This window comes from Adiantum capillus-veneris, chromosome 11 (genome assembly GCF_014529385.1).
Source record: "Adiantum capillus-veneris isolate H3 chromosome 11, ASM1452938v2, whole genome shotgun sequence".
NCBI lineage: Eukaryota > Viridiplantae > Streptophyta > Polypodiopsida > Polypodiales > Pteridaceae > Adiantum > Adiantum capillus-veneris.
Window position 1 is genome coordinate 136,851,586 of NC_140941.1, and position 72,089 is coordinate 136,923,674.

The window sequence follows — 72,089 nt, forward strand, 5'->3', positions numbered from 1 at the left end:
TTTTGTAAAAAAAGACTTTTTATCATAATCAAAACTTAGCGCTGCGGTCTACTGTGTGTGAGAGAGAAAGAGAGTGAGCGTGAGCTTCATCCTCTCGCTATGCCCGGCTCGCTCAACGCATTGGAGATCCGACTGCACCATTGTTGTAGGCTCGAGGAGACCTACGCGACAACGCCAAGCATTCCACACGAGACGAAGCGCACACGCCAACGCATCTATGAGCTATTTTTGGACGTAAGTGTATCAAACGATGTCTGTTTTCTGCGTGCTAGTAGTCTATAGAATCGTGGCAACATAAGCTACGCATAGGTACTCATAAATTTCAGTTTCGGGCACTTTCAAAATTCAGCTCTGTCATCCTACGTGTTTTCCGCAGACGGGTTTAGAGTGAGGGTTTTCAGTGTAGAAGCGTAGGGACGAGTGTATCCTAGTGAGGGGATGGTGTTCCTTAAGTTTCGTATGAATCTGGCATGATTAGGTGAGTTACCTTCTGTATGTGTGTATGTGGCTAGGTGGTGTAGTTGAGAGCATTGAGGTTCTTGATTGTGGTTTAGTTGGCCTTCCGGAGCGTTGTATGTGTAGGATGGTCTCAGCCTGACAAGCTTAAGAGATTTCCTCCGTGTGCCTATCGTGTCATCTGTGTCCTCGATTGACATTATGCTGATCTAGGTAGTGTTTGCATGCACTTCATGGGTGTGTAAGTCGCTTCCCGTCCAACATTGGCGCCGTTGCCAGGGACACAAGGACCTAAGTAGGTTTCCTACTAACACAAGTTTTTTTCTTGAGTGGATCCAGAAGAGGATATTCCGTGATCAAGTGGATAGCTAGGAAGCGTGTGTCTTGCCGAGGGTCTGCGACTAGATAGGTTTAGTTAGGATCTGTGGATTAGAGTAGTTGTTGGTGGTCGAGTGATTTGTGAGGTGATAAAAGTGTTTACTAGTCCGTGTGTGGCAGTGAAGCGTTTTTCTACTCATAGATGCAAAACCCCATATGATTTGTAGGAGTAGCTTTAGGTAAGTGATCCGATCCCGATCTAGAGCTATTCATCACTAAATTATTTGCTAAAGTGCTTGATTGCATTTGAAATCACGGAAAAGTGTGCTTTTGAGGGTAAAAATGCATTAAACAAGCTTTTGGGTCGGACATTGTTGTATGACTGACTGATGCTGTGCATATAAAAGAGCATTTGCAAGGGTTCTGTGAAGAAAACCTGCAATTCTGTAAACATAGATATCCTATAAGTAGTATGTCTCAAGGGGGTTCCAGAGACCAAATTTGAAAATTCTGACTGCACCAGTGTGTTCAGAAGGGGGGGTTTACCCTAAGTATACCTTGAAACTAGAGTTTTGACCAACTCTTGACACCCAAAAGACCAAAGACGGAGCGTCCAAAACGCGAAAACAAGAAACTTAAGATTCTGAGCACAATTTTGCATAAAAACTGCTAGGAATTCTTGAAAAGTAGTGCTCAAGACTTGGGGATGCCTGTGGATGAATTCTGCCAAAAATTTCATCAGTAGACATCCTACACGTAGGATGTCTCCAGGGCACTTTTGGCAGGGAATTTGGGAAAACTGAGGTTACAAGTGGGTTCAAAGGATAGGTTTTACCCTAGTAACATATTGAATTGAGTGTTTTTCCCTATTGTTGTTGACCAAAAGCCAAAAGGCAGAGTCAAAAAACGTAAAAATTCAGAAAAGGCTTAAATTGAGTGATTGTTGCATGTTTTTGCAATTGTGAAGCATACTTGCACTTGCTGAGAGCATAAGGAAGCATCAGGGACACTTCAATCTCAAAAAATCAGCAGTAGACATCCTACGCGTAGGATGTCTACAGGGTGATCTTGGCATTTTTTTGAAAATATGAGGTTACCAATGTGTTTAGAAGGTAGGTTTTACCCTATTTTCACCCGGAAAGTGGAAATTTGACCAAATTTTGACAGATCAAAGCCAAAAGACAAGAATTGCCAGACATCCTACCCAAATTGTGCTAAGGCATGATTTTTGAGACCAAACCATAGGATGACTCCATAGGCATGTTCTAAATGTTGTATTGAGTGCATGTGATAAATTTCATCTCATTTGGGTCAGTGAAAGGGAAGATTGAGAAGACTTTAGCATTTTTGACTGAAAAAGGCAAGAACAGCTAAACTTGGGTCTTTTGAAATCCAAACCAAAATCTGAGCATACCACTGGGTTGCTGACATCAAGGGGAAGCTTTGGGTCAAGTCTCGGGTCAAACAGGCCAAAAAGACATCCTACGCGTAGGATGTCATATGTGTGTTTTTGCACTCCAAACTTAATTTTGAGCATACCACTGTTATCAACACCCTAAGGAGAGTCTGTGGTTCAAATTTGGGACAATTCTGAGCAAAAAGACATCCTACGCGTAGGATGTCTAATGCATAATTCTGAAACCAAAATTCTACTGTGATCATACCATGCTATCATACAGCCTTAGATAAGCCTCCTAGGCAAATTTGGTCCAATTTGGAGTTGATTTGACTTGGGAATTCATCAGAACAGACATCGGGCTTTCGGAACAGATTCTTGATCATTTGACCAACCTATAGGTGTCAGAATCAAAAAGTAAAAATAGCTGTGAGTTAAGCACATCAAGGGGAAGCTAAAATGCAAGTTTGGACAAAATCTGAGCAGTTAGACATCCTACGCGTAGGATGTATTCAGCTTGATTTAGGACTCCGAACCAACTTATGAGCACACCACTGTGATCAGCACATCAAGGAGAAGCTGGGGTGAAAATTTCAAGTCATTCTAAGCAAAAAGACATCCTACACGTAGGATGTCTCAAGGACACTTTTGACATCCAAACTCAAATCAGAGCATACCATTGTGTTGCTGGACTTAAGGGGAGTCTCTGGACCAAATTTTGTTAAATTTTGAGCATATACACATCCTACGCGTAGGATGTCTCTAGGCCAGCTTTAGGGTCCAACTGTACTTTTGACCATACAGAAGTGTTCACAGTCTCACAGAGATCCCAAATCTTCTTTTAAAATTGAATTTGGACTCATTTTGACCATTCTAAAGTGCATTTCACTATTTTCGCCATACCTTTTGCAAACGGTATCGGATCGGAAAACTTTTTATATCAAAATGTAGCCTGAGAGCGGCTCTACAGATCTTAGAGAAAAACTTGAACTAAATGCATGCCAACGGCAATCACTTAGTTCAACTTCGAAAAAAACATCGTTTAAGGCCTCAAAATTCATCCGCAAGTTAGGGGTGTCTGAAAGCGAGAATTTGCGAGAATTGTGACAAAACGGTTGCGGTTTTGGACATAGTTTTGACTTTTCCCTAACCAAAGCACTTGAACACAGTGGACTAAGTCTACTTGAACCAAGCAAAATCTCTTAAGCCCAGAAATCATGTCTACCCTAGATTCAAATGCAGCTTACACAAGCTTGGAGATTCCGACGATAGAGGAATATCCTCCCACAATGGATCTTCCAAACTTACAATTGATAAAGACCCATCTTGTTGAGAGAGTTTGGATGATTGTTCATGAGAGTGAAGGACTATACAGACACATTGACGACAATGAGGTCAATCTTTATAGGTGCTTAGATCCATACCTAGAAGAGATAACGGATTACAAGCTCTTATATGTCTACACATACGGAGTCGACTGTCAATGGAGATCTATAGTTGTCGACAAGTATGGACAAGAATACAGAGTTTTGGAAAGCACAAATCCATAGACTGTACTAGAAAGAGGTGGATATTTGGTCAATGAAGGACCACAAATGCCTCCACCAAACACGAGAATTCCTATAGGAATTCCAAGAAGAGAGCCACCAGGATTCCCTTCAAGAGCTATAACAAGAGAAGGATTGGGAGAGTCTCTGGTTAGACTTGTAGACAATCGATGAGTTAGACCATCCCAAGTCCAGAAATGGGTAAACAAAAAATACTCCGGAGATAAAGATCCGAGAGATCACGTAGTGGCTTTTAGAAGAGTGATTAGAGCAGAGGAAGTTTCAGATTTTGCGACACAGTTTGCGGGATTTGGATTGACTCTAGAAGATGATGCAGCTACTTGGTTCGACTCGGTGGAAAAATGGGATTTTGAAACCCTAGATGAGATGTTTGAGGAGTTTATTGAAGAATTCTCGCCAAAAGGCATTGCTCACAACACGGTCTCGCAAATCCATAGATTCAAACAGAAAGAGGATGAATCAGTACGCAAAGCATCATTACGACTCAAGAGATATGTTAAGCTCTGTCCGAGAGCGGAATTACCTACGCAAGCACGGCTGATGCTGATCTTTATCCAGGGAATGAGACATGCGGGCCTTCAGAAGGATCTACATATGATAAGGAGGATGACGCTAAACGAGTTGATCAAAGAAGCTCTTTATCTAGTGCATAATTGTGAGGCATACAAAGAAAAGGACTTAAAGAGTCAAGGAGATGACACATCCTCTGAGCACAGTGTTTCACAGATAAGTGAGTCCATTGCCAAGCCAACGGCACCTATTGATCAAGAAAAGCTTATCGACGACTTGGTCAAGAGGTTGATTCCTCTTGTAAGGTCTGATTCGGGAGAGCCGAAGTGGTGTGAAATTGAGAGAAAATGGACGAACCATACGGGGGAAGAGTGCTATTATAGCAAGGAAAATGCTAGGGAAAGGTATGTACAACCTGTTCCAGAAGCACCTACTCCACCTAGATACATTACGGAGAATGCGCCAAGACCAGTAGGAGTTTTAAGGCCACAGCTTGTCTTTGGACAACAACCTCCGTTGCCAGGTGCTAGAATGCAGGTAGACATGAGATAAATTCCAATGATGGAAGCATCAAATAAACCAACACGAGTACCAGCTACAATGTGGTATAGCAACCAACGTGAGTACTACCCTTCGGAGGAACAAAATGTGCGAGAAACACATGGAGTGGTGAGGCTGGTACAGCCTCCACCTCCTGGGTTTCAGTCGAAAGAAAGAAGGTATGAAATGGACAAAAGGACATTGCGATACATTGCAAATAGCGTCTTATCTAGGTCAAAGCTTGCTTATAGCCAAGAGGAAATGCTAAAAGAATCTGCTCAACCAGAGACAGATTGTCACAAAAGTCGTGACAACCACTTGGTCAAACAATGTCCTCATACGGAGATCACTAAAGTAAATGCCTATTGTCTTGAGTTTGGCATCACTCACTTGATCCCTGATTGCCCGAAAAAACCAAACCAAATCAGGAAAATCACGACAAATGTATCAGGGATTGTTCAGCTCCCTAGTAGCTCAGAAAATGAAAATGTCGTACCAGTTCAAGTGGTTACGAGAGCACAAGCTCAAAAGAAAGCTGATGAGAATCCAGAGATAAAGAACACGGAAAGTGACACGAGTCCAAAGACAGATGATGGACCAAAGACAGACGCACCTAGTCAGAAAACCAAGAGCAAACGAAATAGTTGGAAATCTAGAAAGACTAGGATGAAAGCATGCAGGTAGCAAGAGCAAAAATCCCTAGCTGAGAAGCTTACCAAAGCTGAGGAGAAGATAAAACAACATGAGGAAAAGGAGGCACCTTCTCTTACACAGATGGTTAAACCTCTAGAAGAACCATCCACGGATGAGAAACCAAGAAGTGCTAGTTCAGGAGGATCTCTGTTGGCAGAGAAGGTTAATGAGACATTAGATGCCCTCTTGAAAGCCTATGATGCGAGGCTCAAAAACAACCAAACCCAAGAACATAGGTGGATGACATATACCTATACGGAACTAGAAAAGCAAAGGTTTGAAATGTGCCATAAAATGATTCAAATAGCCCAAGCTTTGCTAGAACCACCAGGTGCAAAACCCGAGGATGTGATCCGTGTCATGGCTACACAAGTAATCCCACCAAACTAAGAACTACAAGAGCCAGATTCTAGTCATGAGCACATACCAAACCTCAAAGACCCAGCATTAGAACCAAGGATAGTACTGAATACCACGGATAACTCTTCCGAGGGATTTCACCAAGCTATACCTGAGGATTGTAAAGAGGTAGATGGTCTTGACAAATTGTGGAAACAAGTCAGAGAGGCCAATGAAGCCGATGACCTAAGAAGACGAGTAGACAAGACTGGTGATGAACGAGGAGTGTTTCTACCACCAATAGAGGAATTTGAGACTGGATCTCAAATGAATATAGACGTGCAATCGTGTTGGGGCGAGAAAGGATCTGTACAATCTATGGATAGTTAACCCCATTCGCTAAGAACACTACCGTCCTACATGGGAGAGTACGAGACCAAGTCAGATGTGGTTACAGTCCCATCAAAGAGACTGTCTCCCAACAAGGCCATCGATTCAAAGGGGCTAGTAGATATTTTATCTACCACAGTCACCTGTACAATAATGTTGGCCGAGTTTCTCAGAATAAGACCAAACATGTGGGCTAATGTGGGTAAATGTCTAGATAAATTTTGTGTAAAAACCCCAATGACTCAAATCAAGGAAGGCATCAAAGAGCTTGAAATGCCTCAACTAAATACTAGGTGAGTGCCATTAAACAAGGTAGGCGAGTATTACAAGGGAGAAGATGGAAACACCACCCTTCCTATGGAATTCAATAATGTAAAAACCATGGCAATCCTTGACAGTGGAGCTGGTGTGGCCATTGCAACCAAAGAGGTTTGGAAAAAATGGGGAAAACCTCCCTTGATATCCACACGAATGACTCTATAGCTTGCAGACAGACACAAGGAAAAGCCCCTAGAACTGCTAGAAAAAGTACTTGTTACTTCTTGTGGCATTGAATATGAACACACTTTTGTTGTTGTTGACTTTGGCAAGAAGAACAACTATGACATCATTCTGGGAAGACCATTCATGCGACAATTGAAAATGGTCCAAGATTGGGGTTATGACCATATATACCTGAGACATATGGAAACCATAACAAAGGTAAACTTGAGGGACCATAGCTGTAGGGATGTGACGAAAACACCGGTAGAGGAGTTTGATTCCGCCACAATTGCAGGATCAGAACTTCTAGCATGGTTAGGTAAGCCTAAAGAATTGTGGATGTGTGGAGCTTCACAATGTGGTAGCTTGAAACGTGAGGAATGTATCCTAGAGCGGGTTATAGAGGATATGGACTACATCCCAGAACCATTTCTTGAAGAAGAGTTAGAGCCTTTTGGATGGGAACACGTCTTGGCTACTCTGGACGTGTGCGTCATGGAGGATGCTCCCACAACAAAGTTTTGTGATGAAAATGGCTATGATGCCTTTCCTTATTTTGCAGTGAGTGTAATCCAAGAAAACGAAGAGATCCAGACATCAACAAGCTCTCGACATAAGGAGCAAACAAAGAAATGTGGAGAATCAAAATATGAAGATGACGATGAGTTATATGACTCTGTAGAACACTACGACCCGGGAATCAATGTCATCGCTATACAAATAAAGTGCATCAAAAGTGGATTCCAAAGTCCTCAGTGAAGACACAACCACCACAATCATACTCATACATGGCTCCTAATAAGGAGGCAAAGACTCAGCTGGGAGGAAGACGACCAGAGCAACGAGCTAACAATGCTCTAATCAATGGGCTAGAAAAGTCCTCCAAGAAACTACCACCCACGAGCAAACAGACAGTAACTTTCCACTACCAGCCAAAAAATCAAGGGAAAGTACAAGAAGTCAACCTTGTTGAGGATAGTAGCGATAGTGATGAATCTTACGACATCCCCTATCATCAACTCAGGCCATCACTATCACCAACGCCTTCAGCAACCACCATGACAGGTCAAAATAATAGGACAACAAGTCAAAGCCAAAAAGCTCGACAAATCTGGATACCAAAAAGCCAAATCGGCCAAAAACAGATATGGATCAAGAAGACAAAGATCTCTAATGACAAATCACAAGATCCAACACCAAAACAAAAACAAGGAAAGTGTGCACAAACGGGTAAGAATATCACAAAATTGCAAGCTTTCACAACTCAGGTTTGGGCTCCAAAGAAGTTGATTCAAGCACAAAAAAGTCAGGAATTTATTTGGATTCCAAAACAGCCACAGTATCAATTTTCAAAGCCTGAATCCCGTCACCAACCAAGCGTACAAGGGCTGAAGCAAAGACCACTGTTGACTCACACAAGAAAAAGGTGGATCCCAAAGAAGTCTCTTCAAACACAAACGAAGCACGGGCAAGTATGGGTTCCCAAACGAGCGTCAGCAACAAAACAGCCAATAATCGCAAAGAAATGGGTCCCAAAGAAGAACAAAAAAACTGTTGTCAGTGCATCGCCGCTTGAATTCTTACAATTCTTCCTACGATTACAGTACAGTTAGAAGAGAGCAAGTCGCTTCAATCAAGCAACGATACAGGAGCTTCAAAGACCATTACATTGCTTAGAATAGGAAGCCTCGCCAACAAATGCCAATAAGCAAATTGCTTATACCCACATCTTGCACAACATAAATTTTTTACATGCGTTGACTGTGTATGCATAATAGGGCTACATTACAAGGCCTGCATAGGCACAACTTTTAATTGCCCAAGCACAACACATACCCTTTTCGATACCCTGTCGTAAAGGATGACTCCAAATAGGAAGGGGGGAGGCATTCTGAATGCGGACCTAACATTATGACTATTAGAGGGAAATGTTTTGTGAGATGCATTGAATTTTTGCGTTTTATTGTGATAAATTTTTGACGAAATTTAGAGTATATGCCCTCATAGTAGTGTTACAGAGGAGTATGGGGACAAAATCCATATATGAGCCCCTAGGGACATGTGTATAGTGTACATAGCATTTAGATTTCTATTTGAATGATTTTTCTTTTGTTGAGTTGTTTTAAGATTTTCTTTGTTTATTATTAAGAAAAAATAAAAAATTCCATAATCCACATGAAGAAAAGACTGATGAGAGGCCTGAGCACTACAAAGAGAAGAAGGTACAAGAAAACGATGAAACTTCACAAAGTATATCTCAGGAGCCACTACAACAGCCGAAGAACTTGTCACAAAGCAGTGTCAACATGCAACCGACAAGTCATACAAGTCACAGTCGAGTAGCTAAGCCACAAAATGAGTGAGTTGTTAGTCCCAAAGCTTCAAGTGATATTCTCTGTGGTCTAAGCGTCTTAGCTATTCTAGGTACTGCTCAAGCTGGAAGAGTTGAGCATATTTACGTTGTGTCGCTCATGCTGGTATAGGTGAGCAAAAGAGTCGAAGTCTAAGTACTTAACTCTGGTGAAGTGAATGAGAAGGTCCAAAAGAAACTCACGTACTGAGCACAGTGAGATACGAGTGGAGAAACTTCTACATCGAAAACCCTTCTTGGAAAGGTGGAAGCTATTGAGACATATTTTGATGACACATGTGCTACATTTATTCCTCGAAACACCCATCATCTCTTTCTTTCACATTGCATGCTTTTGTTGACAAATTTCTCATACGCATATAGAGTGTCCCATACTTGGCACTTGCATCAGGCACTCTTTCCGTGTTTCACCCAAGCACTCACCTTTCATGAACATGTACTTCACGTTCAACTACTTAACTCCAATAAGAGCGTATACCAAAGGCATTTTTTTTCCCACCGGGTTTTTTCCCTTTGGTCATCCAGGTTTTAGACCCTAATCTAAAGACACCTATCACCATCCTCTTGTACATATTCCTTCTACATCAACAATAAGGAAATGCTACTCAAATCAATTGACAAATGAATTGGAGCACAAATTTCAGATCATAGCATACTTCTCCTCAATGGCGAGTCGAAGAATGGCCTACAATGACAAAGCTGCAGACAACACTAACAACAAAATAACTCAGAAACAAAGAAATCCCCAATGAAGAAGAGCAGACATAAAAGTAATCAGAGGATCTCAAAAGATGAATGGTTACGATGCTAGATGTCCTCTCTAATGGATCATAGTTCTTGTTGTGGTTCGACAAAGATACAAGCAGTGCAACAAATGAAGCCAAACCAACAGCAAAGTGTTGACCACTGGGTCAACAACACAACATAACTCAAGAACAAAGAAGTCCTCAATGACAAAGAGCAGACATAAGGGTAATTAGAGGATCTCAAAAGCTTGTCCTTGATAATGCGCATCGAATGCTCGGCAGGGTTTTGAACCTCAAATTAGAATAATTAAGTCCTGGATTCGGCCTGACAGACAGAATTTGCATTGGAGTGCAACTTGGCCTAAAGAAGTTACGGGTTTAGCCACACAATTTCTACAAAATCCTCACAAAGTTGTCATTGGCTCACAAGATCAGAAAGCCAATCAATCAATTCTACAGATTGTAGAAGTTGTTTCTAAGAATCACAAATACTCGGAATTCACAGATTTGCTGGAGCAAATGATGGATGGAGCTTTCTCTATCCATGATGATAAAAGTCAAGTTCAACGACAGTGGGTTCTTTTTGAATTTAGATCTGGCAGTAGACCTATAATGACAGAAACAGATGCTACAGCTCGGAGTGTGGATGTGAAAGACATAAAGTTCGTCATCAATTATGATTTTCCTGAATCATGTGAAGACTATGTACATCGGATTGGACGAACAAGACAAGCTACTGCAAAGGCTATAGTCTATATTTTCTTTACAACAACAAAACGACAGCAAAGACCACATCGCCATCGACAATCAGGTCATGTTGGGGACGACATGAACACGGAAGGGGGTAATGTTGACCGCTGCGTCAACAACACAACATAACTCAAGTTTCGTACCAAAGTCTTATCTTCTGCGAGTTATGAAATGTTGCGGATTATGGCTATAAACGTCATTTATAATGAGTAGTTATTCTAGTTTCAGAAGCCGGGGTGCAATGGCACTTCCAGATTGTAAATACAAAGCCATTTGACCCTTTCAACCCCATTTTTGGTTAAACCTAAGGTAGCCTTAGTATATAAGGTACCTAGGTCATTTTGTAAAAAAAGACTTTTTATCATAATCAAAACTTAGCGCTGCCGTCTACTGTGTGTGTGAGAGAGAGAGTGAGCGTGAGCTTCATCCTCTCGCTACGCCCGGCTCGCTCAACACATTGGAGATCAGACTGCACCATTGTTGTAGGCTCGAGGAGAGCTACGCGACAACGCCAAGCATTCCACGCGAGACGAAGCGCACACGCCAGCACATCTACGAGCTATTTGTGGTCGTAAGTGTATCAAACGATGTCTGTTTTCTACGTGCTAGTAGTATATAGAATCATGGCGACATAAGCTACGCATAGGTACTCATAAATTTCAATTTTGGGCACTTTCAAAATTCAGCTCTGTCATCCTACGCGTTTTCCGCAGACGAGTTTAGAGTGAGGGTTTTGAGTGTAGAAGCGTAGGGACAAGTGTATCCTAGTGAGGGGATGGTGTTCCGTAAGTTTCGTATGAATCTGGCATGATTAGGTGAGTTACCTTCCATATGTGTGTATGTGGCTAGGTGGTGTAGTTGAGAGCAGTGAGGTTCTTGATTATTGTTTAGTTGGCCTTCCGGAGTGTTGTATGTGTAGGATGGTCTCAGCCTGACAAGCTTAAGAGATTTCCTCCGTGTGCGTATCGTGTCATCTGTGTCCTCGATTGACATTATGTTGATCTAGGTAGTGTTTGCATGCACTTCATGGGTGTGTGAGTCGCTTCTCGTCCAACATTGGCGCCACCAACGTCATTTGGAATGAGTAGTTATTCTAGTTTCAGAAGCCGGGGTGCAATGGCACTTCCAGATTGTAAATACAAAGCCATTTGACCCTTTCAACCCCATTTTTGGTTAAACCTAAGGTAGCCTTAGTATATAAGGTACCTAGGTCATTTTGTAAAAAAAGACTTTTTATCATAATCAAAACTTAGCGCTACCGTCTACTGGGTGTGAGAGAGAGAGAGTGAGCGTGAGCTTCATCCTCTCGCTACGCCCGGCTCGCTCAACGCATTGGAGATCAGACTGCACCATTGTTGTAGGCTCGAGGAGAGCTACGCGACAACGCCAAGCATTCCACGCGAGACGAAGCGCACACGCCAGCACATCTACGAGCTATTTGTGGTCGTAAGTGTATCAAACGATGTCTATTTTCTGCGTGCTAGTAGTATATAGAATCATGGCGACATACGCTACGCATAGGTACTCATAAATTTCAATTTCGGGCACTTTCAAAATTCAGCTCTGTCATCCTACGCGTTTTCCGCAGACGAGTTTAGAGTGAGGGTTTTGAGTGTAGAAGCGTAGGGACAAGTGTATCCTAGTGAGGGGATGGTGTTCCGTAAGTTTCGTATGAATCTGGCATGATTAGGTGAGTTACCTTCCGTATGTGTGTATGTGGCTAGGTGGTGTAGTTGAGAGCAGTGAGGTTCTTGATTGTGGTTTAGTTGGCCTTCCGGAGTGTTGTATGTGTAGGATGGTCTCAGCCTGACAAGCTTAAGAGATTTCCTCCATGTGCCTATCATGTCATGTGTGTCCTCGATTGACATTATGTTGATCTAGGTAGTGTTTGCATGCACTTCATGGGTGTGTGAGTCGCTTCCCGTCCAACACAAAGTTTAACAATCAAGTGATTTTGCCTATGATGGGTACAATTGTCATTGATTTACTTTTATCAATTTAATTTTGTCCGTTTTGTATCTTTATTCGTCAAACAATACTATGGATGATGGAGTTAATGGCTATATTGTCTTGTGGGTGACTAGTTTGGGTCTATTTCTAAGCTTGCACTTTCTTTCAAAGGGAATCTGAGCTTATTTTGGATTCATTTAGGTTTACTCAATTATTGAAACATTCAATTTGATTGATGGTTGGCAGGGCATTCAATGCCCTGTCACCAAAAAAAAATTCTCTCGAGCATCGCTATGATCGTCGCTATTTAAGGCTCTACAGCGTCGCTATACGAGGCCTATAAACATCGATATGATCGTCGCTATATAGCGACGGCTATAGCGACTCTTATAGAAACCTCTATAGAGACACCCATAGTGACGTTCCCGTATCGACGTTGTTACTGACGGTCTTAGGGACGCCGGGGAGTATAAAAATCCAATGTTTTTCCGTCGCTAAAATTGTCACAAGTGCACACAACCTCTTGTAGTGGAAGAGGAGGCAACGCAATGATTTTGTGGAGGCTTTCAAGGGACAAGTTAAAGAGTTTAAAGTGTGTGCACAAAGCAAGCGGGTTAAAGAGGTCCTCATACAACATACTTTCCAGCATGCAAACTTAAGGTTGCAAACATCTCCTCCAAGTTTTCCATGGCATTGACCCAACTATAAATTATTTTGAGCATCTCACTTAGTGCATGATTGTATTAAAAGGTTAAGTGGTGGATATCATCTTTGGTATGTTTCAGATATTTATCCATCGAATAGGACGGATTGGCAACCAGTTGAGATCATAGTTGGGATTGTTGATGCTTTCCATGCATTTATTGGTGAGCAAATGTACCGAGGAAGACAACACAAGGAACCTACAGATAATGGAATATTCTTTTATGATATTTTATATTTGGAACCAAGAACTTCCTTTGGTTGGGGTCGTGTAGCTCCTTTGTCATTTCCATCCTTTGACAGCAAGGATTGGTCTTTGCCAGCTTCGCAAACTATTGAAATCTTTAGGAATAGGTTGTTTCAGGATATACAAAAGTCCCTCAAGTATTCAATTGACACAAAAATAGTTCTGCTTGCACTATTTATGCCTCTTGAAGTGTTTGTAGATTTCTTCTTTGATGTGCAAATAAGAACTACCGCAACAATGTTCATTTGCAAGTCTGAGAGCTATTTGGACTTTTTAGATGATAATTGTTAAAAAGTGGCTATCATCAAATAAGGATAGTTGATCAAGACATTGTAAAGACCGCATTTTGCACCACATTTGGTCTTTACGAATACATTGTCATGCCTTTTGGCTTGACCAATGCACCAGCCACATTCAACCACTTGATGGAGAAGCTGTTCAGGCCTCATCGAACCTTCACTGGAGTGTTCTTTGATGATATTATCATCTACTCTAATTCATTAGACGAACACAACCAACACCTCCAGGTAATATTTCAAGTTTTAAGAGAGAATAAACTTTATGTTAATCAAAAGAAAAGTGAATTCTTCTTGCAAGAGATTCAGTATTTAGGTCACATTATCTCTCAAGATGGCATCCAAATGGATCCATCAAAGTTAGAGGTAATAAAAGGATGGCCTAAACCAAGGAATCTTCATGAACTAAGAAGCTTTATAGGTATGTGTGCATACTATAGATGCTTCATAGAAAAGTTCTCACAAATTTCGGGACCATTACATGACCTAACAAAGAAAATCGTTAGGTATACATGGTCTGCTAAGGAGAACAATGCTTTCGAAAAGCTTAAAGAAAAGCTTATCTCTCAACCTGTGCTTACACTACCGGATCTCTCAAAACCATTTGAGGTCCAATGTGATGCTTGTGGTGATTGCCTTGGAGCTATTTTGCTCCAAGAAGGGCACGCCATAAGCTATGAGAGTCGAAGGCTCGACCCTGTTGAGCAAGCTCTAGGCATATATGAAAAGGAACTCCTTGCAGTTCTACATGCCTTAGACTCATGGAAACACTATTTATTGGGGATTCCTTTCATTCTTCGAACGGATCACTAAAGTCTTAAGTACTTCATGACGCAGACCAAGCTCTCCGACAAACAAATGAGGTGGGCAAATTTCCTTTCGCAATTTCATTTTCATATTGCTCACATTGCTAGCAAGCATAATCAAGTAGCTAATGCACTCTCAAGACGGCCGAGAGAGAATACGGTTTTCATAGAAACTCACAATGATCTATCTTCAATGATAGATGAGTATGCTATCGATCCTGATTTTAGAGAGGTGATTTTAGCCCTTGCATTAGGGAAGAAAGAAGAACCATTTACTTTACAAGATGGTTATCTTCTCTATGGCAATAGACTATGCGTTACTAACTCACTACATGAGAAAGTAATGTATGAATCGCATGCTCCACCTTATGCGGGGCATAGAGGGATTCAGTCTACCTTAAAGAGAATTGAAACATATTTCTATTGGCCTACCATGAAAGTGAACATACAAGAGTATGTTTCTAAATGTGTGGTATGCCAAAAGACAAAATTTGATAGAGGGAAGCAACTTGGATTGCTTCAACCCTTGCCAATCCCTAATTCACCATGGGAGAGCATATCCATGGATTTTATCTTTGGATTGCCTAAGTTTATCCATGGGAATACGGGAATATGGATGATAGTAGACAGGTTCAGTAAACAAGCTCATTTTATACCTGTCAAAAAGACTATCAAAGCCCATCAAATGGCAACCCTCTTCATTTCACAAATTTTCAAGTACCATGGCTTGCCAATGTCCATAGTGTCGGATAGAGATCCTAGAATGACCAGTAATTTTTGGAAGGGTCTCTTTGAGAATTTAGGGACAAGGCTAAACTTCTCTTCAGCCTATCATCCACAAACGGATGGCCAAAGTGAAATAGCTAACCTAACAATTCTCGATCTACTAAAAGCCTATGTAGCGGAAGTAGATCAAAGATCCCAATGGGAGAAGTACTTACCCTTAGTGGAGTATGCTTACAATAACACTGTACATACTTCCACGGGAAAAGCACCTTTCGAGGTAATTGAGGGAAGATCAAAAAGTCCCTTGCTACTTAAGGTACATGGGAAGATCTTCGCTGCAGATGAGTATAGCCGGAGACCTACAAGAATCTTTTCAAAAGATTAAGGATGCTATCTCTATCTCAAAGCAAAGGCAAAAGGCTGCTGCTGACAAGCACAGAAGAGCCCAAGCCTTTAAAGAAAATTATTGGGTCTTATTAAAGTTTCCCAAGGCTCGATTAAGGCACGCGACGGGAAAGAATCCTATGGGCCACCAAAAGTACTATGCTAAACTAGCAAAAAGGTACTATGGTCCCTTCCAGATTCTTAGACCAGATTCTTAGGCCAATCAATGAGATGGCCTATCAACTCAGGTTGCCCAATCATTGGCTCATACACAATGCTTTCCTTGTGAGCCTATTAAAACCTTACAAAGGAGAGCCACCTCAAGAACCAACTATTGAAGACCCACCGGAGATCGAGGACCAAGAGGAGGTGCTGCAGCCCGAGTCCATTCTCCGACCTGAAGACAAGGTATTAAGAGGCGGTAAGACTATCCGACGATATCTTATTAAGTTTAAGAATTATCCTTTTGAAGATTCTACATGGATGCAAGGCATACAATTAAAGGATAACCTAAACCTTGTCAATGCTTCCCAAGAGTAAGCAAATGTACAAAATGCTAAAACTGAACAAAGTTTTTTTGTCTCTTAAGACTCTCTTTTTCTTTATTGTACACAAAAATGAAGTAGTCTGCATGCTTAGATCAAGTTTGCGGAGACGACGTCTCCCAAACACCAAGTAGAGCTTGTCACTCTACTATGGAAGACTGATATGACTAATGTGCAGACATGCTTGCGGCAGCCTCAGGCTCTGAAGCGCCAAATGGACTAGTTATCCATTGTGGAATGATATCATAGGGTAACATAGGGATCCTCTACCCACTAAGAAAAGGACTCATGAATATGCTTTATCTTCTCTACACCATAGTCGAGGATGACTATGATTTCAAGAGAGAGGTAATGTCATAATAATCAATATCTAATTCTCTTAAATGATTTTGTCATGTTAAACTGATCACTTAATATGGGGAAGTGCCAAGGGAGAAAAAGATAGAATATTGGTTAAGCTAGCAGACCGGCCACAGTAGGGATCCAAAGGAGGGAAATACCCTAAGGTTAAAAAGACCCTAAGGTTCAGCCCATTAAGACTTCCAAAATTCAAAGGTTGTGTCCAAAGGTCAACCATAGGGGAATTGGATGCTTGGTGTGTGTCCAAAAAATTCTTTGCACATCCCTACATAGGAGAGGGCGATCCTTGCATGTAGGGGATGAGAGAGAAAGCCACACACACACACACAAGCTCCCTTTACACAAAGGGAATGAGGGACACATGTCAGCTCCCTAGGCCAGATGCCCACAAGGTGTACCCAATTCCTATTGGATGGCCTTGGAGGTGGACCAATGAGAATTAGGCTAGAGTAAATCTAGTTTAATTAATTTAAAAAACACTTAATAAAAGAACCAATGAGAATTAAGTCCTCTAGAAGACTATTGGAAAGTCTCCCAAGTGGTCCAATGAGCATTCAGTAGCCCAATGGCTTGCCTGATTCCTATTGGCCACAAGGAAAAGGGGTCCAATGAGAGTTTAGTCGAATTATTAAATTACCTAAAGCTCTCACAAAAGGAGAAAGGGGGACACATGTCAGAAGGCTATCACTTATGCTGCTTAATAGTCATTGGCTTGACCTGGGGAAGTCCAATGAGGGTAGAGCAAGAGCAAATAGCAAGAGGGCTCGCCCAAGAGAGAGAGAGAGAGGGGGGGCTGATTTTTGCAAGGGATTATCACACACACACTCACACAATCTCATGTGTGAAGAAAAGAATACTATCTCTTCCCAAGCTTTAATGGAGAGCTCATCACCTACTCCAAGCTTGTGAGATAGAAGCCTACATCGACATACTCTTGGCATGTGGATGCAAATCCAACGAAGAGCCAAGCTTCAATGCATGCTCATCTCCTCTACCAAGCTAATTACTAAGCTAAGCTATGCTAATATGAGTGATTATGTGAGGAGATGTACATCTTTCTCGTAAGATACTCCTTCCTCTCAATCTATTCTCATACCCTGCTAGCTCTCACCATCTTCGAAGGTGTGTGAGGTTTTGGGTCTGAGAACGGGGATAATTGATGTTGTGTTTGCTAAGTGTTTTGCTTAGTGCATGAAGCTTTCATCTTCATTGCACTAGCTAGTCTTGAAGGAACACAAAGAATTGTATTGTACAATGTCTCTCTTGATGGGAGAAACCATAATACAAAGCCTTTTGGAGGGGGGATCGGCTCCATGCAAATCCGGTCCTCAACTGTTGTCAATAGCTTAATTTCTCTCTCTTTTGGAAGTATTGTTGATGCTATCGAACTAGGTGTTATGCTTTTTGTTGCTCTCTCCACCCAAGCACTCTTGTAATTCTCATTAGGAATCTATTCTAATGAAATGCCCACTATGTTCATGCTAATTTCCGCTACACATAAGTTTTTAGGCCATTAAATGTTACAAGAGACCTTGAGGGATATTCGAAGCTCAATATTCGCTTGGTTATGACACCAAATACAGACCAATTTTGAATAGTATTTTTGGCTTGTTTTTTTTCAGTCATGGGGATCAATATCCTGGAGATAGACGATGTGGGAGAGGATACAGATCATTTACTGATAACATTAAATACTCTATTCCAATTCACTTGTTGCCAATGGACGTTGGTACAACGTTAATTCAACTTGGGTCATAACCACGAAAATATGGCCCTTCGAAGATTCTTGGGGCCTCTATTCGCCTGGTTCTGACTCAAGTGACGTTACCTATTGAGACGTTAAGGGATACTCGAGGCTCAATATTTGCTTGGTTATGACACCAAACATAGACCAATTTTGAATAGTAGTTTTGGCTTGCTTTTTCTTTCAGTCATGGGGATCATAGTCATGGAGATAGATGATGTGGGCGAGGATACATGTGAAGAAAAACTATTCACGTTATTATACAGCACCCATGCTCATCACTGTGCACCAAAATTATCAGGAATGTTTAATGCATAGTTTTCTATATGGAGGATCATAGATTGCTCATTTGAGTACCTACACACCCATTTGCAATAGTATGAGGTAGTCATTTGTGACAATTCCATGACAATTGATGACATGAGATATGTGCACCCAATCGACCTTGACCCTGAGAAGAGTGCTTCAAGGAGATTGAATCGCTGTCTAGAAAAGTAACCCTCCAATGCACTGCTTGTACAAGATAGGTGTATGAAGCACTTAAAAAGGTGCCGCATAGTGGAATTCTATCATAGGTTTGTTTGTTACTTGTACTTGCAGACGGATGGTGAGTCAAAGACTTCCCAGTCAACAACTTTCGGTAGTTGTCCATTGGCGCCGGAGGAAGAACGAGAGGATGTGGAGGAGCAGTTTGACCTAGAAGAAGAGCGGGTGCAGGTATTAAAGGAAACATTTGAAGCGGGCTTAACTCTTCCGGATGCAGCATTACGGTGCAAGCAAGAAATCCCAAATAAGGAAGTGACTTTGCCTCTGAATTGCGCTCCCATCTTTGCTATGGCGGGTGACACCCACTACATTCTGCTCACAGATATGATGCATGAGCTGAATATACGGGAGGACTACTGCCTAGCTGCAATTGCAAATTTTGTGAGGCAGACATGGGATTTGTGGATGATGATAGAGTAGACCAACATCTTATTGTTGACACAGCTGTCCACGACTCACAGTTTACTTTAGGGTGGCAACTGATCAAAGATACATTCAATGAAGCGAAGTCCGGAGAGGCAAATTTTCCAACAGATGGGCAGTTTCAATCGACAACAAAACAACTCGGCTTGGAAAACATGGGTACGCCCGTGGCACCCAGAGCTCAAATAATGAATAGTCAGTCTATTCACTTGTGAGGAAGGTCAATACTGAAAATAGACGAGAATCAAATGGTATTTTTCAAAGGCGTTCAGATGGTATTGGAGATGGCCCAGTGATAAAATATCATGATCAATCTTTTTGTAGACAGGTGCTAGTGTATGACTCACTGCGGTAAGGGCTTGTCATAGGAGTACAAGGCAAGGATGCGGCGTTGTCTCACTACATCGGGAATTTCAACGACAAAAAGGTTTTTATGAACAATTCAAGTACTTGGAAATTGTACTCATCTCACTTACAGCCCATAAATGCTTTACTATTGTTTTGTAGATCATAATATACCACAAGGAATACTCCGAGGACAATGCAAATTTCCCACTGTTTGCAATGAAAGTTATTACAAGATTGTGGGGTGGGCACCCCCTCCCACTAAACGCAGAAAGACTAATTCTTATTGAGAAACACTTTTCTCTACGCGTCTTTGGCATTGGGTATGGGTGCCAAGCACTCAGAGCCCCCTATTTCATGTCCTACACAGCTCAGGCTCTGGCTGCAGGGGTTGAAGACCCGGAGAGCTTAGATCCATACAACAAGCGGTTGTTTTTTAGGGAAAGAAGACGTTTGATGCCTGTGGGGATGTTGCCATCAACAGAGGAATGAGCTCATCTACAGAGCTTGCACATCGAAGAGGTACAAAGTGAGGAAGAAGGAGGTGCATCAAAGAGGATAAAAACGACGGGCTCGGGTTCATCTTCTCCCTCAGGTCCATTTTCTCCCGCTCCTGACTCGTGACTATCGCCACCTCGCATGGCGTTCCCACGCATTTAAATTTCCCCGAGCCCTCTGTTTCTTCTCTTTGTGGATGTGTTGTAAAGACCGTATAATTTCTAAACTCTTAAGAAGCTCCTTCTCCCTTGCTCTATGAATTAGTCGTCTATAAGTCCATTGGTGTAACTCTAATAGGCTATTGGTCTTATCCTTTCCTCCCCCATGTCTAGTGTGCTTAAAATAACCTGTTCTTGCCATGTAATGGGTTTTTTCCATGCCTTGTGTGGACCATATTAATAGTGAGTGGTATGTCTTGGCAAAATATGAACCATGGTTGAATAGTATGTGCTGCATTGAAATAAAACAAAATGGTCAGTAGAGTACAATTTAAAAGTTTCTTTTGTATACGTAGAATGCTAACCCACCATGTAATGTGTGATATGTTGCCCACCCCACCCTGTAAGGTAAGCCTTCTTCCAATCCAGCAAGGCTACTTGTGTTGGGATTTAGGCCAACTGGCCAGACATCCAACTTACTGCTAACTTAACCATTATACACTTATTCTTTAATACAAGAGAATAAGGAGCTACAACAGAATAAGGAGCTACAACCAACAGGATAACGTTGTTGTGCGCTCCACCCAAAGCAGGTCTCTCTCTTTGTGCTCTTGAACTTGCACTTGCACACGCTTCCCACAGCACCTTCAACTGGTATCAGAGCAGGGTTTATGCTTGCCGTTTTTGCGTCCACGCGCATGTGCACTTTCAAAAGTGCAAGCAGGTTTCCGATTTCGGCATCAACAAATTCAGCGTTCCAAGAGCGTTTCCTGTAGGTGTCCTGCATTTTAACCCCCTTTCGAAGCTATTCGTGCAGTCGAAAGCTTCATCCGAGCTACACTTCAGGAGTTGTATTTTTCAACTCCATTTTTGCTACAGCTACAGGTACAGGTACAGGACACAGGTGCAGGTTGTTCAGAGACTATTTTGGGATGGTATATAGCTATTTTATGGCTATTATGTGTTATTGAGATGGTGTTTATGGGCTGATCAGGAGCACTTTTCGGCATCGACATTGTCTCAGGTTTTTTAAGCATCCATCTCCTCACACGTTCTTGCATACATACAGCACATCCAGGTTTCTTACAGGTTGTATTGTTTTATATCAGCACAGATTTCAATGGGAGTACTTGATGCGCATATGAATTTTTTTTCCACTTTTGATAGTGCTTGAGCTCTTTTGATAGCAGGTTTACTCCCCGCAGGGATTTGTTTACAGCTTGCACATTTTGTTTGGCGCATGTTTGAGCGTGTATACTGCACTTTGGAGTATTGTTGACAGTGGATGTACGTTGAGTTGCGAAACTTCCATATGTATCTTTTGTGGAGCTGATTTGGCTTGTTTCTGGCAGTCCCGATCGTTTCTGAGACTCGGTTCGGAGGCCCTTTCTGAGACTAGGCTAGTTTCTTGTCTGCATAACCTTTTGTGACGGTCAATAGCGTGAGGTGTTCAGAGGCCCTTTCCATTAGGAAAAATATGAACCCTCTAGAGGCCCTTTGGGATTAAGGTTAATTAGAGGCCAGCCAATAGGAAGAGGGTGGTGGACACACTCTATACCCTCAAAAAAGTAGGGGGACAAGGTATCCTTACACCTCTTTATGGCATCTTACCTAGTGAGAAGGTAAGGGAGGTGGCTAGGGGAAAGGGGGGGGGGGGGGGGGGGGGGGAAGAGACCACTTTGACCTTTTTTCCCCCACTTTTTGGTCCGGATTTAAAAATCCACTAAAAAATTCAAATTTTCAAAAAAAAATCAAATTTCAAGTTTTCCCTCTTTAAAAGGTCCCCAAACTTATTTCATGGTCAAAAAGGTATTTTTGACCTTCAAAAGTAAAAAACGTGCACAAAAAAAAATAAATTTCAAAAAAGTTCAAAACATCATTTTTCACCCTCCAAAGTCTTTCCAAACCTATTCTATAACTAAAAAGTGATTTTCTCTCTCTACAAACTCTTTTTTAAGCTATCCATTGCTGCAACAACCACATGCACCTCCTATAGTCTAACACTATCTCTCTACTATCTTTCTCCCACCTCCATTGTAGCACCAAGCAAGCTCCTCCCCCATCTCTTCCCCTTCGCCACCACATAGTTTCACACCAAGCTAGCTCATCTTCCTTCTCTCACCTCCATTACACCATGAAACAAGATTCTACTCCTTCTAATTTTATTCACTCACACTACATGGAAACCTTTACTCCCGAAAATGAAAAAAATATGAGCTCACATGACTTGAATACCACAACAATAGGAGGTGTGAATAGTGTGTGGGCTTTGCAAGGGTTCATCTCCAACATAAAGATAAAATGGTAAGAAAACTACTCTTGTAGCTTACATTCAGAGCTTAACATCATCTCCATCTTTAGTTTTATCATGCTGGAGAGAATAAACCTCTTTATGGCTTTCAATGTTTAGGCTTCATACCTCATAACACTGGGTGGTGCTATTTTGTTGGTGGCTTTGGCGCGCCATCTATAGTTGTGTAGCATGTGATTGAGTCTCACCATGCAAGTAAGTTGTGTTATCTATGGAGAGTCATCAAAGATTTTTCTTATAATTTATTCTTTGTATAGTTGTCATTAGATTATCATTTTCTACTTTATAATAACTTTGTGCTCACATAATCTGTTGTTTACTTACAGAGTCAACTTCTTTTCAGAGAACATGAGCAAGCAACCATGTGCACAGATGGAAATCACTCTATTTTTGTTCCATGAGGAACCTTTCACTACGATGTTAAAGGATTTTGATCAGAATAGTAGAATTTTTGTAGAATCTTGAACCAATAGGTACTCTCTAGGAGCTCTTAGAAAATCCATCCATATAGTACTACTATCTTCCCTAGTGTCATAGACACACAAATACTCAAGTGTATATGAATCTCTAGATGAGGAAGACAAATACTTGTAAGAGAAGCCTAATAACAACAACATTGTCTCTGTTTGTAATTATTTTCATGAGGCTGGATTCCTCTATAAATGCAATATAAATGTGTTTTTTTTGTTAAATGGTGTCGCATTGAGTGAGAGTATTTAATTTAGATTACTAAAGTTTCATATAGATTTGAGAATTATTGTTAAACTTTATGGATATTTTTATTTGCCTGTAAGATGTTTCAAGTCTCAAGTTTTAATCAGAAATTCAAGCAATATTTTGATTTCAGTTTAATCATTAGTGGTTATTCTCATTTGGGGATGCTAAATATATATCATTAACAACGTTTCACAAGTTGAGAAAGCTAAATTCTTGCTTTCCAACATGTTATTGTTTCCATACTATGCCTATGCCAAGCTTGACTTAGAGAAATGAAAACTTGAGATGAAGGTGTCGATGTATAAGGGTGACTTATTATTGACTCATGTTTCATCATACATATATTGTAAAGCCTTTGAGTTTCCACCTTTTTGAGTAGTGTTGACAAGTTTTTGGTATCAAATCTTCTTAAATATCCCTATTCATGAGCTATTGGTAGCTATTTCTTTGGTATTGCTAAAGATGATACCAATAGCTATTACCTTGTGAAATTAACTAGCGGATTTGATTTTTACTATGTAGCTCATTTGGATAGAGAAAGTGTAACATAAATTATAGATACATGCATTGTTAACATAGAAGATATGTACCAATCGAGCCTATGTAAACTGCTAATCAAGAAACCTTTGGTTAGATACTATAACAATAGGGGTCACATGTGGTTTCAAATACCAAAGAAATGGCTTAACCAAAACATTCCCAAGAACACGAGGTGGACACAAGGAAGTACAAATTGGCTCCTTGTTTGGTCAATTTCTAGTGTGAATGTTTAGTGCACAAGATTTGTGAGGCCTTTGACCTGAGGAGTTCACTAAAGTATATGTAACATAGCACACGTGTTCAACATAAGGGATTTTGTATTCTTGTAAAGTTACAGGAACATGTGTAGATAAGGTCTATAAGGGGTACTTTTAATCCATTATGGTGAACGCACATGATATAGAAAAATTTTACATAGTGAATGTTCCAGACCTTTGAACACATAGAAAAAGGGACCCGGGGGGGGGGGGGGGGGGGTGCTCTGATTACATCAAACGCTACACCTCTATCTCACGGCCATGCATTCAAAAAGCCCATATTTGTCATTATAAGACCCAAGGGGGGAGCTCTTGCTCTCTGTACATCTAGCTTACATCCTTTTCTCATACTTATACACAATAGTGTTACAAAATTTTTCCACGTAAAGGCTCCCAGCGCCCTAAACAAGAGTGGCCACAAGGGCGCAAAATGGCCATCCAAAAGTCCCGGATGGCCATTTCGCACGCCCTTGCGGCCACTTTTTTTATTTTATTTTATTTTAGTGTTGAACTTTTAGACCGTGATGCAAAAAAAATCATATCTTGCTCGGATTCTCCAAAAATCAAGGTGCAAGTTGGCAATTTCTTTAAAAATGATATAAAACAGACTTTCTTACTTTTTCTTTAATCTACGGGCTCCAACGAGCATTAAAACCATGGAATCTGAAAATACTCAAAGAACTAATGTTTTTTATTGTGTTAAGGACTGTATTTCATACATACAAAACTTTCCCAAAATCTTGCTCTAACACCTTCAAAGGCCCCAGGGGGTGAACTCTTGCTCTCTGTACATCTAACTTACAGCTTTATCTCATACTTATACACAATAATTTTGCAAATTTTTTCCATGTAAAAGCTTCCAGGGCCTTCAACAAGTGTGGCCACAAGGGCGCGCAAAATGGCCATCCAAAAGTACCGAATGGCCATTTCGCGCACCCTTGCAGCCACTTTTTTTTTTCTAAGTGTTGAACTTGTAGACTTTGATGCAAAAAAAAACATATCTTGCTCGGATTCTCCAAAAAACAACGTGCAAGTTGGCAATCTCTTAAAAAATAATGTAAAACAGACATTTCTTACTTTTTCCTTAATGTGCGGGCTCCAACAAGCATTAAAACCATGGAATCTGAAAATACTCAAAGAAACAATGTTTTTTATTGTGTTAAGGACTGCATTTCCTACATACAAAACTTTCCCAAAATCCCGCCCTAACACCTTCAAAAGTGGCTTCCAAGGAGTGCCCTCGGTCAAAATTTGAAACTAAAGGATTATAATCAGAATGAACTCCTAAATTGTGCACAAACTTTAAAATAACCAAAATTTCTTTCAAAAAAAGTTATTACTAAAAATTTGAAAATAGACTTCCCTTGGACTTCATACAACGAAAGAAATCAAAGGGTTTAACGAGAGATGTGGCATCAAAGTTTATTCCGTTAAGATCTCTTCTACTTTGTCATGTCTTCTCATGTACAATCTTACCAAACAAAAACAAATTTACACTTTAAATGACTACAAATCTTATTTAACTTATCAAACAATCTAAAATATGGTAGACCTAGAGTGCTCTCACACATTAACAAACAAAAAAGTCCAAATTTCTTCTCATTAACTTTGATAAATATACATTTGTGAACAACTTCCAAGGAGTAGTGCGGTCATAGTTCTTACATCCATTCCATGATATGGCATGGTATGGGGTGACCTATCACATAAAATATCTTTGGTAGGAGTGCCCTCATGTTAGGAAAGGGTGTGTTGCTGCTGATGAAAAGATGTTGCATTGTCCTACTAGGGATCTCTCCATCTAGCATAATGATTTTTTGGTGTAGTGGGAGCCACATTGCCGTTGAGGAGAGCTTTGTGCCACCGTAAAAACTTCATGTTATGCCAGTTCCTTGAGCCATTCTTGCAAACAACACCACTCAACTAGCATAGTAAGAGGTCACCTTGTAACAAAAACATGTATGAATTCAACATTTGCAAGCTATATAATAAACACACTTGCTAAATATAAGTTGTACAAATTTGCAAGTATTTCCATCCAACCGGGAATAAACAGTCCTAAAATATACATTATGATGAGATTACCCACCTCTAATAATCATGAATTTGAAGCACCTACCTGTAAGATGTAATAAAGAAGACTGTTTTAGAGGAAAAGTGGTGACACTTGGCCTCTCTAACCTAAAGCCTTTCACTATTTGTGCACAAAAGCAACCTTTGTGCCAAGCACTACAAAACAAGTAGAGGCAACACCTTATACTTCAAAGGTAATGATAAGAATAACACAACCAAAAGAAAGAAGTATATTGTTACCTTGCACAAAGGGGTGTTTTATTCAAATATGTGATGGTCTTGGCAAGATATTGAAGAACCATCAACATTCATCTCACCAATGGTACGACGTTCTTGGGATGACCTCTGCTCACCCTTAAGTATGGCCTTTGGTGCAAACGCCACGGACAATAAAACATGTATGCATACAATTTCTGATGTCCGTGAGCACCATGGCAGATGTTGCGTGAGGAAGAAAAAGATGAAAAGAGAGAGGGGGAGGGAGAGGGAGGAACATGGGAGGAGAGAAGGGGGCAGTGGGGGAGAGGGAGAGAGAGGGGAGGAGAAGGAGAGAAGGGGACAGGGAGGGAGAGGGAGGAACATGGGAGGAGAGAAGGGGGCAGTGGGGGAGAGGGGTAGAGAGAGGGGAGGAGGAGGAGAGAAGGGAGCAAGGAGGGAGAGGAGAGGGAGAAAGTAGGGAGGAGGAAGAGAGAACAAAGGTTTTTTTTTTGAAGGGGGGGATTTTTTTTTTTTTAATGGACTTTTAGTGCTTGTAGATTTTAAAAAAGGTCAAAAAATGATTTTTTGATATGTATATATGTTGGGGGGAAGTTCTAAGTAAAAAAGAAGTAAAAATAATATTTTTTTTTAAAAAGTCAAATTTTGGCTCTTAGTGACCCACATTTTTGTTGATGTGGCCACACCTCTTTACTCCCTTCACTTTCAAAAAGCTAGAGAGAGAAGGTGACCTCCTACGTCCACATCCTACATGTGTCTTAAAAAAGGGTAGAAAAGCCTACTCAAAACTAGCTTCTTGAATGCCCTTGTCCCCTTAACCCTACACAACATTAGCCTTAATCCCTAAAAATTAGGATTCCTTACAAAGCCCATGCAAGGTCCATATTTCTCATAATGTTGAGACTGGGCCGGTTTCTTGTCTGCATAACCTTTTGTGATGATCGATAGCGTGAGGTTTTCTTGAGCTGGGGGATTCTCGAATGTTGAGATCCTTTCGGTGACACAGGTTGCTGGAGTACCCCTTTTTTGTGGCCTCGCCATAGGACATGTATAGAGAGGGCTAGGTGCGTTTGATGATGTGTTGGCAGTCTTGGGTTAGCTTTTGACTTTTTATGCACAATTAGTGGTTGATGCGCCTGCCTTATGCTTTGAGAGCATTACTTTTGATGAGTTACTGATCTTTTGTGATAGTATTGGATTGAGATTCTGTCATTTTTCTGGGGAAACTCTGCCAAATTTTTCCAAGAATTACCAGTGTTTATCGTCATATTATCTTTAGTTTATAGACATGTCATCTAGTGGTGAAAAGGATATTTACAATGTTCAGAAATTTGATTGGACGAATTTTGCTATCTGGAAAGAGCATATTCAAGATGTTCTTATACAAAAAGGCCAGATGGATCCTATCATGGAGCGCCCAGAGGATGAGTATACACATGTTGAGTGGGAGAAACTTGATGGTAAGGCCAAATCTACCCTCCATTTGCATTTGGCCGAATTTGTGTACTTTATTATAGTTGGAGGAAGGATTGCTAGAGATGTATGGGATAAGTTGTGTTCCAGTTATGAGAACAAAAGTGCCACTAATAAGGTTTTGTTGATGAAGAAGCTTTTTGACCTTTGTATAAAGGAAGAGGGCACTATTTCTACTCACATTAATGAGTTCAATATCATTTTCACTTAGTTGACCACTCAACACCTGGTACCGGTCTAGTGTACAATGACGTCCTCGGGAGTCTGTTTACCGAGGAGATTTGCAAGAAATCTCTCGAAGGCAAAGAAGGATGGTGATGCATATGTTTCTAGTGATAGAAAGAGGGGTCACACTCAAAGTTGTGCCAAAAGCAAGGAACATGGAGGCTCACGCAATAAGGTTCGGGGTTCTATGTGCAATGTCGAGTGCTATTACTGCCATAAAAAAGGGCACGTGAAGAAGGACTGCAGGAAATGGCAGCAAAGCAAGAAGGATAAACAATCTGGTATCACTTCTAAGTTTGATGATTCAAACAAGGGCAAAGAAAATTTAAAGGAGATCAATGTGCTAGAGTCTTCAAATGCTCCTATTGTAAAGACTCTTCCAATGGTTGTTATGCCACTTACCTCTGACATATTAATCTTCACAATAGATCTACCTGTCGAGGCTCTTGTTACAGAAGATGCGCAGTATGCACAGAATTGGATAGTAGATTCTGGTGCGAGTTTCCATGTGACACCACATAGAGAGTGGTTCTCTACTTATTCTCACTCTTGTGGCAAAGTGAGACTTGGTGATGCTTATGAACTAGACATTGAGGGTGTCCAAAACGTCAAATTTCATCTAAGGAATGGCACGCACTTTACTTTATGTATTGTCAGACATGTGCCCAAGTTGACTAAAAGCTTGATTTCTGTTGTTCAGCTTGATGATTTGGGCTACAACACCACATTTGGCAATGGTTCATGGATAGTACGCAAAGGAAATCTTGTTGTACTCAGAGCTCAGAAGCATGGTACCTTGTATTCCATGCATGTGTCAGATGTTGGTCATGATTACATATCTATAGGAGACCTGCAGTCTACTGAGTTGTGGCATTGCCAGCTAGGTCATATTAGCCAAAAAGAAATGAGAATCCTAACTCGTTTTGGCTACTTACCTGTCTTGTCTTATGTTGACTTTCCTGTTTGTGAGCACTGTAACTGGCAAACAGACATTCCGTGCACTTACAAATGGGTCAAAACCGAGCCCAACCTCTAGATTTAGTACATAGTGCTGTTTTTGGTCCTATGTCAACCAAACCTCTAGGGGGGGGGCATCTATTTTATGACATTTATAGATGACTCTACTCAAAAGGTGTGGGCATATCCTTTGAAACATAAGGATCAAGTTCTTCCTGTGTTCCAGAAATTTTTAGCACTCCTTGAGAATCAATCTGGCAAGAAACTCAAGAGATTGTGGACTGACAACGGTGGAGAGTATGTCTCCAAGGAGTTTGACAATTTTTGTGCTCAAAGGGGGATTAAAAGGCAGTTTACTGCACCATACACACCAGCTCATGGAGTTGCTAAGCGCATGAATCGTACGATTCAAGAAAGAGTCACAACCATGCTTTCTAGAGCAAATCTCACACAAGGCTTTTGGGCAGAAGCCATCTTGGCTGCAATGCACATTATAAATTGTTCGCCTAGTATGCCATTGAATTATGAGATTCCAGAAGAGTTATGGTCTAAATGTAAGCCCCACTATGACCATCTATGTGTTTTAGGCTGTGAAGCTTATGCTCACGTGCCTAAACAACTTTGACAGAAGTTAGAGCCAACACCACACAAATGTATTTTCATTGGATATGGTGCAGATAGAGGCACCCGGAATATTGTCGATTCATCCGTAGTTCTAATGTGATCTTCAATGAGTCGAAGATGCATAAACAACCTATCAAGGAAATAGAGATTTGGAGAGTCACTTTTGAGGATGTTGCCTCGGAGACAGTGAAATCAACTCAGCGGGCTAGTGATGTACCTTCCACTAGCAATGCTCCAAAGGGAGCGGATAGCAACGGTCAAGAAGAGAGACGGTCTACTAGAGTCTCTCGTCCACCTGCGTGTTTTGAGCCAGGTCTTGATTACATCATGTTGACCGATTGCGATGACCAGGAAGCCATGATGACAGATGATGTGGTGAAGTGGGTGTAGGCTATGGAATCTGAGTATAACTCGATTCTGGCTAATGACACTTGGGACATGGTAGAACTGCCAAATGATGCAAAATCTTTACCTTTAAAATTGGTTTACAAGAAGAAATTTACCTCAGGTGATCCAAATCCAAAGTACAAGGCTAGACTTGTAGCCAAAGGGTTCAAACAGCAAAAGGGAGTCGATTTTGATGAAATCTTCTCGCATGTGGTCAAGATGACAATGCTTAGACCGCACTTGGTCTTGTAGCGATTGAGGATATGGAACTTGTCCAAATGGATGTGAAGACAGCATTCCTTCACGGGGATCTCGATGAGGATGTTTACATGCAGCAGTTTGATTGGTTTGTTCAGGAGGACACATCTCGTGAGGAGCTAGTATGTAAGCTCAAAAAGGAACTTTATGGCTTAAAGCAAGGTTCAAGGCAATGGCATCATAAATTTGATGCATGTATGAGGTCTCAAGGATATAAAAGGAGCGAAGAGGATCACTGCTTGTACACAAGAAAGCTAGATGATGGCTTGATGATAATTCTAGTTTTGTATGTTGATGGCATGCTTATAGCTGGGAAATCCATTGTGGAAATCTCCAACTTGAAGAAACACTTAGCAATAAATTTTCAAAGAAAAATTTGGGAGATGCTACACACTTTCTTGGCATGCGAATCAAAAGAGATTGTAAGCGTCATATTTTTGAGTTATCTCAGGAAACATACATTGATAAAGTTTTGCAACTCTTCAATATGCAGGGGGGAAAGCATTGAGTACACCAATGCAGGCATTCTTGAAACTCAGCAAGGAAGATGCACCCAAATCTGATGCTGAGCGAGCTGAAATGGCTAAGGTACCATATTCTTTGGTAGTGGGCAGTCTCATGTATGCTAAGGTGGCCACAAGACCAGACACTGCTTTTGCAGCGGGAGTGGTGATCCAATATATAGCAAATCCTGGCAGCAAGCACATTGGGAAGCAGTGAAGCACATTCTTAAGTACCTCAAAGGTACGGTCGGCAGGTGTTTACGCTTTGGGAACATTGATGCATCCATCGTGGGTATTTTGGATGCAAACTATGCGGGTTGTGTCGAAAATAGGAGATCAACATCTGGCTATGTCTTCATATTTGTTCGAGCAACAGTATCTTGGAGGTCATGATTTCAAGATTGTACATCGTCTTCCACTACGGAATCAGAGTATGTTGCATTGTCGGATGCATACGTTTGCAATGCTTCAAGATTAATGAGGAGGTTGTTGTGCTCGCTAAACTGTACCTCTCTACCGCCCTTGCCTAAGAATGTTTCTTCAATATGGAATGGTGACCCAAGTTTCTCAAACACCTCATCATTTACGTGTCGGCGAGCAGCCTTTACATATGATGGCTTTCGCGGAAATGATCCTCTCTGTAGTTTATTTTGAGACTTTTTAGCTAATGCTTTGAAGAGTGCCCTATATCCCATCTGCAAGATGCTACTCTCATCAAGTATTTCTTGCACTTCCATTGGTTCCAATTGATTCTTGTTCATGAAGGAGGTAAGGAGCCTCCCTTTCAACGTACGAAATTTTTTCTGAGTTATCATCTCTTCAAGTACTTCTTCTGGAACTAGATGGTTGTAATGCACTCCGGCATTCAAGCCTACACTGTTAGAGTTTGGAGACATTAAAGACCTACCAAAAAAGCACCATGCGTTATGATCATGTATAGGAAAGTGTATCCATTTCTTAGTGAAGGACATTGAAGATACAAAAGCAGAAACAAACTTGAGTTACCTTAAAGCTCGTATTCATTTTTTCAGGCCACCACTACCAATCTTCATGTTCTCAATGTTGCACAGATCTCGTTTTCTTTTCTGACTATCAAGCACGGTGTCTTTCTCTCGCAAACTTGTGATCTTCTTCTCAAGGCCTTGGATCGTCTCTTTGTTTGATGAAATCTTCCAAGAGCATGCTTCATTAATTTTCTTCAATCCTCTCATTTCTAAATGTTCGGTGTATCACAATAACCCATCCTTGCCATCGCCTGTGAAATGTAAGAGGTTAGTGATATTAGCAAAGGGAGGTGGCGCATTTGTCATAGTATCCTTTGGATAAATAGATCCATCCGTCCACAAATCCAAATGATGTTCCGTGTTTGTCCTTCGAAGTTTTTTCTCCCGTTGAGATAAGAAAGACTCCCTCCTACGTTTCTGCAATAGTGCGTACTCTTGCAATACATCAACATAAAGATGATGTGTGTTCTTTCTTTGGGTAAGTGTTAAAGATGAAGGGGTTGCGGATTGCAAGTTCAAATTGGTGTTTTCATCAGAAAAAGAAGCGTTCTCCATTCCTAGAGTTGATAGAGAAATAGATAGACACTCGAAACTCATGAAATATCTCAGGTTTTGAGAGGGAAGGCCATATTCTCATGTTTATAGTTGATAGAGTTCGTGTGGCTTATGTTTCTGGAGGGAACTCTTGTAAGTTGGAATTCCAAATCATTAGTCATTTTGGATAAGAGAATGAAGGATAAGAATGATAAAGATGGTGGCTACCTACCAAAGAATGTCATTTTGGCTTTTTGTTGGCGCAAAAAAGTATCACATAAAATGCACAATTTAACATTTTAATTTTCTCTCTCTAAGCCGAGGTGGAACTTCTTACAGGGCCCAAAAGTGAGTCCAACTTTCTCCTAATGCATAGTCATTTTCTACACATTCTTGATACACTATAACATATGCGCGGTATTATCGCCCACATTACCACAAAAAAACAAACAAATTTGTAATATGAAATTTCCCGTATACGGAAAAGACTGCGGCAAATATTGCGGTAATGGTCTAGCGGTAAAATACGCGGTAATGCCTGCGCGGCTATATTTCCGCGAGTATTACCGCGGGCTTTACTGCAAGAATACCCGCAACGTTTACGGCGTAGACGTTATCGCGATCATTATCGCAAACGGGTTTATTATAAAAAAACAGATGACCGTTTGGATTATCCTTTGCAGGATCATCCAAAAGGTCATCTATTTTTTTATTTATTTAAAATATTTTTAAAAATTATTATTTATTACAACAAAATATCACAATTCGACAATACATTGAGCCAAAAAAAGATTATTTTCCATGTTTCTAAATGCTTTCATATGCATGTTCCTCGCTCCTACTAGTTATCTGCACACAGACAACAAGATATCAATATCCCTCATTTACATAAGTGGAATTACAATTGGAGGAGGTATTGAGCCAAAAAATGATAGGTATTGCATTTACATAAAGGGAAAAAAAATCCCGTGTGTACAAAATAGAGGATGTTCATGTGGGATAGGGCAAGCGGGGCCCGCGTATACAAAATAGAGGATGCTCATGGGGGAGATGGCGGCATTTCGCGTGGAACTCCTTGACTCTGCAAAACCAAAAAAAGAAACAATTAACACTGTTATTTAATATTTGATATAAAATCAACAATTTGATAATTTAAATAAGATTAAACTTCTTACATGTTGCAGACTTTTGCATGCATTTTTGAACTCCTCTCGAGAGACCATTTGATTTTCAAACAACCAACACCAAGTTTGATACTCGGTATGGTTCTCTCTATATCTCTGCACATCTCTTGTCGGTCGACTCATGGTAATGTTATACTGACAAAAAATAGCAACCAATTAATTAAATGAAAAACATTAGATTTTTTACAATAAAACTAATAATTTTAGTTATATATTTGTCTTTCCAAGCCATTTTTCCTCCCGAACCATAATGCGTAGGAGTCTGATGGGATCTGGCGTAAACTTGACGCGCATACATCCTCGCACCCGTTGCCCTTTCGTCCTCTTTCTCTTCTATAGCTGTCTCCCACTCCACATCATGGACATTTCCTAGCCAATAGCTGTGCTTTGGAGACTCCATTGTCTTATTTGGAGCTCTCCTCACACTAGATTTTTTGTTCTTGAGAAATGTTTTGACATGCTCTTGCAACCATTGCCTTGAGAATTGTTGCCCCGGGAAACGCATGTGCATGGTTGTCTCTATATATGTGAGGTTGTAGGGATCCTGCTGATCAAATTTGAGAAAACAATTGATATATGTGGAGTGGGTTAATTGGTTGACGTGTGTACGGAATCTCCTGCCCTGCGATGTCCCAAGATCCACCATACCTCCTCTATGAACTTGGTAGTATAACCTGTGAGCATCTGGTGCAGGCATGTCATGGTCCTCATCTTCTGCTGGAGCAGGGAGCGGTGACTGTGGAGGAGAATCTGTAGTACTCCCCCCCCCAAAACAACAACTAGCTCCGCTCCCTCGTCAAGATCGACCGGCGCTAGCGTGCGAGCTGCCTTGGCGCTGACTGCCAGAAGAGCGCCGACGTGAATCTGGGGCAGAAGGTGGGATAGGTGATGGATAGGTGGACGCCCGTGGCGTCAGACCCTGTGGCGTCGCACCCAATGGCGTCGCAGCCTGGGACGTCGCACCCTGTGAAGGAAAAGATGAACCTGGAGCTGTAGGTGGAAAACTCTACAGGTATGGAGTGCCACCAGTCGGAGTAGAGACCTCAGATAATCCAAAAGCTACTAGCTGCGCCGGTGAATAGCGCTACATCAGGGTCAGCTGCGAACCTAACCACTCAGCCTGAAGATGCAATGCCCTCTCCACATCCGGATTGGTCACAGGTTCGACAGCGGACCCACCAAGAGTGTCCCGAAACCAGTCGAACCCTAATGATGACTGCTGAGGTGACGGCTGTGAATGATAGGCAGAGAGAGGGTCCGGATATGACATCCCGTCCGCCATGAAATTTTCAGTGCTACTGAGGGCGAGCTTTTTGAAATGGGGCCTCTAAACCCAAACCAATGGGCCTACCCTCACAAAATGTTCGTAAAGAGGTACGCACACTACTTGGGGCACCACCTTCTTTTGGGAGTGGAGAAGGAAACCAATCAAAATAACACTTGCACTCACCCACTCAAGCAACACACTTTGAAAACCCCCTTACTCTATATACACTTTGGACACTTGAACACCATCAACGATTATGCAACCCAATGCCGTGAATCAAAATGAAATATGCAATTTGTGGAATAGCATTCACCTTCTCCCCATAAGAATACCCATAATACATCCAAACTCTTCCTCTCTCAAGCACTCATCAAAAAATCATGCGCACAAGACTTGCCTCTCAAACACACAAGAGAATCACTTACATCAAACTAACACACTTTGCATAGAGAGCTCATCTCCATCTATGCAATGCCGTGACACAAATAAAATCACCATGAGAGGTAGACACATGCATATGTAATGAAGCAAAAGAGAGTTGGAGTGAGAAATTTCTTTAGACCAATTGAATAATTGTGGAGAAACAAACCAATGGTAAATTGAGAATAGAACACTTACTTGATTTCTCGCACACCTTTTAAGTGGAGGACAGACGCTGGCTAACCATCACGAATTGCGACACTTGAAAGTTTTTGAAGATGATTTCATGATCATTGACATAACCATGAGAGAGATCATGATGTATTTACAAGTTATTGAGGTGGTAAAAATGATTTATTGGGTTGATGGAGTAAGAGATTGTAGAATGGAAAGAGTGGAGAATAGAGTTGCACTTCCTCCAAAGAGGAGGGTTAGGAGGGAGGATGTGAAAGAGGGAGAGTTGGGGTTTTCTCTACTATTGATCAAGAAACAACATGAAGTTGAAAATGTAGGTGTGTGTCCTTGAGTCTCTCCAAGGGGGGCTATTTATAGTTTTGTAGGAGTGGGATTATGCTACACTTAATTAGAGTAAGTGATTAGACCTAATTAAGTGTCCTTTGACCACTCATTGAATATTGGACATAAAAGGGACTATTTATTCACCAAAAATATCATTTTAGACCGTGAAGGCTCCATAGGGGTGCATAATGTAGGTGGGCCCCATCATGAGGCCCTACGGGTGGCTCCTGCGGGGTATCTCAACTTGTCTGTCTTGGCATTTAGAAAGCATCTTTAGGTTGGTCCCATCACATGCAAGTGACCTTGAACACTCATTGCTCTTCTAGAAGATGAGTAGGGGAAAAATAAGATCTCACCCTCTTGATTTACTTGATTTATAGTTCCCTTTTGCTGCGAATCTGACAGATTTACACTATTTTGACCATAACTTTTTACCTGTAGCTCGGAATGACATGCTTCAAAAGGCAAAATTGACCTTCTCAACATGTTTGATATGAATTTGGACTATTCTTCACGCCCATGCACTAAGGAATTCGTTTTGGAAGGTCCACACTAGGCTAGGGAACCTTTTGCCTCCAAGTCTTCTTGTATGGGCCCTTTGCCTGTATGCATCCAAGGGGAATCATGCTTTTTCAAAAGGCTATGATACTTAAACAAATAGAGGAGGGCCCAATATTATTTTCTTGTGAAAATAATATACAATTGGAGTCTTTTTGAAAGGAGAGAAACTATATGTATATTCTTAAGAGATATTGGGCCACCTATGTAGGGGGCATAGAAGACTTGTAGAGAGGGACCATAATCTTTGGTAAAGACAAGTGGAGAGTTGATTTCCATGGGAATTTATCTAAATGGGGTGGAATATGTATATATTATTTTCTACTACTACTTCACAAGAGGTAAGAAAGTTTGGGGGTATATAGTTGGTTATTGTATGCTTATTCTATTTACAAAGCAAAAAAGAAAAGGGTGGTAATATAAATATATGACTAAGGTGACATTTTTGGGAAGAGTATAATGTATGTGTCGCCGCAAAGGTTAAATGAAGAGGGGGAATTTACTTTAGATAACTTAATAGCGTAGAAAAATATATACACATATGAGGAAGAGGATGTTGAGTAGGCTGATAAATGTTGCAAAAAGATGGTTACCATTTTATGCCACTCATATTAGCCCTCCCCCAAGCCTAGAGATATTCATATCTTTAGGAGGACAGTGTTGCTTCTTTAGATACCTTGAAAGATGTCCTATACGCCCAAAGAGCAGCCGTCAAATGGCGATCCCAATCATTAGGCCGGTCCACAACCTGCTTAGAAATGATCTTACATATCATTCCATTCACTTTTTCCACCAATTCATTGCATTGAGGATAGTAGGGTGTGGAATGCAGGTGTTTCACTTTTAACCTCCTCAAGAGATCATTCAGAAGGTCAGTCCTAAAACCCGGGCCTCGATCTGATACGATTTCTAGGGGTGTTCCAAACCTACTACAAGTATGATCAAAAATAAACTTTGATACCTCTTTAGCTGTGATTTGGGTTGTGCTTGTTGCTTCCGCCCATCATGTCATGTAGTCAACACCCATGATGATGAAAACCTTCCCTGTAGAAGTACGAGGTAGGGGACCTATTGCATCTACACCCCACTTTTGAAAAGGGCCATAAGATATTATTGGGACTCGAGGCTCATATGTTAGTCGTCTATCCCCAGCAATTTGGCATGGCTTACATGCCTTACACCAATATTGGACATCACGATGTAAGCTCGGCCAAATAAACCCTGCTTGTAAAATCTTCCTACTTGTAATATCTTGAGAAAAGTGACCACCACAGACATCATCATGACATGAAAGAAGAATTTTCTCTATCTCTTGCACACCTGGTACTCTCCTCAAGACCAAATCTTTCCCTTTGTGATATAAATCATCCCCGATCAACTGGTAAGGTGTGGCCTTCTTAACTAGTCTATGTCTTTGCACCTTGTCTAAGTGTTTGGGACACTCACCTACTTGTAGAAAGAAGATAATGTCTTTTAGCTCCTCTTGACCTTGATATTTGGGTTCATATAGTTTCACACCTCCTACTGCCATTTGAAGCTTTTCATTTGCGAGTAAGTCTGCTTCCTTGTTATGAGTTCTCACAATGTGTTGTACCTGTGTTGCTTTAAAACCCTTCATCAAAGCTCTTACACTACTAAGCCACTCAAACAATGTACGATTCTTGCACCTCCAAGTCCCTTGGATTTGCCTGACCACTAGCAAAGAATCACCTTTTATAATAAGTCTTTGTATGCCCAATTCTTTGCATTCTTCTAACCCAAGGGTTAGAGCAGCATACTCAGCCTCATTGTTAGAGTGAACACTGGGTAGAGTGATACCTTTTCTAACCATTACCTCCTTTTGTGGGTTCAAAATGATGATTCCCCCTGCTGCTTTGTCTTGTTGGCGTTGATAAGCTCCGTCAAAGCATAAAGTATGGGCATTATCAATCTCCTTCACTTTGAACTGTTTTGAGCCTTCCTCTCTTTGTAGTCGTGATCCTTCCCTTTCTCTCACTTTGTAGGTGAGAATGTCTGCAAGTCTTGCTCTTGTGCTATCTTCTACAAGGAAGTGTATTCAAATTCTTGGAGTTCAAGCACCCACTTTGCTATTCTAGATGAGAGGCTCATGTGTTGTACTACATATGGTAGATTGTGCTCTAAGGTGAGAAAAACAAATGGCACATGGAGAAGATAAGATCGAAACTTCCTTACCGCAAACAAGATTGCAAAGACCACTTTCTCCATTTCAGTGTATCCCTTCTCGGTCGGAGTCATCACCTTTCTTGCAAAATAGATCGGCCTCATGTATGATGTTTTGGGATCTTTTTGCATCAAAACAACACCAATTGCTTCGAAACCTACACTTGGAGTGACATAGTAGGTCTCCTTTGGATCTGGTGGCATTAGGATTGGGAGAGAGCTAAGAATTCCCTTCACTTCCTCAAAACATTTTGCATGTTCCCTCCCCCATTCAAATGTAGATTGGCTTTCCAACCTATGCAAAGGGGCGATGGCTTCTGCTAGGAGATGGATGAAGCGAGACATGTACCTCACTTTGTGGTTGAAGGTCATCAGCTCCTTAGTTGTTGTTGGTGGAGATAATGACAAAAGGGCCTCTACTTTAGAGGGATCCACTTGAATTCCTTGTGAAGAAACCACATGACCTAGCAAAACCACCTGAGATTCACAGATATGACACTTCTCTGGGTTGAGTTGTCCCCCTAATTGATGGAGCCTCTTAAGCCCCTCTTCAACCTTTTGGTAGTGAAGTGATCTACAACTATAAATACAGAAATCATCCATAAAGACTCTTATAGATTTTCCAAAGAATGGCTGAAATACAAATATTGTGAATCTCAGGAAGGTGCTAGGAGCATTGGTGAGCCCAAAAGGCATTACTCTGAATGCAAAACATCCCGAAGGTGTGATGAAGGTGGTTTTTGGTTAGTCCTCTTCTGCTATTCTAATTTGAAAATATCCTGAATACCCATCACACACAGTGTAGCATTCGTGACCTGCTACTTCATTCAAAATTTCATCTTGGAAAGGGAGAGGGAAGTGGTCCCTCTTTGTCGCAGCGTTGAGGGGTTTGTAATCCATGCAGACCCTCCACTTACCAGTCTTCTTGGGAGTGACTACAATAGGTGATACCCATTCGGAGTTGGATACTGGATAGATGAAGCCAGCCTTCAAGAGTCGATTCACTTCTTTTAGGAGAGCCTTTTGTTGCACAGATCCTAGTCGCCTTAACTTTTGAGCCACGGGTTTGGTCCCTGGTTTCAATTCAATTCGATGCTCTATTACATCTACACCTCTTATTTGTGAGTAGTCAGTGATAAACAAATTGGGATACCTCCTTAACATATTGATGTAGGACCTCTTCTCCTCACAAGTAAGATCTTTTTCAAGCATCTTCTCAAATCCTTCTTCAAGGTGGTGGCATCTTTCATCCCCTCGTGTGTGATTGTCTGTTGGCTTTTCTTCTACAGGAACATCTTGAGTGTTGGCATTGAATACAATTCCCATTACCTCCAAAGAAGACTCATCTTCACTGGTTGATGCACTGGTTGATGCTTCCTCATCACTTGAGTAAGGACTCTCCTCCTCGCTCTCTTCATCTGCCGTGGTTTCATAGTTGATATCTAGCTGCTTTCCTTCTCGCCAATCATACACCACCGGTTGACCCTTCTTAAGAATCAAACGACCACTTCCCCATTTTTGATCTGCATTCATAGCAATGAGCCAAGGCCTCCCTAGGATGATGGGATATCCCTCCCCCTTAGCTGGCATGACATACATATCCACTCGTGCATCTATGTTACATACAGAGACTTTTACATTTTCAATAATCCCCAAACACTTCACACTTGAGTTGTTGGCTAGCCTAGCTTAACAATTAGAGGACTTTGTAATTTCAAGCCCTAACTTGTTCATTGATTTTTCCGTGATCACACACATTTGAGCTCCACCATCAACATATACATTAGACACCTTTTTACCCCTTATGTAAGCATCCACAATGGGTTCCACATCTTTTTGTAGCTTTGAGGACACAACCTTAATGGAAAGATTTGCTTTCTTTTTTGGAATTCTTGTACTTACCAACTTTGGCCATTGCCTTCTTACTTTGGCTGATAGGTGTAGAAGTTGAGGCCATGAAATGTTTGGCTTTTGGGTTTGTAAATCCTCCAGGATGTTGTAGGGCTCTAGCTCCTTTCCCAATGGGAAGTCGTTGATACCAATTTCCCTTCACCTTGATCTTTTCTTCCTGCTACTTTCAGCTTCTTCCATCTTTGACTTCTTCTTCTTGTCCCTTCTGGCTGAATTTGTTCCTTCACTTCTCATGTCTTCATCCTTATCATGTGCTCTTGTGCGTTTTTCTGCCGGCATAACATCAAAGTTTAGAGTATGCTCATCTATTACCTCTTCTAGCTTGATGATGTTGAATCCTCTTTCTTCCTCCTCACGTGGGACGGGAGGTATATTTGCTGGTGGTGGTGGTCGACGAAGGATTTGTGGGCCTTGAGCTAGTTCTTGCTGCACAGTGAGAGGAGGCAGTCTGGGGGGATATATGTCTCCCAGAAGTCGCCTTGGATGTGGACAATTGTACATGCCATGGCCCATTTCATTGCAATTCCAACATCGCAACTCTTGAGCTTATCTTCGTTGATTGCGATTCCCTTCTCTTGGTTGTCGTTGTTGAGGTAGGCCCTGTACTAGATTCAAAGTGAGGTTCTCAAGCTGTTGAGTTAGCCTTTGTAAAACCTCTTGTTGAGAGTTATCTCCTATTTGTGAAGATTGTGCAAGAGGTGCTCTAATTGGTGCTTCCATGGTTTGTGAAGACTCCCTCTCACTCACTTCATTCAAACCCCTTGCTCTATGTGCTTGGAAGTGTAGTTTTCTAAACTTGATGATGGCTACCTCACGTGCTTCTTTGAAGGTGGATGGGAATTTTAGCTCTACTTTAGCCTTTAAAAGTGGATACAAGCCAACCATGAATCTCTCTTTTTTTAGAAAGTTAGGTGCACCACCATGATTTTCTAATGTAGCCTCCCACCTACCCCATAGATTGACAAAGGTTGCTTCATAAGAGGGATAGTCTTCAAGTGATACCTGCTTATGTCCAATAAGACATTTCCATAGTCCTTCACAAGTATCACCTTGCCCGAACTTGGAGAGGAAGCTTGCTTGCAGTCTCTCCCAATTGGACTTGATTTGGGGTTGCAAGGTCTCATACCATGCTTTAGCTTCTGCTTTTAGAACCAACGGGAAGGCTCGTAGCTTTACTTCCTCTTCATCTCTCCCGGATATGAGATGTGCCATCTCCAAGTTGTCAAGAAACTCTTGCGCATCTTCCCCACTTCTTGCATAGAACGTGGGAAAAGAACTTGACATTTTGTTTAGACTTTTTGAAATTTCTTTTTTTAAAGAAACTTTTCTCTTACGGGCCGTACAAGATTGTTGACACTATAAATCTGATTACATTAAAATGAAGATGTACACATCCATTGTTAATTCGTACTTTATCACAGGTAGAATAAATGGATTAATTGAAGCATTGATTTCATTGAGGCGAGTGGATCCAAATATCCTTCTTATGATAGATTGAAGCCTAAACTTAATTGCAATGATTATATGAATGGATTGCCGAGCAATAGGCCTAAAAGGTTCATTGTTTTGATCGTGATTCATGTGCTACTCCTCGTTGTTGGTTTGAAGACCTCGTTCCTTCATATGGCCCTTAAGCACCCCTTCACCACTCCTTGTTCCTGCCTTTAAAACAAAATAAAAACGTGAACATCAAAAGAAGTTTCATAATTGATGATTGGAAGTATAATTGGATTGGGTGATGCCAGTATTTCTCTAAGTCTTTCTGCACCAAACATAAAAACAATGCGTTGCTGGAAAAAGACTTTTCTATCTATGTGAACATTTACTCTAATGTGTTGTGCAAAATCAAATGGATAGATGGGAACTCCATTGTTCATCACTAAAAAATTTGAAGGTAACTTGGAAATATGTTCCTCAGTGGGGGCACCACTTTATGAGGGCGAGCTTTTCAAATGGGGCCTCTAAACCCAAACCAATGGGCCTACCCTCACAAAATGTTCGTAAAGAGGTACGCACACTACTTGGGGCACCACCTTCTTTTGGGAGTGGAGAAGGAAACCAATCAAAATAACACTTGCACTCACCCACTCAAGCAACACACTTTGAAAACCCCCTTACTCTATATACACTTTGGACACTTGAACAGATCCATCAACGATTATGCAACCCAATGCCGTGCATCAAAATGAAATATGCAATTTGTGGAATAGCATTCACCTTCTCCCCATAAGAATACCCATAATACATCCAAACTCTTCCTCTCTCAAGCACTCATCAAAAAATCATGCGCACAAGACTTGCCTCTCAAACACACAAGAGAATCACTAACATCAAACTAACACACTTTGCATAGAGAGCTCATCTCCATCTATGCAATGTCGTGACACAAATAAAATCACCACGAGAGGTAGCCACATGCATATGTAATGAAGCAAAAGAGAGTTGGAGTGAGAAATTTCTTTAGAACAATTGAATAAGTGTGGAGAAACAAACCAATGGTAAATTGAGAATAGAAAACTTACTTGATTTCTCGCACAACTTTTAAGGGGGGGACAGACGCTGGCTAACCATCACGAATTGCGACACTTGAAAGTTTTTGAAGATGATTTCATGATCATTGACATAACCATGAGAGAGATCATGATGTATTTACAAGTTATTGAGGTGCTAAAAATGATTTATTGGGTTGATGGAGTAAGAGATTGTAGAATGGAAAGAGTGGAGAATAGAGTTGCACTTCCTCCAAAGAGGAGGGTTAGGAAGGAGGATGTGAAAGAGGGAGAGTTGGGGTTTTCTCTACTATTGATCAAGAAACAACATGAAGTTGAAAATGTAGGTGTGTGTCCTTGAGTCTCTCCAAGGGGGGCTATTTATAGTTTTGTAGGAGTGGGATTATGCTACACTTAATTAGAGTAAGTGATTAGACCTAATTAAGTGTCCTTTGACCACTCATTGAATATTGGACATAAAAGGGACTATTTATTCACCAAAAATATCATTTTAGACCGTGAAGGCTCCATAGGGGTGCATAATGTAGGTGGGCCCCACCATGAGGCCCTACAGGTGGCTCCTGCGAGGTATCTCAACTTGTTTGTTTTAGCATTTAGAAAGCATCTTTAGGTTGGTCCCATCACATGCAAGTGACCTTGAACACTCATTGCTCTTTTAGAAGATGAGTAGGGGAAAAATAAGATCTCACCCTCTTGATTTACTTGATTTACAGTTCCCTTTTTCTGCGAATCTGACAGATTTACTCTATTTTGACCATAACGTTTTACCTGTAGCTCGGAATGACATGCTTCAAAAGGAAAAATTGACCTTCTCAACATGTTTGATATGAATTTGGACTATTCTTCACGCCCATGCACCAAGGAATTCGTTTTGGAAGGTCCACACTAGGCTAGGGAACCTTTTGCTTCCAAGTCTTCTTGTATGGGCCCTTTGCTTGTATGCATCCAAGGGGAATCATGCTTTTTCAAAAGGCTATGATGCTTAAACAAATAGAGGAGGGCCGAATATTATTTTCTTGTGAAAAGAATATACAATTGGTGTCTTTTTGAAAGGAGAGAAACTATATGTATATTCTTAAGAGATATTTGGCCACCTATGTAGGGGGCATAGAAGACTTGTAGAGAGGGACCATAATCTTTGGTAAAGAAAAGTGGAGAGTTGATTTCCATGGGAATTTATCTATATGGGGTGGAAGATGGATATATTATTTTCTACTACTACTTCACAAGAGGTAAGAAAGTTTGGGGGTATATAGTTGGTTATTGTATGCTTATTCTATTTACAAAGCAAAAAAGAAAAGGGTGGTAATATAAATATATGACTAAGGTGACATTTTTGGGAAGAGTATAATGTATGTGTCGCCACAAAGGTTAAACGAAGAGGGGGAATTTACTCTAGATAACTTAATAGCGTAGAAAAATATATACACATATGAGGAAGAGGACGTTGAGTAGGCTGAAAAATGTTGCAAAAAGATGGTTACCATTTTATGCCACTCACTACGAAAGCATGGTGTGGAATAAGAAGACATGGTCTACATTTATTACGACAAAGATTAAACTAGGTAATAAAAATTTGAATATATGATTAAAAATTTACACATTGATTTTTTTCAAACATTGGATTCTCTATAGTATCCAATTTTGAAAGAATCCAATGTGGAAAGAATCCAAGGTGTGTCTACAACCTATAAAAGAGTCTTGCAAAGCCTTGAGTGCTAATAAGATATTAGTGTGTGTATTGACTGATAAGAGATTATTGTGTTTAAGATTAGTGTGACCGATTGCACGATCACTTGGACGGCCATTGGGGCCTAATACATCACCTACGACTTAATCATGGAGGTATGTTTATGTTTTTGTGTTGATTACTGTTTAATTTAATATAATTAGTGTGTGTAATTGACATATATGCACACTAATTAGTGTGTAATTGACATGAACACACACTATGTAGTGTGTGCATTGGCCAATGCACACACTAATCACACACTACATAATGTGTGCATTGGCCAATGCACACACTAATCACACACTAAATAATGTGTGCATTGGCCAATCACATACTAATCACACACTAATTAGTGTGTGCATTAGCTTGTGTGATTGACTTGTGCACACACTAATTAGTGTGTGTTAACATACACTAATTAGTGTGTGCATTGGCGTGTGTAATTGGCTTGTGCACACACTAATTAGTGTGTGTTAATATACACTAATTAGTGTGTGCATTGGCTTGTGCACACACTAATTAGTGTGTGTTAACACACACTAATTAATGTGTGCATTGGCTTATGTAATTGACTTGTGCACACACTAATTAGTGTGTGTTAACATACACTAATTAGTGTATGCATTGGCTTGTGTAATTGGCTTGTGCACACACTAATTAGTGTGTGTTAACATACACTAATTAGTGTGTGCATTGGTTTGTGTAATTGGCTTGTGCACACACTAATTAGTGTGTGCATTGGCTTGTGTAATTGGACTAATTACACACTAATTAGTGTGCGCATTGGCCAATCACATTGGTCAATGCACACACTAATCAGTGTGTGCATTGGCTAATCCCATTGACCAATGCACACACTAATCACAAACTAATTAGTGTGTGCATTGGCCAATCCAATTGACCAACGCACACACTAATTAGTGTGTGCATTGGCCAATCACATTGGTCAATGCACACACTAATCACACAGTAAATAGTGTGTGTTAACACACACTAATTAGTGTGTGCATTGGTTAATGGGATTGACCAATTCACACACTAATTAGTGTGCGCATTGGCCAATCACATTGACCAATGCACACACTAATCACCCACTAATTAGTGTGTGTTAACACACACTAATTAGTGTGTGCATTGGCCAATCACATTGATCAATGCACACACTAATTACCCACTAATTAGTGTGTGTTAACACACACTAATTAGTGTGTGCATTGGTCAATCCTATTGACCAATGCACACACTAATCACACACTAATAGTGTGTGCATTGACCAATCACATTGGCCAGTGCACACACTAATTAGTGTGTGTTAACACACACTAATTAGTGTGTGCATTGGCCAATCCCATTAACCAATGCACACACTAATCACACACTAATTAGTGTGCGCATTGGCCAATCCCATTGACCAATGCACACACTAAACACACATTAATTGGCCAATCCCATTGACCAATGTACACACTAATCACACACTAATTAGTGTGCGCATTGGCCAATCCCATTGATCGCACACACTAAACACACACTAATTAGTGTGTGCATTGACATACACTAATCACATTGGCCAATGCACACACTAATTAGTGTGTGTTGACACACTAATTAGTGTGTGAATTGGCCAATCACATTGATCAATGCACACACTAATTAGTGTGTGTTAAGTTTAGGTTTTGTAAGTAACAAATTTAACAAGTTTAGATTTTGCAAGTAACTAATAATTAACAAATTTAGGTTTTGGTGTGTCTTTACTTACACTAATTAGTGTGTAAAGAACACATGCACTAATTAGTGTGTGTAATCACACACTAATTAGTGTATGCACATACTAATGCATAATTTACACTAACATATGCATGTGTGTGCGTATGTGTATTTTCATGCGTGTTTATTTGTGCATCATGTGTATGTGTATTTGCATGCGTGTTTACTTGTGCGTGTGTATGCATGTGTATGCATGTGTGTGTATGAGTATGCATGTGTGTATGCGTGTGTATGTATGTGTGTGTATGCATGTGTGTGTATGCGTGTGAAAAAATCAAGAAACATAATAAGAAAACTTATATGGAATTGAAGAGCTTGTTGGGAGAGGGTAGGAGAGTGGAAGAGTAGAGATGGTGGAGAGTAGAAGAGTAGAGATGGAAGAAGAGCTCAAGGTTGTGAGGTTCGCGCTCTCGGCTTCTGTGAAGAAGACGATGAAATTCAAAATTTAGGGTTTGAACTTCGTGGGGCATGCGGGTGTCCCTATTTATTAAAAAAAATTGAAAAATGATTTTCCGCTCCTATTACTGCGTGCATTACCGCCAACTTTACCGCGTGCATTACCGTAAATATTATCGCGGTGCAATTTCGGCCCATCCACAGAGATGGCCACGTTCTGACATTATTACTATTGATTTCCAAAATCTATTGTTGGTACCATGTTTTTTATCAAATGTATATAAAATGAAAGTATTCCTAGTACTTTGAAAATGACATTTCTACCTAAAAATTTTGATTACCATGCATGTTAAATTTATTTATTTTTTTACTTTTTACTGATATTTTATTAACCGTTTTTTGTAATTTGATTTTAATTAGTGTATGTAATTTATTAATGTAGGTTGCTTGGGATGATTTTGGTCCATCTACACTGAACCGGATAGATCACGGTGGTTGGCCGAGCGATTACCATGCCCATGCGTGCAGTGCAAATGCGCCATTGCTCGACTTCGACGGATATGCTTGAGTCATGTAGAAGATTATGGACTATGGGACGATCCTCGCAAGCGTGCACGGATGGAAACAAATGATCCGCGAATTGTAGCGGCTATTGACGTCACCCCTCATTGGCGTGTGGTTGGTGGAGGAGGGGAAAGGAGGGTGGAAGAGCGCATTCGCCAGGAATCCATTAGAGAGGGAGGAATCACATTAAATTAGTCAACTGCTGCTCCCTCTATGAGTGACCACATCCCATCTCCTTACATGGATGCAGAAGACGACCATTTGCATAGAATGGTTGAGGATCTCCTTGCACGAGAGGAGGAGCATGAACCAGAGTGTGCATGCGAAGAAGCTTCTGAAAGAACGAGGAGTGAGCTACTCGATTCGGCACACACCACACTATATGATAGATGCTCTTACTCCATTTTAAGGGCATCTCTCAAATTCCTTAACCTTCAGGCGATGTTTGGATGGAGCAATTCTAGTGTCGACGCACTTTTGAGGTATTTATACAAATTGTGAAGGATGCTTGTGGAGTGCATAAATTAGCTTTTAATGTACTTTCTTCTTGTGATAGGTTGCTAGGAAAGATGCTGCCAGCTGGCAATCACATGCCAGAGAATAGACGAAAAGCACGTGAAGTGGTGACTAGATTAGGGATGGATTATGATCGCATTCATGCTTGCGTGAACGATTGTATGCTCTTTCGTAATGAGCATGCCGATTGTGACATGTCCATCGTGCGGGGAGCCTAGGTTCAAAGAAGGAATGCAGAGCAACAGAATTCCACGTAAAGTTTTGAGGCATTTTCCACTCATCCCTCGCATCCAACACATGTTTAGATTGAAGGGTACGAGCGAGCTTTTGAGTTGGCATGCAAAAAGTTTCTCCACAGATGGTATTATGAGAGTGCCAGCTGACTCACCAGCATGGAAGCACATAGAGGACACATGGCCAGAGTTCCGGGATGAGCCTCGTCACTTGAGGATTGGGTTAGCTAGTGATGGAGTGAATCCATTTGGGCACCACTCTACTTCATGGAGCACTTGGCCGGTGGTGGTTGTAAACTACAATATTCCTCCTTGGGAGGCAACAAAAAAGGGAAACATTTTACTATCACTTCTCATTCCAGGAAAGCACAAGGTAAAAAACATGGATGTATATCTGCAGTCTCTTATTGAAGAGCTTCAAGAACTATGGAGAGGCATAGATGTCATTGACATTTCACGGCCACCACGATACCGCAAAGCCGTCATCAAGTGCATCCTCATGTGGCCCATGCATGATTACCCAAGATTTGGAGAGGTATCTGGTAAGTATGCACATGTTAATTGTACTCTTTGCTTTAGGTTTATCATCTCATATGTAACGTTTGTTTACCTGTTGGCAGGATTGGCAACATCTGGATATAGTGCGTTCCCACTTGTGGCCCTTCCCTTGTGACAGAGAGACCTCCTCTTCTTGGGAAGGTGATCTATCCCAACAACCATCGCTTCCAGCCTCCTTCACATCGTAGATATGCTCCCCCTATCAATGGAGTGCAGCCATTCCATTGGAACATGGCTGATTGGGCGAAGCATTAGGAGGAGCATCATGGTACCTCATCCCCTTCCAATGGGCTGCCAAGGGGTATGTCGAGGTACTCAATCTTCTTGTCGCTCCCCTATTGGGCTTCGTTGAAAATTCAGCACTTGTTGGACCCTATGCATGTGTTCAAAAATGTTGGGCAAGCTATATGAGATCACATAATTGGCAAGAAGGATTCATTGGGTGCTAGGGAAGATTTAAGAGCCATGAGACGTCTCCCCCCTTCAGCCACACCCCGCATGGGGGAGCGGGGAAAAATGATTCTCCCAAAAGCACCGTGGATATTGTCAAAGGCAGACCAAGAGCGGGCAAAGCAAGTTATGGCATCCATCCGAACTCCAACGGGATATGTGCGGTCACTCAAAGGTGCTTTCACAAAAACCAAAAAGGGTGGCTCCACTCAATTGTATGGATTGAAATCCCATTATTGGCATAAAATCCTTCAGGTAAGAGTAGAATAGTTTGTGGTGTCTATGTGTCCTTATATATAGGTTGACATTCACTAAGATGTTTTATTGTTTGTAGTTTGTACTTCCCATAACTATTAATGGTTATGGAGACACTAAGGTGAAGGCTGCAATATTCAAAGTGGGTGAGATTGTGAGGTAATGGGTTTTTTTCAAGTACTATATCATGTTGTGCCTGCATGAACAATGGAATTTTTTTTCATCTACTATATTATTTGTGCCCTGTAGATTTGTGAGCTCCAAGAAGATAGAAGTAGAAGCCATAAAAGTAGCCCATCAGCTAGCAGTAGAGGCAGTGTGTGCTATTGAGGATGCATTCCCACGTACAATCCTTGTTAGCCAAGTACACCTATTGCTTCACCTTGTTGAGTAGATTTCCATTTGTGGGGTGGTTCATTCTAGATGGATGTTCTTCTTGGAGAGATTCTTGAAGACTTTAAAGGATTTTGTTAGATTGAGGTCACAACCGGAGGTATGCAAAATCAATACAATATAGATAGCATTTATACGCTATGGAGTTACTAATAAAAATATGTGGTTTTAATGTTTTCACGCGAGCATGGCAGAAGGTTGGGTGGTGCAAGAGGCATTTGTGTATGTCTTACAGTATCTCATCACAGTGGATCCATCATTGCCTCGTCTGTGGAGTGAGGAAGAGGATCCTAGGAAGCACTCAACCATTCCCAGTGGAAAAGGCTCACTCTTGGTCATGGATAGAGAGTTTCATGCCATTGTCAACAACTATTGTTTACTCAATGCCACTATCATGACCAAATGGGTCAATATGTACTTGGAAGCCCGCGCAGCTAGAGAAAGGGATAGAGATGCATGGAAGAGGTCTCATGCAAGTAGACGTGCACCTCCTTTTCCTAAAGATCTTGCAAAATATCCTGATTTGATTCAAGTAGAGTGGATCCATAATTCCATGACCAATGCCAAAGGACAAGGAGAACAAATAATCCCTAAAGAATGGGAGTATGCGCGAGGATGCTCGCGCAAGGTGAGTGTGTATATGTTATGTATGCATGTATGCAAATCACTTAATGAAATGCGATGTAACCTCTTATGCATTGTGATTGTAGGGTCTCACTCCATTTGGTCCGAAGGCTGACATTTCCGCACCCGCAAGATAGATGAGCGTCGGACCACTAATGATTGTGGCGTGATGGGAAACTTTGACACAACAACAGATGAGGTCAGATATTGTGGTACTATAGAGAGAATAATCAAAGTGGATTTCAGATCTTTTCACAAATTCCTCTTTGAGTGCCGATGGTTTGCGGGTGAGGTCAAAAGACATGAAAATGGGCTCATTATGGTGGATTCCACCCAATTCCATCGGGGAAAAACTGACAACTTGGTGTATCCTAGTATTTGCGAGTAGGTAATTTAGGCTATGTGCAATTAACTTAAATTAAAAATTTAATATATGTATATCAACTTATTCTTTGTGTGTGACGTACAGATCTTTTATGTGCCATGTATATATCAAAGAAAACTTTGGTATGTCATTCCAGTCACGCCGCGGGGTAGATCTATCTTTGCAGAGACGGACATTGAGCCAGTAATTGATCCCATCATACCATCACCACAAGATGCAGAGGAAGATGTAGTTGAAGTTGAAGAAGGTCAGCCAAGCCTTGCAAATATTCATCTTGAGGAGGAGGAAGAGGGAGAAAGCGATGATGATTCTACAGGAGGTGATGGAGAGGAGGAAGAATCTCTAAACTTGTTTATTGATTTGAATACTATGGGTCTAAATATGGATCCTAGTGCTTGTAGAGATCTTATACAAGATGAGAAATTAAAAAACTCTCCATTCTTTCACTTGGTGTACTATATGATTAATTCGCAAATGTTTCGTTATGTGATTATGAATAGTATTTGTAATGGTTTTGTGGTGAGTTCAATGATTTATGTATAGAATTCTTAGAGTGAAAGAGAGATTAAGTGAAGTGAGCATTCTGGAGAGTGTAGGAGTTGTAGTGTGTAAATACATTTTGAGTTGTATTGGATTTAAATGGTAACCCGCGGGAGAGGGAGGGGGAAGGGGGTCTATGGCCTTAGCGGTAATGGGCGCCGCAATAATTGCAAAAATACTTGCGGTAATACGAGCGGTAAAATGCCGCATGAACAACAAAAGGGTTTCTCTCTCCTCCTTTTGAATTCCTCTCTCCTGTTTTGCGGTAATGGTCCGCGGTAAACACCACGATCTCTCACAGTGACAATGGATTCTTTGCTCAACCACTGTATATATGAATACCTTATGACATTCAAAAATTTATTGAGTAGATTCATATTTCTTCTCACATGCTAAGAATGGAGAAGGTAGGTGAGAAAACATTTTGGACATCACAAGACAAGATATATCCCAAGACCAAGGAGGATTACATATGTAGATGCACATTACCCTATAACATACGAGGGAGGTATGATTTCCTCTTCGAACCCTACATCATGTCAAGGAGTATGAGGAACAAACATGCCTTTGAATTTTTTTTAGAGATCGAAAGAGGCCGCGTAGTATTGTTATAAGAAAAGAGAACAATCTACCCAAAAGAACCCATACAAAAAAGGGGGATAACAATCTCTTTTATAGAACAAGATTTATAGACAATCACAAGTCAACAAAACAAGAACCATCCTACCATCCATTACAGAGAAAACACCATCATGGAGTTACACTAAATAGATTCAATGCACACTATCAAAAGCGCAAAGACCTCAATCTTGAAGACCATAACAACATGATATGCATCACAAGAAAACAATATCTAAGTATTTTATGCAAGCTAATAATACACATGTATAGGTATGTGTAAAACTTTGCCATTTCAATAAAATCAAAGCCATTGTTGCTTAAACAATATCTAAGTATTTTATGCAAGCTAATAATACACATGTATAGGTATGTGTAAAACTTTTCCATTTCAATAAAAGTTATAATAAGAGTAATATACACACATATCCACTACCATCTGCAAATACTACATAGGGATTGTTTTATTTGCTTTAGTTGAAGATATTGTATTTTTTGGAAATTCGAACAATTGGGCTCCATCTCCTTCTAGAATAATTACCTATTTGTAAAAACAAGTACTATGCTAAAAGTATCAATCTATAAAGTATGTAGCACATGAGCAAGGGTCAATAAAGAACAAAAGATACTATTAATTTGATGGAAGATTCTTGGGCTTCACAATTGGCGTCTTATGTGGGATGACCATCAATGAGAGTCTTCCAAGCTTTGGTGGTTTACTCCACAAGTTTGGAAAAGCTTTTCATTGAAGAATTAAGCTTTGATGTGATTAGTATGAGAAGAAAACCCACCCATGCACAAACAAAGGCCAACCACATGGAGCTTGCATTGCATAATGTGGGTAATGTAGGGTCTAGGGAAGACACATAAGGTCATCTTTTCTCACAGTGCAATAGTCCACTCTCTCTTCTCATTTTTTGGCAACCCTTTATCTCCATTCTCTTTTCCGCTTAGAAAAGCACTCCTATTACCAATTATCATGACTCCAAGAAGGGCCTAAAAAGGTTGATTAATGGCTATCATACACACATTTACACTCTCAATAACCTTCTCTATTTCTCTATCCCTTTGCCCTTTCTCCTTCTTTCATACCCATCCTCTACCATCACACCTATGTAGTATTATGTTTGTTACCAAAATTGACATCTCTAATATTTCTTCCTCCCATGGATTAATCACCAATGCTCCACTTCCAAAAAAAATCATCAAATATATCCATAAAACTTAGTGGAAACAAAGGATTATAGCAGTCCATTTTGGGCCCACAGCAACTCCATCCAATGCAAGTCTTGTCGATCAAATATGGTAAATGAAGGTAGCTTGACACAATCACTTCAAAATTCAAGCAACAATTGGTGAAAATTTCATTCACCATAAGATTTCTCCTTCTTGATCATTGTATTTTACCATGTATTATCATGATTCCATGGATAAGACCGTGCTAGCTATGACTTTATGCTTAATGACCTAGGACCTTACTCTACTACCCTCATTCCATTATACTGCTAAATGTGTGGTCAATTTGTTTTCTAGTAATTTAACCCTATCCATGTAATCCTAACCACTCTAAGCGCCTATATATAGTGTGTAAAGAAGGAGAATCCAAGCTCCCTTTGTGATGTGAGCATTTAAGCTCCCTATGCTTATGCCTTGTGCTAGAGTGAATTTACCCTAAGGCATAATCCTTGAAGCTATTAGTGCAAGATTTCAAGGTTTACCTCATCTTTGGGCAATGTTTTGGTGCTTACATAGTTTGTTGGTGGATACGCCACGATGGACGTCAGCATAGCGAGAACTCACCTAACATATAATGTCAACTGAGGACGGAGCTCGACCCGCAGGCACATGGAAGCAAGCAAAGGGTGTCAACCTCTACTCAACCGACTAATGACTACTTCCTACAGAGATATCAAATCTACATGCCAGCGGTTTTGTGAATGTGAGAGTCTCCTGTGGTGCTACCGCAAGCCAAAATCCCATTAGAAGTTCTCGAAATGTTACGAAACTTGAGGGATATGCTATCAGCACCAATAGGCCACTCTCCCTAAGGTCCATGACCCAAAATCCTACCCAAAAACACCCGATGTAGAATCACGTAGGATGTCAGACAGGTTTTTGCAGGTCGATGTCTCCAAAAACTAAGAAGTCTAATGTGTAGCTCTACTCACTCTGATTGCGTGGATATGTTGAAATGCAAAAACGGACAACATTTACTCATTGAAACTCCAAAAGTAGATCGCGTCAGGTGAATCTGCCAAAACACAGACAAACGTGCATGATGTAAGCATCAACGTGTAGCTCTCCTTGTGGGCAACACGCTGCTGCTCTCTGTTTGTAATTCCGACCACCGTAGCTCTTGTAGCGCACACACACACTCTCTAACTCTCTCGTAGTCTCCCGGTCAACACAAAAGATAAGATTATTAGAAGTCTCCTTTACAAAGCTTTAGGTTTTGGTTTATATACTAAGCCTTAGAAAACCTAACGTCCGGCCAAAATGACCTAATTTGTCCCTAGGCTTCTATAGATCTTAATTAGAACACTGTGAGCTGGCTTTGATCGTCCAACAAGCATCTGTGGCCAAAATACAATTGCCGACTTAAAATATGAAGTTCCTGTAACCATTACAAAAGTGGTCGTAATGGCTCAAAATGATAATAACGGGATATTCGATGATGTCCATGAGCTTGTATCTTCACATTACAGCATCCATCTTTATCTTCATCACTTCATCAGCATCTTCATATGGAATCTTTAGAGAATCTTTGAGGAATCTTCATGGAATCTTTGTGGAAGCGTTGTTGAAAGGTTGGCATGTCAACACGCTCCCCCTCCGAATTCTTGTCGTCCCCAACAAGACCCTATGTCTGCAGTGGCCTTGACGAGTGCTTCATGTTTTGGTGTTGGTTGAAGCTTTTATTGTTGCAGTTGCTTTTACTAGATGCTTTTGTATGTTGTAGAGTTACCTTTTTCTTGTACATGTAGTGTAGTTGAAGCCATAGCTCTCCCCCTCCGATTGGTTGTTGTATCGTGAATAGGTTGAGTGAGGTTTGTTGTTGTAGCAAGTCTTATTCTTGGAAGCTCTGTATTGTTTTTTCTTTGGGTGTCATCCTGCATGTGTATCTGTAAACTTGAAGCCTTTTTTAATTTTTTATGGGCCGCTCCCCTTTGATTTTCTAGTTGATGAGCATGTAATTGTTTGGGGATGTCGTTGGTCTGCTTTTCTATTTTTATATAAAAATAAAATAGTAAAAATAAAATGTGGAGTATATTAAAAAATGAAGGTCTTGGATACGTGGATAGGACTAAAGGGAAAAACCCAGTGGGAAAAAAATGTCTTTAGTCACAATGAAATGTAAGGCTATATGTACTTATGTTTTTATGTAACTGAGTTTTGTTGAGTTAAAGTACTTATGGCCGTATGGCTACTATTATTGACTGGATATACATTGGATAAGTGTTAGTAGCTTGAAGTCAGAGTCGTTGTTGTTGAGAAAATGCTTATGAAACCTCTTACCGCTTCGTCATCGTCATTTTGTTATGTAAGTGCATGGGTGGAACACAAATTGTGTCAAATGCAAATTTCCAATGATGGGACATTATATATGCTTGCACAGATAGATGCATGGGAAACAATATGTTGTGCGAGAAGAGTTTGAATGGGTGCTTCCAGGAGTGAACATAGCTATAGAAGCAAAAATATATTTGACTTCAAGAGCTGCCATTACTCACAAGAAGGGATGTTGATGGTCGAGGTTTTTTCACTCTCCTCACTATGTACATGTGCATGAGTGTTTTGTGGATTACTCCGCCTCTCCACCAAATAAAATTGTTAGAGTTTGACTCTTCTGCTCACCTATCCAGCATGAGCGGCTCAATTTTACAATATGCTCAACTCTTCCAGCTTCAGCTATAATCTAAATATCTAGACTCAGACCACAAAAAATATTAAGACATGAAGCTTGGGTCTGATGCTTGCTATTTTAGTGGCTCAACAGCCCGACTCTTGACTCTTATGCCATGATTTTTATGGCGACTTGACTTACTCTCGGGAGCTTTCGACCAAGAATAGGTTTTGAAATTCAAAACTCCCATCCTCGAAGAGAGGATTTGTAAAGGACCATACTGGCAATATTGGTTTCTTTTGCCATACCTGGGTAACCTTGGTTGTCAAAATTTCTTTTTTTTGTTGTTGGTTCCTTGGTTGAGAAGATTGGCTCGCTCCATTCTCCGTAACACTTTGTCTATCATGTTTTGACATTTCTTGAGAGCTAGAGATGACTTCAATCTTCTTCGGTATGTGTTGTTCTTTTGGCATCCATTTGTATCTGCATCGTGTGATTAGCGTGTCTTTGCAGATATCCTTTACCTTGACTGTGACATTGTCCTTGATTTTGCCTTCCGTGAAATTGCGACTATTTTCAAGCTGAAGTCGTTTGATTGAAGAATGTTTACCTGGCATCTTTGGTAGCCAGATTCTCCAATTTCCTTGATAGTAACCTTGTGCTTGAGAATTGTAGATGGCACTTCCCATGATGTTTATGATGTCGTATTGAGATGTACAAGAGTGCCATTTTTGTGATTCTTTACCGATGAAGTCCTATGTTTGTATGAAGGCCAGTTGGATTTGAAATTTCATGCGTACCTTTGGCGAGCCTTGTTGGTTGGTCTCCTTTGGCAATATAAATATGAGCGTTGTTTCTTTTGGGGACGCTTTTTGAAACCTTTATCCACCGCATAAGCCGAGGTCTGTGGTTTTGGTAACCAAAGTTTTTTTTTACCCTCATAATAGCCTTGCTCTGCTAAGCTGTAGTGGGAGTCTATCCATCCCATGTGTTTACCTTTCGTCAATTGGCTAGGATCATTTAACCATATTGGGTCCTTGACCTTTATTTCTTCAGCTTTAATGTAAACCTTTGAAAACCTTTGGCGGCGGTGATCTCGTAGTGTAGGGTATTTTGGTTGAAAGATTTTCTTTGGAGTCTGCCTTTCATGTGGAAGCATGTGGTCAGTTGATGTAGAAGCTCTGTCTTGAACTTTTATGGGTTGGATTGAAGACTCTGATTTAAGGGTCTTCTTCTATTGGTAGGACATTTGTGGGCTCATTTTGGCTTTGCCTTTGTCGGCAACCAATAATCTTGGAGCGGTAGTAGGCTGGCTTTCTTGAGAGCAAGTCCTGATGACCATCATTGAAGATTCAGATTCTTCTTCAAGTGTTTTTGCCCATAGCTTGGACAAAATCAAATGTGTACTCATTTTGGAAGAATCCACTACTAGGAATTTGTCTTTAACTATCTTTGACCGTAGTTTAAGGGTAGCTTCTACAATCCCCAAACGTGTGACCTTAACTCCATTTGATAGGGATACCTGTACTTGAATTTCATACAGTTCTGGCTTATCTAGAAGTTTCCACAGCCCATAAGACATGACATTAGTCGTGGAAGTGCAATCTATCTTTGTTGTAAAATTGAATTTAAGTTTCTCATGCGCATCCACTGAGAATTTAATCTTCTTGTTGGCTGCCAAGTAACTGATTTCCTCTTTGCTTTTGGTACTTGTCTTGGACTTTTGTGCCTTGGAAGCTTTGTCATCCTCTTGTATGTTGAACTTATTTGTCATTTGATTGGTTGTAGCATGTCCCAAGTGCTTACTATCTTCTGATCTATAGCTTTGGGGAAGGTCTATAGCCTGAGCTGCTTGTTGGTCTTCATTGCTAGTTTCTCACTGTGACGCCTTGATTCTTGATTTCAGAAGCTCTCTGTCACCATTTACTTCTTCTAGCACTTGAAGGTCATTCAATGGTGCCTTTTCTTCTTGAAAATCTTTTGAAGCTCGTGTAGCAGGATGTTAAGGTTGACTCTCTTCTTCTGATGCAGCAATCGCTGTGGCCTTTGGTTCCCATTGTTCCATGGGTTTTTGTAGAGTCTCTTCTCGAAAATATTCATTCATATCCTGCATTGCTTGTCCTTGATAGTCAATCTTGGAGTCGGTCATTGCCTATTCTTCAGTGGGTTCTAAGACTTCAGCTACATCGTCTTTTAGCTTCTGTTGGTCTTTGATTTCTTTCACCACCACTGCAGATTCCAAATTAGAGGAATTTCCTTGTGGAATTTCAGCTTCATTCGTTGACTTTTCTTGCATGCCTTCTGCTTGTGACATGGCACTAAGATTTGATGTTACCTCTACCACCTCTTCTTGGGATGACTTACCATCTTCATAATCTTGGTTGCTTTTGCTCTCGAACCTTGAACTGCGAGCTTCATCTTCATCACCTTGTGGATGCTTTGAATTGTCCTCACTGAGGTTCTTTAAGCGATCTTGAATCAGCTAATTCAATTGATCTTTTTTGAAAGCCTGATTCTCTATGATAATGTCATTGACACCCTTGACTTCAAGCAACTGTGTCTTGAGCCTATCTTTTGTGATCTGCCATAAGATCTGTTTCTTTTTCGGAGATCTCGTTGGGGATTCTTGCTTCCATCCCCTTGCTATCACTGTCTGAACTTTGCTTTTGTCTTGTTGCTTCTTCTTTTCCATGTAGAGCTTTGTTGGGCAGTCCTTCACTAAATGACCAATGGCACATTGGTTGCAATATGTTGCTATCTCAACATGTGCACCCTTTGGATGAGGCAGCTCTCCATAATACTGCCAATAATGGTTTCCTGTGGTATCTAGATACAGATATGACCTCTTCTTTGCATGCATGAACCTGTAGATTACGGCTGACTTAGGTGTATCCACTGGCTTCGTCTCTTTATCCTCCATTGTCTTGTCCTTGAGAAGCTGAAAATAGCTTCCATTATTGCTTGCAAGATCAAATCACTATCCATGCTTTCTAGCAGTCGTAATGCTAATTCTTCCATCAGCATATGGTCTTTGATGTGGGGCTTCTGCATACCCTTAGGGCTATGTTTCCGAGTTGATTTTGGCGAGGTTTGCACCGAGGGTGAAGATCGAACTGAATCTTTGTTTTCCGTTTCCCTGGATGGTGCTTTTGGACGGGGTCCAAGTATGTGACTTACCTGATGCCCACAGATGGTAAACTCATCCATATTTTTCACATCGGCTATTTCATAGTGCCTACCGTATTTGTCGACCACAATGACATCTTGACCTGACCTTCTACATTTGGCATTGTGAATTTCCGGTGGTCTTTCCTCCGGCTTGGCATCTTCCAATGCTTCTTGAAATTCCACTTGGGTTCCTGAAAAGGACATTGCTTCTTGTAAAACTGGACTTCTTAATCCCACTCTTGAAGAGATAGGGTCTCTTTGTTGAGTTTGAACTCCCGCCATCCAAGAGGGTTCCCTATCTGATGTTGGCATCTGTTTAATGCCTGATGATATGACTTCTTGTGCTTTGTTAAGTAGCTCTTGAGACCAAGCTAATTCTTTTTGAAGTTGTGCTATCTTCATAGCTGGTACTTTCGGCCTAGTATGTCTCTAGGGCCATTTTGGGTAGGAATTTGACAATTCTGAGGTTGCTAGATTGTTCAAAGGGTAGGTTTTACCCTTAGTACACCTTGAAACAACAATTTTGACCTTATTTTGGCCTCAAAAAAGTAAAAGACGGGGAAGATCAGACATCCTACCCATCTGACGTTTGATGCATGAAAGGAGACCCAAACCATAAGTTGACCTTATACACATGTTCTAAAAGTGTTTCTAAGAGTGTCTTCCAAGTTTCATCTCATTTGGACACTTAAACTAGGGTGAAGTGGACTTTAGCATTTTTGGAAAGATTGTGTCCGGAAGAGCCGTTTTGGATGATTTTGACATTCAAATGAAATCCTGAGCATACCAAGGTGTTGCTAGTCTCAAGGGGAACCTTTGAATCAGATCTTGCTTCATTCTGAGCAGAAAAAAATTAGGGTGTAGTATGTCTCCAAGGGGTTTTTGGGCAAGAATTTGGGAATTCTGAGACCACCAGTGTGTTCAGAGGGTAAGTTTTACCACAAGTACGTGTTGAGTTGAGTGTTTTCCCATGTTTTTGATGTCCAAAAGTCAAAAGGCGAAGTCAGAAAGCGAAAAACTCATAAATTGCTCGTTTTGGACGATTTTAACATCCAATTGAATTTCTGAGCATATCACTGTGTTGCTAGACTTGAGGAGAATCTTTGAACCAAATCTTGCTTTATTCTGAGCAGAAAATTTTTTTGGGCGTAGTATATCTCCAGGGGGTTTTTGGGTAGGAATTTTGGAATTCTGAGACCACTAGTATGTTCAGAGGGTAGGTTTTACCCTAAGTACGTGTTGAGTTGAGTGTTTTCCCATGTTTTTGATGTCCAAAAGTCAAAAGGCGAAATTAGAAAGTGAAAAATTCATAAATTGCTTGTTTGGAGTGATTTTGACATTCAAATGAAATTCTTAGCATACCAAGGTGTTGCTAGACTCAAGGGGAACTTTTGAACCAAATCTTGCTTCATTCTGAGCAGAAAAAAGTTTGGGCGTAGTATGTCTCCAGGGGGTTTTTGAGCAGGAATTTGGGAATTCTGAGACCACCATGTGTTCAAAGGGTAGGTTTTACCCTAAGTACGTGTTGAGTTGAGTGTTTTCCCATGTTTTTGATGTACAAAAGTCCAAAGGCAAATTCAGAAAGCGAAAAAATCATAAATTGCTCGTTTTGGATGATTTTGATATCCAATTGAATTTCTAAGCATATCACTGTGTTGCTAAACTTGAGGAGAATCTCTGGACTAGATCTTGCTTCATTCTGAGCAGAAAAAAAATTGGGCGTAGTATGTCTCCAGGGGGTTTTTGGGCAGGAATTTTGGAATTCTGAGACCACCAGTGTGTTCAGAGGGTAGGTTTTACCCTAGGAACATGTTGACTTGAGTGTTTTTTCATATTTTGGTTGACCAAAAGCCAAAAGGCGGAGTAAAAAAAAATGTAAACATTTCATAAAGTGCTTGAAGTGAGTGATTTTTGCATATTTTTTTCATTTGTGGAGCTTACTAGCACTTGCTGTGACCATAAGGAAGCATTAGGAGCACTTCAATATGACAAAATAGGCAGTAGACATCCTACCCGTAGGATGTCTACAGGGTGATCTGGGCATAATTTTGCAATTCTGAGGTCACCAGAGTGTTTAGAAGGTAGGTTTTACCCTATTTACACTCTCAAACCAAGAATTTGACCTTATTTTGACAGATTAAAGGCAAAAGACGAGAATTGTAAGACATCCTACCCAGACTGTGTACAAGGGGTGATTTTGAGACCAAACCATAAGTTGACATCATATGCATGTTCTAAATGTTGTATTGAGTGTATGTGACAAGTTTCATCTCAGTTGGATAAGTAAAATTGAAGATTAAGCGGACTTTAGCGTTTTTTACCAGACAAAGGCAAGAATAGCCAGCTTTGGGACCTTTTGGCATCCAAACCCAAATCGAGCATACCATTGGGTTGCTGGACATAGGGAGAGTCTTAGGTTCAAATTTGGGCCAATTCTGAGCAAATAGACATCCTACCCATAGGATGTCTCTTGCATGATTTTGAGGCCAAAACCCTACTATGACCATACCATAGTGTTGTATAGCCTTATATAAGCATGCTAGTCAAGTTTGATCCAATTTGGAGCTGATTTGACTTGAAAATTCACCAAATCGGACATCTAACTTCTGAAACAGATTCTTGAGCAATTGACTAGCCTAGAGGTGTCAGAAACAAAAAGAGAGGATACCTATGGGTTCAACACACCAAGGGAAGTCTCCATACCAAATTTTATTCAATTCTAAGCAAAAAGACATCCTACCCGTAGGATGTCTCCAGGCCAGTTTTAGGATCCAACTGTAATTTTGACCATACAGGGGTGTTCACACTGTCACAGAGATCCCAAATCTTCTTTTAAAATTGAATTTGGACTCAATTTGACCATTCTAAACTGCATTTCACTATTTTGTCCATAACTTTCACAAACAATATTGGATTGGAAAAGTTTTTATATCAAAACGTAGCCTGAGAGCGACACTACAGATCTTAGAGCAAAACTTGAACTAAATGTATGACTTTGGCAACCATTTAGGCCAACTTTGAAAAAAAACGTCGTTTAAGGCCTCAAAATGTATCCGAAAGTCAGGAGTGTCTAAAACCGACAGTTCCAAAGAATTGTGAGAAAACGGTCACGGTTTTGAACATAGTTTTGACTTTTCCCTAGGAGAGGAGCTAGTGAGCCATAAGCTATGTCATCGGCTAGAGTCAACCCAGGCTCTGGAATAGGCCGCTCAAATCGACCTAGAGCGGACACGAGTGCATGTGAGATTTTCATCATCGGGAAGCTGAAATTTGAAACCAGATTTGGTCTCTAGGCCTTCTAATTGATCACTAAAGACTGCTAATTTTAGCAGTTTGAAATTATAGCTTGGAAAAAACCACTGATCACCCGCGGGAAGGTGTAAACGTTAACTACAGCCTAGTGTAAAATTTGAGCGTCCATACACAAATCTGGTAGCAGTAAGACCACAAAAAAGGACTCTTGATTTTGCAACAACAGTCACAAGTTTTGGAGAACTTTAACACAAGATGCAAATCACTGCAACTTGTGCATAATTCTCTTGTGCTAGCTTAAGTTTATTTCAGCTAAAAGCGAACTTGAAAGTCAACTGAGCCCACGGAACAAGTGTGGCCGTCAAAGGCACATCAAGAATTTTGCATTCATTGTGAAAAAGTTTGCCAGCTAAATAGAATTTTGCAGATTGTGTGCTAAAGTGAACACAGGTTAGCTCGACTCAAGAATCACTACGAAGGGAGAAGTCGTTGCAGTATAGTGGTAAGTTGCATAATTTATCACAGTGCTTCCAATAGATCGAGGCCTGCTAAAAAGCTCTAGGCAAAGCAAGCAGCCAGACAAGTCAGTATCAGCCTTGGCAAGCAAGGGAGCTAAGAAGTTCAAGCAGTGCAAGCAAAGCCCAATTCAACAAACTCAGAGATTAAGGCATCCACAAAAGCTGAAGGACCTCAAGCGAAAAACACCGACACCAGGGTGCTAATAATTTTTATTAGTGTTGGCGGATACGCTGCGAGACGGACGTCAGCACAGCAAGAACTCACCTAACAAGATTTGTCAGCTAAGGACGAAGCTCGACCCGCAGGTGTGTGGAAGCAAGCATAGGGTGTCAACCTACACTTGCGACCAACTCTCGACTATTTCCTACAGAGGTCTCTAGCCAATGTCTAAGCTACAACCTTCAAGAGTGCATAAGAGGAGATTTCCTACAACGCTTTCAAGAGACGAATACCCATCAAACGTTCTCGAAACTCCACAGAACTTGAAGGAAACCCCATTAACACCAATAGGTCGCTTTCCCTAAGGTCCATGAACCAAAATCCGAACCCTAAACACCTAGTGCAAAATCACGTAGGATGTCTGGTCGAAATTTGCAGGTCGAAAACTAAAGTGCCTAATGTGTAGCTCTACTCAATGCGAACGTGTGGATATGCTGAAATGCGAAAACAGACAATGTATGCTCACCGAATCACCAGATGTAGCTCGTGGGTCGAGTTCGCGAAGCCAGACCTTACACCCGCAATGTAGGTATTGGCGCGTAGCTCTCATCGGGGGCAACATGCTGCACTTCTCCGCACTCGATTCCGACCACCGGTGCGCGCGTAGCGTCAAGATAAAACTCTCACTCTCTCTCGTACACAGAGTACGCTCACTCACACAGATAGAACTTTAAAATGACAAAGGGTTTTTTCTTTCATTAAGGTCAAAAGTGGTATAAATACCTTACAATCTCAAACCCTAATGCTCCAATTTAACCATCTACTCAATCTAAATGTCAAAAATGGGATACAATCTGGAAGCTTCTGCAAGCCCCACTGTTTACAAAGGTAAAGTGACGGTTTTTCTCACTTAAAGAATAATTACAAAAAATAATATTCCGCCGAGCAATCATTCTTTGTTGGGTGTGTCCAGTCGCTAACACTCCCCCCCTCCTAGTTCATGTCATCCCTGACATGGCAGTGGAGCTGCTTCTTTATTGGAGGCTTTCGCGCATCTTTACAAGGGACTCATATCGCGCATGCTGAGCTAGTAATGTCGGGCCAAATATCTCTGTGTTGATAGTGAAGAATCCGGTGTAGAAGGCTTCTTCAAAAGCTTGGAGGTGATACGAAGGCAAAAACATTATTCTCTGATAAAGTGCATGTATCACCTCATGAGAAGGCTGAGCAGACAGATTGTATGCACATCTGTATGTATCTTGGAAGAAAAAGATACTGGTTGTTGCCTGTCCAGGTTTGAAGGTTTCTAAGACCACGAGAAGGGTTTTACATATTTTTCTAAGCATGATGCAAGATAGGTCAGGCGAGCCAGTGAACAATTTGATGGCGCCCGTTAGGGTTTTCACCATGTATTGTTCACTCATTCTCTCGCCTGCCTTCAAGCCTGGCAGCTTCGGGTAATTGAGCCAAGTGGGTTGGCTTCTCTGCAACAGCTCATGTGCTTTCCATGTTCGCATCCTTGGTAGAGGGAAAAAACTGAGGTTGTCTCTGATTCTTTTAGGTGCCTCTACCAGATGGATTAAATATTGCGGATTGGTGAGCCATGCCTTTCTCCACCTGAGCTGAGAATCCACGATCAGCTTAACTCCTTCAGGTTTGGAGATATCTGCTTTGTATAATGGCACTATTGGCTCTTCTTTTATCCGTTTGTTGATCGTAGCAGATTCATACTTTAAAAGTGGATATGGGAGAGAAGGCTGTAGCCATTCATGCCGAATGATACAGGCATCTATCTTCTGAATGGTCATAGATTTAAACACTCTCTGCTCCCACTCCAATGCTTCTTTGGCTGTGTCTCTTACTACCGCTTCTATGGCCTTCTGCATCTTTTCTTCTTCTTCTTGTGTCAGATCTTGGGGTTCTTGTGAGGGTCCCACCAAGATGTCTTCTTGTGTGAGGTCCCCACCCCATCGTCTCAACAACGGATCTGATGGTAAACCTGGTGGCCACTAGATCTATAGCAGAAGCAAACAAAGTGGTCTGGGTTCATCTAGCAGACGATCTCTGATCACAAAGTGAATTGAGTTTGAGCCTACTAGCAAGGAGATCTAGATCCACCTCGTAGGGGAAGCGTGATTTAACCTATGTAGCGATCCTAAGACCCACCTTCCAAGAGGAGAGAAACCTCGAGTGCCTTTTTCCCCATGTCTCAGAGGCACGTACTCTCGAGATTTCACCGCTCTAGGGGCAATGAGTATTACTAATATCGAAGTAAGCACAATGGGGACAGAGAGTTCCCGACCAATCGGGACCACCCATCTCGTAGGCATTGGCAACCTGAGCCAAGCCCCCACTTTCCACCCCCACACTCACACTTCCTTGTGTGACCTAATTACTACCACAAAGGTTGTTCAACATAAAGATTCCTTGTTTAATTCCGAATCACATTGTTCGTTAATACAGCCCTTCAACCAGTATTGCAAACAACACCAAGACAGAATTCTAGTAAAAATTCTACTCAAACTTATTCATAAAAGTTCCAATGTTCTGGAGGTACAACATCCCCCCTCTAGCGAGAGTTCACTCCTCCCGTTGTCGCCTAGCTGCCCATACAACTAGGTATGTCCACCGCATAGAAAGCACGTCATGGACACTCCCACCGCATAGAAAGCAAGACGTGGGTTCCCATCGCATAGAAAGCAAGTCGTGGATATCCACCGCATAGAAAGCAAGTCGTGGATTCAAGAGTCCTTAACGAGGAACTCTGCCCCCTGTGATCAGTAGGGGGGTCAGTACTGATTCAACATTGGAAATAAAATGAACATGTCGAGCTAAATTTTCCCTAGCAGACATTCTTTCCTAATTGCAACCAGCATACCCATCAATCATTTCCTTCCTACTTTAGAACTTAATGTACAATGAATTCAATGCCGAGGTTTCCGTCGGATTTCTCCAACATGTTTGGGGATATTTTCATTCCTAACTAAACGTGTGCAATGTTAAATTAAACAACTTGAATGAAATTATGATCTACCTCTTCCATTTCTTCGTCGATGGCCCGTGAGATGGCCGGTATTTGTTCCTCCATGGGAGCTTTTCCCTTTCCGTTCACCTTGCTCGTTCCTACCTCGTGGTCATGGGCTCCACCAAAGTGAGTCCTCTTAACCGGGGCCATTTTAAACTCACTACTTTAAGTAATTAACTTGGGGAAAAGAGCTAATGTCCGTAAGCGTCATAACAAGCCAAATGATAGATTAGCAACATCAAACAATGCCTGCTACATGAGAGGTTTAGATTTTTCCATATAGCAATCATTATGGATGACACATAATCCTATGGGAACCGGCTCTAAAGATAATTACTCGACTTACATGATTAAGAATAATAGGATTTCACTAATGGAATTACCAGAGAGATGAATTAAGCACGATTAATCTCTTTCCTAGCAATTAGAGGGTGAAGAATCACCGCATGCATAGGTGTGAGAAAAACCACCTCTTAGAGACTTAATGACAGATTAATCTTACCTTAATTATATCTTAATACATAACAGAGATGGATCTAAATCAGCTACAATATTAATGTGTGATTCTCATCAATCTACACAATTACCAGCTTACCGATTAATTTCTATGCTACGTAGAGAGAGAAATTCTAATAATCGTGCACTAATCATTAATTAAGAGTGATGAATGGCTGATAATTCAGCTATGGGATGATGATTACATAATAGAATATGGTTAAGGAGAATTTAGAGAGTGATTATAGAGAATTACGCCTAGGAATAAGCATAATAGACGAGAAATTTAGATGGTAATGAAAAGGATTTGCAGAAGCATTAATTAGACCATGGTTACCGTGATTAAGGACTGATAATCCTCTCGATTCTCTGATCTAATCGAGCTTCTTGAGGCGAGAATTCGACAGCACCTCCCTCCTTGCTTCTCCTTCAAAGGCGTGTGTTCCGGCAGCACCTTCCCAGAGTGTGTGTAGGTGTGTGTGTGTGTGCACTGTGTGTGTGTGTGAGCATATGTGTGTGTGTGTGTGTGTGTGTGTGTGTGTGTGTGTGTGTGTGTGTGTGTGTGTGTGTGTGTGTGTGTGTGTGTGTGTGCAGGCCTTTAAATAGGCTCCTACAGGCTGAAAATCAACCAGTCCTGCTATTAGCATCTGGAGGAGCACTCAGTTCACTGCATTGGCAAGTCTAGTTGCCTACTCACCAAGTGTGAGGTTGGCTAGTTTAACTGAATCTAAGACTTAGTTATTAGCTTGGAAACTCTCCCAGGACTCCCACAAAGCAAGAGGGCACCCCCTAGCTACTAAAGCTGATCTGGAGTGGGTTGGAACCTGTTCCCACACAGTCCCGGGCCCCCGCTACCTCCCCGAACAATTTTTAGGAAAATTGGTTCTAGGCTAAAACGGGTCATACAAGTCGGATTTTGATGCCGAAAATTTCTATAGCAAGCTCTAACTAAGGCGTACTGGCCCGAGTCACCTGCCATATTTAGCAGCCCCCGGGGTCCGAAATGCATTTCTTTTAAATTCAGGGTACGGGTGCAGTTTTTCGAGACGATCAAAACTGGACGGGTCGGGTGACCAAAAACTTACTATTTTTGGAATTTTTTTACAAAAATTATTTTAATTCACATTTCGGAGCTTTAAAACATTCTAAACATCATGGCACTGACAGAATCTAGAAAACTGCTAAAATAGTAACTTATTCCATTATATTCAGTTCATGGTACAAGGGTGCTCTTTTTGATCGGGGTCAGAGACCTTACAACCTCCCCAACGTGAAAAATTGAGATGTCCTCATCTCAAGAATGTGCTTGGGTAATCCTTTATAAGCGTTGGTTCGTCCTCCCAAGTTGCATCTTCTTCAAGGTAATCCTTCCACTTTACCAGATGCTCCGTGATAGTTCTGTTGCGTAACTTCCTTTCTCTTGTTTCCAGTACGTAGTCAGGTTGGAGCTCGAGAACTCCTTGTGCTGGCATGACTATCTGATCTGAGTCCAAGAATTGATCAAGGTTAGGAATATAGGGTTTGAGTAAGCTGACATGGAATACATCATGAACCTTCAAGTTTGCAGGTAACTTTAGCTTGTAGGCTTGGTCACTCACAACCTTAATGATCTCGAATGGTCCACAATACCTTGGGCTTAGCTTCTTATATCTGCCTAGAGATAAGTTGCTTTTCTTTGGTCAGACTCGTAGAAAAACCTTATCTCCTTCTTTGAAAGTTCTTTCCGAACGGTTCTTATCTGCATAGTGCTTCTGTCTATCCTGAGCGGCCTGAATGTCCTGGCGAATAGCCCTAGTCTGTGCTTCCATATCCTCTAACATCTTTCTAGAGGCTTCTACCCTGATGTTTGGATCTAAGAAGTTCAGTGGTGCTAAACAGTCTTGTCCATAAAGAGCTTTGAAAGGTGACATTCCAATGCTTCTGTGTTCGGAAGAGTTGTAAGCATACTCCACCAAAGGTAGATATTGTAACCACTTCTTTGGCTCTTGCGAACAATAGGCTCTGAGAATGTCCTCGATGACTTGATTAACTCTCTCAGTTTTCCCATCTGTCTGTGGATGATACGCTGTACTAAAGGCTAATTGTGACCCAATAGATTGGAAAAGAGAAGTCCAAAATTTTGATGTAAACTTGGCATCTCTATCGCTGACGATACGCTTGGGTAGACCATGTAACCTAAAAATCTCCTTGATGAATACCCGACTAACATCTAAAGCAGTAAAGGTTGTCTTTACGGGTATTAGATGAGCCACTTTTGTGAGCATATCAACAACCACGAAAACAGAGTCATAACCTCATGTAGAAGGTAATTCCGTAACAAAATCCATACTGATGCATTCCCATTTCCTGGGGTATGTCAAGAGGTTGAAGTTGCCCTCGTAATTTGATTCTTTCGGCCTTTATCCACTGACAAGAAAGACATTGCCTCACATAGCGAAGTATGTCTCCTTTCATCCCAGACCAAAAATAACTCCTCCTGATAGCATGAAGAGTCTTAGCATAGCCTGGATGTCCAAATGTAGGGCTATCATGTGCTTCATACAGAATAGTCTTCTTTAGAGCTGGGTCTCTGGGTACACAGAGTCTATGTCTGTAGTAAAGACATCCTCCCATAAGAGAATAATCTTTAGCTTCAGGCATCTTATTCTGCTGGACTAGAGATACTATACGTTGGTACTCTGGATCTACCAAAGATGCTTCTTTGATTCTATCCCAGATAGGGTTATTTGGAATAGACATAGCTCCGAGAAAGGATTTTCGGCTAAGACCATCTGCAACTGCATTTTCCTTACCTGGTCTATACTTTATGTCAAGATCATATTCCTGTAACAGCTCTATCCATCGTCGTTGTCGCATATTGAGAATAGGTTGAGTAAAAATCCATTTTAAGCTCTTGTGGTCTGTAACCAGTTGAAACTTGCGCCCAAGAAGATAATGTCTCCATAACTTCAACGCATGAATAACTGCTAAAAGTTCCAAATCATGAGTAGGATAATTCTTCTCATGATCTCTCAACTTTCGCGAAGTATACGCCACTGGTCTTCCTTCTTGAGTAAGAACTCTGCCTAGAGCAAATTTGCTAGCGTCGGTCGCTACTTCAAATTCCTTGCTGAAATCTGGAAGCTTTAAAATAGGAGCCGAGACTAAGAACTCTTTTAGCTTAGCAAAGCTAGACTCGTGCTCGGTCTTCCATTCAATCCTCATTCCTTTCTTCAGGAGTTTCGTCAAAGGTGCAGCAATACGTGCATAGTCCTTGACAAAAATCCTGTACCATCCCGTTATTGTTCAATCCCCGGTAGTCTATGCATAGCCTTAAGGTCCCGTCCTTCTTTTTCTGAAAAAGAACTGGAGCACCCCAAGGAGAAGTACTGGGTCGAATGAATCCTTGCTCAATGAGTTGCCTAAGCTGTTCTTTGAGTTCGATGGCCTCTGGAAGTGACATTTTATAGGGTCTTTTTGAGATAGGTTCACATCCAGGAATAGTCTCAATCTCATGATCTACCTCTCTGTGTGGCGGAAGATTCGTAAGGTCTTCTGGGAACACATCGTCATATTCCCTCAACCATTTTGGTCGAAGTGAGGTATCTGATTGGTCCACCTTGTTGAGTTTAACTGCATATATTTGCTGACCCTTCCTTAGTCCCCTCAAAAGTCTATTGGCCTTAACTAGAGTAGCCTTAGGTCTCCCATTTTCCCCTTGGATTAAGGCTTCATTACCCAAGTTATCTGTAAAAGTAAAGTTCCCTTGTGCACAATGTATGTGGGCCCTATTTTGCTTTAGCCAGTCCATCCCTAGTATCCCATCAAAGAATCCTAAGGGTAGGGTTCGAAATTGGGCAAAAGTTGGGTGTCCCCCTAAATCAAAGTCAATTTTGCCTGTAGAGTGTTGAGATACTACCTCCTTGCCGTTTGCTAACTCTACAACTAGCTTGCTTGTTGGATACTTATCTAGCTTTAGCTTCCGCATGCATCGGTGTGAAAGAAATGAAAGAGTACTACCACAATCTATAAGGAAGTTAACTTGTTCACCTCTGAGAGATCCTGGCGTATGAATGACTGCGTATTGCTCGCAACCATTGGAATTGTCAATTGCAGCATGTAGGGTTGCTCTCTCCACCGCTTCGTCACCCACAGTTGGTTGTACTACTGCGGCATTCACTCTGGCGGTAGCTCCATGCCCTCGCCCTCTGTACATCCTTCCTCGTCCTCCTCTTCCATTAGCTTGGCCACGCCCACGGGTATTCAAGGGTATGGCATTGGCGTTGGTTGCCTGAATGTTCTTGGGGCAATTGGATCTGTAATGTCCATGCTCGTCGCAGCCATAGCATCGAACATCAAGGAGCTCCATGGTTGTGGTGGTAGCCACAATAGGGCATTGGTTATACACTTGGTTGGCTGGTCTGTTATCCCAAGCAGTGGTCCTTGCCCTCTTTGCCCAATGATTCCTTCTGTTCTGATTAGCCTTTTGTACTTCGAGAGCTAGAGGTTTGGCCCTTAACAAGGCATCATGTAGCGTCGTCGGTCTGAGAGCTTCCAGCCGAGTATTCAGGGGATCGATTAGTCCTTGACAAAACCTTGCCACCTGTTGTTCCAAGGTCATCTTAGGAGCATATCTCCGAAGAGTGACAAACTTTGCATAGTATTCTTCAACAGATGAATTCAGTTGCCGAAGTGAAAAGAATTCATTCATCCTCAAGGTTATATAGGCAGGTAGTAAATAACGTCCCATTATTGCAGCTTTGATGTCTTCCCAAGACTGGGAAGATCCCTTAATATCCATGTCCCTGCAATGTTGCTTCCACCATATCTTGGCATCACTAGTCAAGCGGAACATCGCAAGCATGGTCTGATTTACGGGTTGGGTCCCCGCAGCTTCAAAGTAGTCGTCCATGGCTTCCATCCATACTTCTGCATCTCTTTCCACATTTGCCCCCTCTCCCTTAAATATCGGAGGTTGGGCTTGCTTAAGGAGGAGCTTCTTCTCTTGCGCTGCCGAGTACAGAGCAACAGGCGGTGCCTACATGGGTTATACGAATTCTTGATACATTACTTGGATTTCAAAATAGACACGAGACTTTAAATAAAATTCAAGATTCTACTTTATCAAGAGACAGAGATTCAGAGACAAAAAGCACTTTATTGATGAAAATTTATTACAATTGAAACCCCTCAAGGTTTAGGATAACTGATGATCAGCTTATTACATGGCTTTATGGATTGCGTATAAAATACGCTTGGGATATGGTATTCACATGATGCACTACTTCATTCGTGTAATAGTTCCTATACTCATTCTTGAGTGGATAATAAACTAGGATATCAAGCCGGAGTTCCGCTTTCAGTAATCCAAAGGTTTTGACTCGGTTCGCTGGGATCACGTTGATGAGCTTCTCCAAGAGCCAGTCGTTGATGGTTTGATTGGAGTTGTCTGAAACAGTCTGGTCCAATCGTGTAGGCACCAAGTAGAATATCTCTATTACTCTCAACTCTTCTCCTGAACGTATCTTCTTCAAGTCGGTAGCCAGGCATCCTAGCTTTCGAGCTTTGATGTAGTAAACCCCTCCTGGAAATGTCCAATCAAGTTCCCATCCTCTATCAATGCGAGTGGAGTGTGGCGTATAAGCCTTCAACAGTATCTCCATGACATCTCGCCTGAACTGGTAAACTGGGGATCTTC